General features: G+C 40.5%; 3 protein-coding genes across 5 annotated transcripts; 2 read left to right on the forward strand and 1 right to left on the reverse strand.

The window, feature by feature from the left end:
• The first annotated feature begins 2,512 nt into the window (after window positions 1–2,512).
• Window positions 2,513–32,451, forward strand: tcf7l1b (transcription factor 7 like 1b). Of its 2 annotated transcripts, none has more exons than XM_067521344.1 (12): window positions 2,513–3,417; window positions 3,520–3,592; window positions 3,692–3,819; window positions 20,565–20,648; window positions 27,344–27,479; window positions 27,618–27,720; window positions 28,231–28,314; window positions 30,096–30,236; window positions 30,368–30,530; window positions 30,623–30,730; window positions 30,920–30,971; window positions 31,537–32,451. In XM_067521344.1, exons 1-12 carry the CDS (start codon window positions 3,232–3,234, stop codon window positions 32,019–32,021), a joined length of 1,743 nt encoding a protein of 580 aa, XP_067377445.1. In that variant the 5' UTR covers window positions 2,513–3,231; the 3' UTR covers window positions 32,022–32,451. The 2 variants fall into 2 exon arrangements, with proteins under 2 accessions (XP_067377445.1, XP_067377446.1); XM_067521345.1 differs by having other exon boundaries at window positions 30,371–30,530.
• Window positions 32,452–37,266: 4,815 nt separating this feature from the next.
• tgoln2 (trans-golgi network protein 2) lies at window positions 37,267–44,236 on the forward strand. Of its 2 annotated transcripts, none has more exons than XM_067521598.1 (4): window positions 37,267–37,489; window positions 38,230–39,230; window positions 42,278–42,361; window positions 42,474–44,236. In XM_067521598.1, exons 1-4 carry the CDS (start codon window positions 37,426–37,428, stop codon window positions 42,477–42,479), a joined length of 1,155 nt encoding a protein of 384 aa, XP_067377699.1. In that variant the 5' UTR covers window positions 37,267–37,425; the 3' UTR covers window positions 42,480–44,236. The 2 variants fall into 2 exon arrangements, with proteins under 2 accessions (XP_067377699.1, XP_067377698.1); XM_067521597.1 differs by having other exon boundaries at window positions 37,269–37,489; window positions 38,227–39,230.
• Window positions 44,234–45,296, reverse strand: zgc:153044 (uncharacterized protein LOC751678 homolog). The gene has a single exon (XM_067521599.1). The coding sequence runs from the start codon at window positions 45,218–45,220 to the stop codon at window positions 44,675–44,677; it is 546 nt and encodes a 181-aa protein (XP_067377700.1). The 5' UTR covers window positions 45,221–45,296; the 3' UTR covers window positions 44,234–44,674.
• Between the last annotated feature and the right edge of the window lie 26,793 nt (window positions 45,297–72,089).

The following is a 72,089-nucleotide window of genomic DNA, read 5'->3' on the forward strand; positions in this document are numbered from 1 at the left end:
CAGCAGCTCTCTGTTCTTCTTCCTCTCCTCCTCTCTCACTGTTTCTCAAGCACACATGTGCACACACACACAAAGATATACATACCAATGCACAGAAACGCACATGTCAGGGAGAAACACGGACATGTGTATCGACATATGTGTGTTTCCCATCTCTGAATTTTCGCACTTTCTTTGGTGAGGGAAAAGAAATGAGCACACAGTCACGTAGGACAAGCCAGAGTTGAGAGAGCAACTTCAAAGTAAGGCAGATGCAGGGACAGCACCCTCTGAATAAATTTTCTGGCCACCAGTCGATCTGCCCCCAGGCTAAGATTGTGGCTGTTCGCATCTCTCCTGACCCCTCATCAACTCCCAGTTAAAACCAATCCTGCTCTAACAAGGCAGCCGTTTGGAGATAGATATGATACATGGGCAAACATGAAGGCAATAAAAAAAAAAATCTTTCAAATGCTGCAGGTATAAAAAATAATTGTCATCAAATATGTGATTGTCAAATTCTCCAAAAAGCAAGCTGGTTTGATGAATAAATCAGCATAAGGGGTTCATACTAACACATAACAAGCACAACCGTCAGGAAATTTATACGGGTGAGTCCCCACTCAAAATAATGATGTTTTTCAAGCCAAGCCAAAAGTGGACAGTGCTTCATTATCATGTGAGCAACTGTTCTGTATCAGCAGGCATCAACAGGCATTTTGCTTTCTTGCTTTGGAATTAAGCATTTTCAATAGCCTGGAATAATTTATTTATCACATTAGTGTTATACATCTCACTGTGCTGTTACAGCTCACTGTGAACAACAGTCGGCTTACTGCACACCAGTGGTGCTTAATAGCACGCTGCTGAAACTTGTGCATATGTGAGAAGTGTCTCCTTAAGAGATATTCCTTTTCAGCAGCTGTTTATGCATGTCATTATTATTTTTCTCTGTCTTTTAATATTTCATTTCTTTATTAATCATTCATAAGGCTATGGTACGTAAACACTGAATAATTGTAATAACACCTGCTGGGACATGCACAGTCCTTTATGGTGCTGACATGCAATACATTACAAAAACTCTATTTTTTCGGTTGTGTGTTTGTTTAGAGTGTGGAAAACTAAAGTGGTGCATCATGAGTTTGGATGGACAAAATGAAAACAACTACGGTAGTCTGAGCATCATTTGGAAAATACACTCTCTTACATTCTCTGCATACTCTAGCTCATAAAAACAATGATGTGTAGCCCTGAGGGCAAATATTCACCTGTGTGTGCATGCAAGTGCAAACATGTGTATTTCTGTGTACAAGAAACCCGCCATCCATAACAACCCATCATGCAGTTCACAGAAGATGCAGTATGCAATTACAGTATTTGCTGCTTTTAACTGAATGCAAATACACACACTGACACATGCACGCACACACACAAACAGCCAGGAGGACTGGGCATCTAATGAGGCCCGTGGAGACACTGCTGAATTGTCAGTCAACCCTCCACTTGCTGACACACAGTTGACAGCATCAGTGATGTCTTTTCTCAAAAAGGGGAGGCCTGTCGAATTGCATCAGAAGGGAAGAAAAGCCAGAGGTCCATTGGCTGTGGACAGAGAACAGTAAATGTGGAGTGTAATGGAATATGGAAAGAAAAAAACGTAAAAGTTGACTCATGTTCTTTTGGAAACTTTCCCGCTTTCACTGCTGCGTGAATGAGTGAACGCAACCTGTCATTTTCATGCATTTAAAACTCATCTCTAAGTCATGATTAAGATTTATGAGTAGGTTACTCCACAGTAACAAAAAAAAAAAAAAAAAAAGTTGTAACCACTTCCCTTGCGCTTCCAAGACTTGCAAAACCAGGCCTCCAATCCTGTTCCTCAAAACAACAATAGGGGCATGCAGACAAAGTCTACACACACACACACACATACACACACACACACACACACACATATAAACACAGTAAAGAGCCAGACTTGTCGTGGATGTTCCGAGTCTTGTTGCCTCACTCAAATCATGCCCATACAGTAGTTGTGCCATAATGAGCCATGCGTTTATCCCAGGCGTTACTGTTTCAGGACACACAGACGTGCAATTTACATGGCAGCGTGTAATTATGACTTTCTCACTCGCAGTCTGTCCTGTGCTTTTCACTGACATGGAGGCAGTATGGTACCACCCTGAACACTATGCAATAATAATAATAATAATAATAATAATAATAATAATAATAATAATAATAATAATAATAATAATAAACGATATAATAAGTACTAACGATAACAGTAATAATAATACTATAATAAATGATAATAAACACCATTATCATAACTTTGCTTGGTGTACTCACTCATGTACAAACCTTTTCCCTACACTACCAGTTCATTGTGTTGTGCTGGCTGAGCGTTGGTGGCTTGAGGGTTAAGAATAGCTGATCTGCATGGTGGTGAATGAAGTGTCGGTTTTCACTGTTAACTCCTCCTCTACGGACGAGACGAGCTGCGCTTTTCTTCCACTTGAACAACCAAGTAGTTTTCAGGGCGCATTCTCCGGCAGCAATGTGGAGGGAAGGGGCGAGCACGTCCAGCTGAACACTTTCTTCTTTTGCATTGCGTTTTATTTCTCGTTTTATACTTTAAAGACTTTTTGTTTGATAGGTTTAACCACGAAGCGTAGGTTTTAAGTTGTAGGGGGGAGCGAGCGAGCCAGAAGTGAGTAAATTTGCAGCCTGAGCGTCTCGTGTTTTTGCTTTTTAAAAAAAGAAAAACTCCAGTCATTGTTTTCTTTCACATGGATACTGGGAGATGAAATCGGACATGATTCCGTTTCTTCAGTAACGTCTCGGTGGCCAGGACTGTAGTTTATGTGGTCCTCGGGATCTGCAGGAGGAGGAGAAGAGAGTGCGATTCCTCAGCAGCACAACAAGGAGACACACGGGGGCCACAAGTTATCCACAAGCGAAGGAGAAGAAACTTTGCCAAGTTGCTGCGCATCCGGACACTGACGCCAAGTATTTGATATTTTCTCTCGGGACCTCTGTTGCAACTTTACTGTGGATTATTATTGTTGCAAAAGTGGCCATGGACCACGGGATCATGTTCAGAGGATGAAAAGGGAGTTTTGAAACATGAACAGTTTCTTGTAGTTAGTTGGCTTCTCCAGCGAGTCGTTTGGACCACACTTATCTAAAAAGTCAATTGTTCTTGTTTGTCCTCCTCCTCGGCACTAAATCCATTGGTCTGCGAACATGCCACAGTTGAACGGAGGTGGCGGGGATGATTTGGGGGCCAACGATGAAATGATATCGTTTAAAGACGAAGGGGAGCAGGAGGAAAAGATATCTGAAAACGTGTCTGCGGAGAGGGATTTGGATGATGTGAAATCCTCCTTAGTCAACGAGTCGGAAAACAACAGCAGCTCGTCGGACTCCGAGGTAAGAGTGCTCCCCACGGTGCTCAGCCTTAACACAAATGGTCTGATAGTGGAAACAGTTTCAACAGTTTCTTCCCCTCCGTGTGTGTATTTTCCTCGTCAGCAAGCAGAGAGGCGCCCCCAAACCAGACGCGATTCAGAAAGTTATGAGAAAACAAGAGACTACTTCAGTGAAGGTAAAAAAAAACAACAACAACAGGCCCCCCAGCTGCTATAGCTGGCAGTTCTGTCACGTTTGTGTCTTTATTAACGCACACTTTTCATTATCCCCACAGCACTGAGAAGACAGCAAGATGGTGGCTTTTTTAAGAGTCCTCATTATCCTGGATACCCGTTTCTCATGATCCCAGACCTCACGAATCCCTACCTATCCAACGGTTCCCTCTCTCCCAGTGCAAGAACAGTAAGTGTGAATATTTCTCTTTTTCTTTGTCTTGTAGCACTCTGCACAGACTTTGGCCGTGCGTAAAAGTTCCTTGAGCAGTGCCAGACCGCCATATTCCCTCCGAGTGGCCTCTCAAGGAGGACTAACTACTTCTTTGTCCTTTTTGGGGATATAAATTTCGCCCTGCCACACACCCTCCACAAGGCTGCATTTGACAACTCATTTGGCTCAAAGTTCAGACACATTCGTCAGTCTTTTCTGTTTCCAATGATTTATGACAGTTCCTCTCCCTAAACACATTGCACATTACATTGCAATACTGATCTTAAAAATGTAAGTGACCATAGTTTATTAAAGCAGATCAGAGCTTATGTGGTATCATTGTTCATCCTCTGTAGGGACTTTGCAGTGTCAGGCTTGAATTCTTGTATAAATATTAAAGAATTGCTTGATACTTTTATATTTTTCTCTACTCCCCCTAGATTGCTTTCCTTTTGTACACACTATTTTAAGGAAGATATTTCCTTGTTTTTTAAGCTGGTAACTACCAGCTTGCTGCATTTTAGATGCTTTTTGCACTCTGTGTAGAAATGTGAAAAAAGAAGAAGCTGGTAACTAAAGCCCTATCCTACAGTACCAACAATGTAGTACCTCAGTTTGACACACATGGGAGGTATTTCACCAGTGTCCATGACAGCCGTTATCTAGAGACTTTTAAAGACTAGATAAGGGTGACAGGCTTAAGTAAGTGTTGTTGATGCAGAGTTTGCAATGATTCATTCATTTGTTGCATTACATCACTTTGTCAATGAAGGTGTTTTTAACCCACTAACTACTTACTGTAAGCAACTGTTTCTAGGTTTGTAGTTTGATGAATTATATTTCTCCAACATAAATCACCAATATCATTTGTCATATTATGCTTGTCCTAATAACAGGTTTGTTTAGGACCCACAGTAACTTCAGCCCAGTTAGCAGCAAATCAAACGCAACTGAAAAGTCACAAAAGAAAGTTTGTGAAAAGAAATCGATAAATTAGATCAATGTGTTTGTAACAAATAATGACCGTCTATACAGATTCCAAACAAACATTTCAGATTGGAAGCAGTTTGACAAACAATATTAAATGCAATTTAAATTGGGCTATGCAAACTTCCTTGAAATAATCCCTGCTGGAAAGCTATGTTTCTCTGAGTTTGTCCATCCCCCAATGCATGTCTCCCCCCCCAAAAAAAAAACAAAAAAAAACAACTACTTTCATTAAGGCCTGGCAGGCATCTGATTGAAAAGACACCCTCGCCTCCCCCACCCCCACCCCTTTCCTTTTTGTCTGCTTTTCACTGTTTCAGGCCCACTCCTCTTGCCTCCCTGTACCTTCCATTCAATTAGAAAGGCGTTAGTTGACCATTGTTATTCTGAGTAGTCTTGATGGCTTCATTGGAGGTCTCCATTGGGGCTCATTAACTAAATGGCTACTCGGCTCCCACTAGGTGATATGTACCACTGTTTACAGTGAATATGCTTTTGGCCACCAAAGTTTTAGAGTAATAAGGTCATTATTATATTTTATAGTTTTCCTTAGGATTTTTGCAGAAAGCATTGTTAGAGCCAACCTAAGAGTTAAGGCTGTTAAGATTGTTCTGTAACATGTCAGTGCCTTTAGCGTTCTATTATCTAGACTGCTTTGTTTTGTCTTGTGTCTCTGGTATGAACGCCTCTCACTTCCTTGTGTTTTTGTCCAGAAAAAACATAGTTGGAAATTAAAATGATCATTCTTATTCCTGTGGGCATAGTAACAAGTAATTGGGGAGGCTTAAAAAACCTGAGTATTTAAAAAAAAAAGAAAAAGAATGAGGTCAATGGGGTAGAGTGAGCTGACTGTGTCAATCATCACCATAGCAGAAAACAAGCTGGCAGACAATAGCTGGCATACTTAAGGACTCCATATTCCTCCGTGCTCGTTCGCTCAGTGCACACTGCAGTGAATTTGATTGATTAGGTTTCTACTTACAACCTTTTTAGGCTCGAACTTGGGGGGAGGTGTAGGTTTGTTTACACCTGGAGAAGAAGATTTACAACTTGATTTACTATTGCCCCAAATGTCTGACCAGCAACTTAGTTTGACTATACATTTACTAAACATCATCATTCTGTGAGAAAAAAATCGAGATAAAATGTGTCCACAGTGTAACCTCATTTGTATTGTCACATCTCTGGTCTTGAAATACAAACGATCCCAGTGCCTGCAAACAGTTTATGATATTGTGTGTCTTTGGAAAGCCTGCTGGGACCTACAGATTTGTTTTATATGTGTGGTGTGCTGTTTGGTTGTGCTCCATGAAACAAGTTATGTTTCTTAAACAAAACATGAGATTTACAGCAGGGAACAGACTCCACAGTTTTTATTTCCAAGTGGGGAGCTGCAGTTTCATACTGTAGCTCTGAGTGTAATGTAAATATTTTTGCATACATTTTTACATTTCCTGCATGAATCTTTTTCCAACTCCCCCTTCTGGTCTGAGTGTGGTGTAGTACTCTTGTGTACTTGCGTGATAATGAAGCTATGTGAAGCAGTGTGATCCATATGTATCAGTATTTAAAAGAAGACTGCTGAAGAATAGATACGAGATGTTGCTCAATAGCCGTCACACAATGATTTCACTCTGCAGTGTGCTACATGATGAAGGATTTGAGGCCTGAGCTTTTAAATTTGGATGTGGCAACCCTATCATGAGCAATGAGAGACAGGCCTACAAGGGATCAGCACAGAGTTCCCCTGAGGGCCAAGCATAACTGATTTAAAGCCTGCTCGGAGCTGACATTCCGCTGTAATCCACCGAGAGCTGAGGAGGAGGTTTTATGTTTGCAGAGATGTTCCATTAGACTTCTGCCTGCTGTGGGGTGCAGGGCCACAGATCCTTTTTCCCCTGTACAAAGTCAGCTTGACAAATGCTGCTTATTGTTTTTCGACTCATTAGTGTGATTATCTCCGCATTGTTCGTGTAATGACAGACTGCCGCCAGATTTAACTGGTGACCGCTCACTCTGCTCGACGCAACCTCTTGTCAGCTTCATCAGCACTTTTAGAAAAGCTTGCTTGTACATCATCATCATCATCATCATCATCACTGAAGAGTGAAATGCCTCTTGTGTGTGAGAGGTGGCAAGTGAGCGAGAGCGAGGTTGACCCACTCGGGTATATCTTCATCAAATACACAGTGGGACACTAGAACTCCTGAGCATGATTGTTGAATAGAAAATTGTTTGAGATTGAGATATGAATGGAGAGCTTGTATATGTCTGAACATGTCGGTGGCTACGATTGCATGCCTCTCTGACTTTTTTTCTCCATTCTTTCTGCTTAAAAATGTGCAGACAAAGAAAAGACAGGCAGACATTGTCCTGCTGAATAAAAGGACCTCTCCCTGCATAAGCAAAGCCTATTTGTGTGTAGATGTCTTTTCATCAGGTGGTTCGCTTGGCATTTCCCTCACCTTGCTGCAGTCGCTAATGTGCACACATGCATCCATGTGTGCTGTGCATTTGCGTGTGTTAAGTCTGTTAGTGTTGGGGGTGAGTTAAGGAGTTAAGGGATGGTGGTGTTTTTTTTTTTTTTTTTTGGGGGGGGGGGGGGGGGGGGTGTCAGGTGAGCCTGTGTGTATACTTTGCAACAGAGGGAACAGTGTGCAGGGCTCACATTCAGACAACCCTCAGTGTTGTATTGCCGAATGTTAGCGCACAAATATTTTTTCAACCAAGCGCTGTGTCAACAGAACTAACATTTTTGCAAGTTTATAGTTTTTAAAAGATTTTTTTCCTACAAAAGCAAACACATCTACATCAATTTAGTGACACTGTTCAATTAGAAGCAGATCTTCAGCAGCCACAGAAATGCAATCGCTGGCTGAAAGCTCTTGCCTGGAGTGATTAATTTTGATAATGAACTCATTGCTTTGGATTGAGGAACTTAAATTTAGAAAACAGTTTGTTTTGAAATATTAAATTGTTCGTGATTTAGTTTGAGAGTCGAAGGGAAGACTTTTGAATATAATGGTTTTGTTTTGAAATATGTGTTTTATAAGAATTTATGTGTTATATAAGAAATATGTCACAGTATTGTGTATTTCAACAACTGACTGTTTCTGTTACTTTTATAATAGACTAAATTAACCACGGTCAGGTCTTTTTTCCAACAGCATGTTACAAATGTTCAACTTTGCATACCTTTGCACGCACAGTTTCCCATGTAACCAACAAATCATCAACTTCCATAACTTTATATAATCTTTCATAGCATAACATAAAACCTTTTTTATACGGAGTTTTACAGGAACATACAGTTTGCATTTAGTGCTCATGCACCCTCCCTAACATCACTTGTGTGAAATGGTGTCAGTCCTGGTCTGTATCCTTCCCGTTTTGGTCTCTGTGGAAAGCAAGAGCTGGCATCAATTCCTCTTGCTACCCCATAGCCTGCTAGCTCGCTACCTAACCCACCCACCCGCCCGCCCGGCATTAGAAATTCTGTTTATAGCGCTCGCTGGCTTCTCGAGTGCGGGGCCCATCAGGAGCATCTCAGCACCCTTAGAGGAAAGGATAACCAACATCTCCCCTCTCCAGCCGCAGACTCCCCATGTTCAGTGACATCAATGAATCCCTTTGATGTGATATGTGGATGGATATGTGTGCAAATGTGTTTTTATCAATTTATGTGTTTTTCTCATTTGCCATGTTTGGCCGTAGCTGCTGTGCAGTTTGCTACATTGCTTTTCCCTGGGAAAGTTTGAACGAACTTGTAGTTTGAGCTGAGAGACATTTGGCCGAAGGTGAACATCTCTAACATACCGGTCTTAAATGTGTGTTTTATTTTTTGCAGCTTTGAAACAGTTCCAAATTGTGTTGCTGACTATGTCCGTTCAGCGTCCCAACAACAAGAAACGTATGTTGTAGTGTCAGATATAGAAATGTTTCAGTGAACAAATCATCTCTTGTTATTTTTTAATAAGAAACCACTGGGCCTGTCTACACATGTTCTGTCACTGCTTTTGAACAGTTGTAACTCTTGTTCAGTGAATGATTACTGCAGGGTTAAGTTATTAGGGGAGTAAAGGTCTAACTGAAATCCAAAGCTTGTTATCTCTTCTGATCCAGAGCTGCTAATTATCAAAACAAAAAAATGGAAAAGAAAAGTAAAAGAAAAGTGCTCTAGGAAATGTAGGTGTGGGAAACGGAGAAACATTTCATGTGACGTGTGAATACCGGCTTAGTCATGTCTGTCAGGGGGTGTAGGGGTGATCAGGTGACCACAGTCTTGAAACAATTCACCTTAAAACATTGACCATGGATCAATTGTCCATTTTCCATTTATCCAGTAAAAAAGACTTTGGCATTAGGTCTTTAAATTTTTTTCCTGTTATCAAGTTGAATATGGTTGGTAACGCTAATTTTCATGATCTGATTATTTTGTTGATTAATTGTTTCTTTGCCCAAGCGCTTTTCAGCGCTGACAATAGTTGCTGATTAAATTCCTGAAGTGATAAGAAGTGGAGCTAACTGTAAACTGTCCTACTGGACTGTCCTTTGTAAGTGTTTGTGGCCTTCTCATTACCATAACCAGTACTGCTTAGCTAAGATAAAGAAATTTTTTCCCTCTTTAATTGGGCCTTAAACACTTCACTCTATGCTAATAAAATATGATTGTACAGCAGGAAGAAAAAGAAAAAGCTTTAAGCAGGGTTTCATCAGTCTGGTATTCCAAGCAGCTGTTTTCGGTTTAGGCACTGCAGGCAGCAGGAGAGGGAGAGAGAGAGAGAGAGAGCAAGCAGGAGGAGAGATTGTTGATGAGATGTGGTGGTGGGAGCATAAACTGGGGCAGATACGAGTCCTGCTATTCCTTTGCCTGTTATCCCGAGGTGGGCCGGCTTCCAGACCTTGAGGCTCCCACTTATCTGAGGGATTCTGTCTCCCACAGAGCTCAGCTCCTCTGCTGTATACCGCAATGCCTCGCCATTCCCTTACAGTCACAGACCAATCAGCAAACAGCAGGGGGCTATCAGATCATGCACATAGCATCAGTACTACTGAGATTTGTATCGTGCTTCGCTTCAGTTCACGTACAGGGCAAAGAAATGCTCTCTGCCTGCACAGGGTCTGTTAAAGGCCATGTCATGCAGTATGTGTGTGTAGTACCAATGAGGTTGTAGTGGACATACTAAATAAAGAAGTGGATGGATATCCGTCCAGGACGAGGTTAGTTGACAGTGAGCAGAGCAGCTGTTCTTCTTGTTGAAGTTATAAATCAGTTTGGCTGCCTCCCACTGAGTTGGTCCCTTGAATGGTGAAGTTGGGACGGCTGGTGCGGCTCATGTCCACCTGCATATATGTGCAGCCTACTGCACACATCCCTCAACCGGTTGTTGGGTAACTGGGTTACCCATAACTGTAAATGATTACTTTACTGATCACCACTGATCACCATTGATTATTGATAACCATTTTTTCTTTTCCTTTCTCATATGTTTTGTAGCATGAATCTTTCTTTCCCTTCATAATATGGCATTTTAAAGATAAGAGTTACATTCTAAACACACTATACACTTACACTTGTAGCTGATTATGTAAATAATGAGACCAACACTAATCTGAATTTATCTCTGGTTGTTAAAACACAAATAGTGTATGCTTGACTAAGGGAGTAACTGGGAATCTTCTGTCTTGTCATATATGTCAGTATGTTGTTACTTTTACTGTACGTTTGTCTTAAATAAAAGGAGAACAGGTTTACATAGGTAGAGTTTATAAGATGTTGCATATATCTAACATAACAATTTGTTTAACAAGTACTTTTGGTAGTGAAATCAGATACCTGTTTCTTTTATATTCAGCAAAAGAGGCTTTTCTTTTTCCTATAATGTGTTTTTTGTCAAAAAGCTTGCCATATTTGTGTTTGTTACTTTAAATAAATCAAGATAAAATTATTTAGATTCGTATTGACAATATTTTGATAAACAGGTACTGCTTCAAAGCAACCGCCATCATCACATATTGTCAGATATTATAAATATAAGTAAAACTTTCCCATGAGATCAGGCTGTTTGTCCTAATATTGATAATAAATTAACCTCTGCATGCTCCTTGCTTCCTCTAGTTACACTCATAAACCAATTATACTTGTTAAGAAGTCACAATGTTCTGCACAGCATCAAATCTGATTAAAGCCAAGTAAAGGCACAAGTCATCTAAAAACGAGTGGCCTCTGTATCTCAGCTCAGACTTGTGGATCTGGAGAGAATAAGCAGCAGAAGATGCAGAAGCTTCTGACTGAGTGGTATTTTCACAGTCCTAGACCACAGGATATCACTTTTTTTCTGACCTTATCTGTTCAATTTAAAATTATGTTCTTGAGAAGTTATGAGTAATGGCTGTGGTTAAGGGCCTTGTGCTCCCTAAACACAAGACACTCTTTAGTGATAGCGGGATTCCCCTGGGTCTGCCTCAGATGATCAGCATAATTGCTTGTCTTTGTCCGTTGATTTTATAATTTTATCATGTTGGTCTTTCAGGTTGTCCTTTTTCTGGGAAGTAAATAGAGCATCAGATGATAATGCAGGTAGCACTGTTGGATGGCAGATATGCACCTCTGCTGACGTAATCCCTCATCCAATTACAGGGTCTAGATACCAAAGCCCTACAAATGGGTCTGACTTATTTGCCTCAAATTTTGAGTTGCTACATTAGGAAAAAAAGAATTAATCAGCCCTATATGACATGGAATAGGCCAAGGAGCCCTTTTGTTTGATTTGTACATGGGTTGGAGGGGCTGGCTATTGGAAATCCCTGAAGCAGGCTTTAGGGGCAGGTTTGATTCTCGTGTGAAATGGGAAGGCTCTAAAGCTCTCGGCTGACTTGACTGGGGCTGTATGGGTGTGTTGGCAGGGGGAGCGCCGGTCATGAATAGGGTCTTTGACTACCTCAGACTTGCCCTGAAAGGCAGGACAAAGACCCTAGGGCAACGGCTTAGAGCCTCACAGCTGAGCTACAGAATGCTTGGCCCAGTCTTCCTCCCTCTTTGCCTGATTTAAATACTACAGTGGCTTTCAGCATTCTGGCGGCGGAGGCATGCATTCACCGTGGCACATTTACCATCAAGTTTTCTCTCTATTTTTGTTTACATTGTACTATTGGCGGAGCTGTTTACGTAATCCACTGTATTGAATCCTTTATAGATGCTTGTGAATATGCATCACTGACTCACCTAAAACTGCCTCAACATAACCTTCATGTTGTTTGCATTAAGAAGAATTAATTTTGCTACAGACTAACTGCTGATGTACTGTATGATGTATTTTCACAACTCTCGTGTCAATCTTTAATTATGGAGCATTTTTGCTTATCACTGTGCAAGATTGCGATATTGGCAAGCAAACAAGATGAGCGTTAGTGCTCACTTCTGATTGCTTGATTATTTTTGACAGATCTGTGCAACTCTTTAGCTTCGAGGTTTGTAGCAACAGAATAAAAAGCCATAAATCTTTTCTGCAGAGTTAATGGGGTTATTTGAGTCGTGTCCAGACACTCTCTCCCCACATAGTGTCTAGTTTCAGATGTCACTCAGAGCTTTGTTTGCCCCCCAGGGTGAAGGGTTAGAGGTCAAGGTTCAGGGCCAGTTGGCTGAGTAGCCACAAAAGCCCAGGCCTCCCCTCAGCACATCCGATCCCTTCTTCCACACAAGCCTCCAGCCACAATCTAGGGATCAGTTTGCAACATTTATCTTTTCTCATTATAACCTACAATTAATTTTCACTCATGTCAAGGGTGGAATTATAAGGGTGGTCTTCACAGCTTCACAATGAGCTCATAAAAGATTTTAGGCTTGAAACTTTAATTTTTTCTTAGTGGAAAGTTTTACAAAGTTTCAGTTACAGTTCTTGTTTTAGATGTTTTCTTTTTTGCTTCTGGTGTGTTGGTCCATTATCACAAAGAAAACAGCCTTTAATTTGCATTAAATGTATAATTTGCAAATTTATAGTGCTACAAACTCAGCAAAATCTCACACCGACTTGTAAAAAAAAAACACCTCAGAAACTTTGTGAGCCCACAGCCTCACCCTCATCAGCCCCCACCCACAATCTCAACTTTTCTCCTTGTCCCCCTACCACCATCGCCACCACCCAAACATGTCCTCCAGCCAGGTTTATTATGCCGTTTCACGCAGACCAAAATTGCAGCTGCATGGAGAACAATCTGGAGCACATTAGCTCAGGCGCTGTGATTTATAAATTGTTTCTCAGGCCATAAATCCCTGCTGTAATTGTGCATAAGCACCCCTCTCTTTCTCCAGTCACTCCCCCTTCGTTCTCTCTTTCTCTCGCTCCTTCTCTCTCTCTGTCTCTCTATCTATCGCTGAGCAGCTTACAGTTCTAGGGTTAACACTTAATTGTTAGCAGAAGCGTGCAGTTTGGTTTGAGTTGAAGTTTGTTGGATTGTGACGCACAATTGGGGCTCACAAAAACAGCTTTTCATTAAAGATAAACTTGCCTAAATGATTTGCTGTTCTTAAACCTTTTCTGTTGTGTGGTGTGAACAAAATTTTGACCTCAGCTTCATGTTACTGTTCATGCTCTGCATTCCTGAATACTGTGTAATTGTAAGGGGCCTCTCCTAAATCCCATCCCTGGGAATCTGATATTTACAGCAGCCCCTGATCGTAATCACCTTGCCATTCTCATTAGATTGTATTGAAACTGAAAGATAGCAGCAGCTGTATATATTTTTTTAAATCGCATGTCCAGCATTGAGTTCTCAGTGATCTGGTTAATATTGTGAAGACATTTTTGAGCAATTCGAGCTGTGTTAAACAGCCTTTATTAGTGTGTTAGTTCCTCGAAATCTTCTCTATTCTTAAAATGGCTGTGAAGCCTTTTGTTTAAATTTCAACTCCTTTGTATTGTTTTCAAGAGACCTGATGAACCTTGAAGTGGTAAGAGACCTCCTGATCCAACTTCATGTTTTTCTCTCCAATCCAAGAAAACCATTATGTTCTAACTTAAAACAAAAAAAAGTATTCTTTGCAAAGTTTCAGACATGTAAGAGGAGGGAATGAATGTGGACATGAATTTAATTTATAGCCATGCCCATCACCAGATCATGATTTAGCACTCAATATCACAACACACAGCATGATGAAAATGAAGCCTCTAGATTGCAGAGGAATGACTTTTACAAAATAAAAACGCATTGGCGATGATCCAGACCTCCCTGCAGTTTGCTGACAATACGCATAACTAATCCTGGGGAATTTCATGGTAGTAAGTTGTGCGCTGTGTCGCACACTGTAAAAGTCTGAAGCCACTTTTAAACACATTTTCTTATGCAATATGATCTTGTGTAAAATTGCCAAGCTTTATTTGTGAAATAAGATTATTTCTACTCCCCCAAATGATAATTCTTGGCTGATTTGAAATCTACTAAAACTATTACATTTAAAACTTTTCTTTCATTTTACACATCTATACTAAAAAAAAAGCTTTAATAAGTGATCTGAGTTTTATTTCTAACACTACCTCTGTGTCCCTTGCGACACAGGACCTGATGTGGAGGCATACCTTTGGTGTGTGAGTTTGTCGCCATGAGTTTGAGGCATATAGATCTGGAGGGGAAGGTGGTGGTGGAGACAGTGAGTGAGTGGGCTTAGCAGTGGGGTGATAGGGATGTCAGGTAGTAAAAACTGAGATGAGGCAGGGCACAAGACTCTGCGGGGCCTGGAGATTTGCGCCTGCACTCGGAGAGCAAACATTGGAGGCATCTGCAGGCAGCTGTGCGTGTGTGTGTTTGAGTGTATGTGAGTGAGTGTGTGTGTGTGTGTGTGTGTGTGTGTGTGTGTGTGTGGTGGGGGGACGCTGCTGCTGCTCAGGACAGGGGGGGTGTTGGTGTGAAGCCGGGTGGTGGTGAAGGGGGGTGGGGGGTGGACTTGCAGAGTGAACACAATCAGCCCTCTGTTTTCATAAGACTTGTGGTATGTGAGAGCAGAAACAAATGTGTTTAATTTAGGTTCTCTTTTTCTTTCTCCTGCCTCCTCCACTACACCCACTTATGCCCACCTCAGTTTTTTGACTTTTTCCCTTCAAGATGCTTGCTTGCCTCCCCTGCTTGTGTCAGCTGCTCTTAGGAAATTTGAAAAAAAAAAAAAAATAAGAAAACAACAAAAAACAATCAGGCCCTGTGCCCTCACAGAGAAATTGATGCACTTTTAGCAGACCTACTCAAATTTATCCTTAGAGGGTGGGAGTAAATATTTATCTACAATTTATGGAAAAAAGAAGTGAAACAAGATTATTTTTATGTCTTCACCCAGAGTTTGGAGTGATTACTGTGCTGTGGTATTTGCCCTGTTCAGTGCGAGGGGTGCATGCTGGACTTATTATTGCCTCCTAAATGCCTTGGCAGGAAGCAGTGTATTATATTGGTAACTCATGCTGTCTCCAGTCAATTTGTGTTTGGTCATAAATGAAAAATTCAGTTCACACTTGTGTGTCATTGGCGTAGACTTGGACACACACACCTACACTTACACACACATTTGAATTTCTAAGTCAAGCTTTACTGTAAACATTCACCCAACCACTGGTAACCACCTCATTCTCTGGAGTTAATTATACAGATGTTTACTGCTGTGAATTTCAATGAAATGAGGCTACACCCCAAGCAATAAAAAGCTGTGTTACTGTGCGGGTGGACAAACAATGCCACAGGACATGAAAAGGAAGGACATCTGTGACATTTGAGGTATAGCGTGACATCAGATCACACTGACATTAAGCTGAGCAGTCTGTGACAATTGAAAGAAGATCTCACAGGTATTACAAACTACACATGTGACTTCCCATAATTGACTTGAATAGCTTTGCACCCTCTTCTCTATCTTTATGAGACGGTCTTGCTCTTACCAGATGCATAATTATTTTCTTGTGTGTCTAATTATGGAGTGAGTTTTATGTAACCTGCTGTGCTCTCTTACAGAATTACTCACTTACTCCTACATTTAACATTACTTCTTTTAACCGTGTCTCATAAAAAGTACCTAAAATTCAGTTAGATAAATTAAGAACAATGGAAGCTCATTCCAACACCCATGTGAGCTCTGTGGCACAACTGTTGATGCAGGAAGCAATAACTCAAGATCATGTCATGAAAAAGGAAGAAAAAAGAAACCTTGAAACAAATATTGCTTGACTTGCAAAAATGCAAACCCCTGCTGAAGCTTATTCACTAGGATAGAATGTCAAAGAGGGGGGAGTGTTATCTTGGCCTTATATTCTGTTTAACTTGCTTTACTACTAAAACAGCACTGAATCCATTCTTTTTAAATAGTTTTGGCCTTGTACATAATAAGCATAAAGCAGCCACTCACTATTTTAGTCGAATCTGGGAAATTGCTTGTTCAAAAGTTATACCTTTCTCCCTTGAATGCCATCCATAATGTTACAACACAAGTTGTTTATTCTCAATTAGAACAATACATTACTACATTGACAGAAGATTTAACACTGCGTCCTCTAGTGAAATTGTGGGCATGCTACATCTAGACGTAGATGGAACTACAGTCACAGTGTGTGTGTCCATCTTGGAAAAGCCTTGACGCTGCTGGTTAGGACCTCCCTTGCGCTGCCTCCCCTCTTCACTCTTCTCTCTCCCTCTTTTGCACTAATAGTTCTTTTGTGTACAAGAGCATGTTAAGAGGCCAATGAGCCTGGCCTTAATAGGGCATGTTTCCATAGAAACCACAGCACTCTGGATGTCCGACCTTTAACCCTGTTTTTTTTGCCGGCTGTGAATAAAAGTGCAGGACGATCAACCAGGTCACAATAGAGGCCCAGCAAACGGAGGGAGTGCCCCTGTCATGGTCACTTAACTTCATTCCTCTATGGGCTAATGGACACTTCAAATGTGGAAGCCATTAGCAGGATGCTACCTCCACTGCAGCTCCATGGGCCTTCCAGGGTTAATATAATGTAAACAGAGACACTGGATTGCATCTTCTTCAACTAATCAGCTCAAAGGGACCAATAGTTGCTCTTGTAGTTTATTACTTGTGTTAGATGTTTGCAGTATCTTCATAATTAAATGATCAATAACTTTCCCCCTGATCAATCTATGTACTTTATAACAGGACATGGTCCCCATTCAGAAAATCGTGCAAAGGTCCAGCAATGTGTGTTGCTGTGTGTTATCTGACCAGCTAAGCCGCTTGTCGTTTCCCCATCAATTACACGGTAATTAGCACACTGGTTGCTGAGGTTTGCTTAAGAATTGTCACTGTAATTGCCTAATGTTGACAAACAATAAGCATTAAAAGTCAGGGCAAGGGCTCCTTATCACACTGTCTTTGTCCTGAAAGCCTTTAATTGTGTTTCATGCATAGATCAGGTTGAAATATCAATGGCTCTGCATGAGCAGGTGATATCAGAAAAGCAAACCAGGGAGGGACTGTTGTGTAGGGGGCCTGACAGAGCTATTGTCTGAAGTTGCTGTTCGTATGGGCAGAGGATGGTAATTAACACCTCATCCCAACAGCAAGCTGTGTGGCCCATTTGTTTTTGGTTGGGGGGTAAAAGAAAACAATGGGGAGGGGTTCTCCACACAGTAGGTGATTGACATTATCTTCTGGAGCCATCCATGGAGGCATTCCTGTTGCTCCATTATTCCAGGTTTGCTTTGCCCAACCTGTGGTGAATAATGCTACACATTCACTTTTAACTGAGCAGACTTAAACCAATTTTACTCAATCCAACTGTAATGACATATAATCCATCATAGATAGCCATAGAAAATTGGCAGATCTCCTAGAACATACGTTTGATGGCTAATTATTTTAGACATTAGAGTTATTATCATTTTTGACTTTACTATTTGTCTGATTGACAGTCATTATGACTTCTCAGCTTAGCCCAGAAGTTGTTAGCAAAGTTTGGAATTTTTTTCTGTCCCCTTGGCAGAGTGTCTGACTTAGTTTGACAGCAAATGTCCAGACATCTGTCTCTTCTCTGTACTCTGATGTTGGCCTGCAGTATGGCACCACACACTTCAGAGATGACAAAGACTCTTGGCCGTGTTTTCCTCTGCTCTGTGAGAGCGATGTAACAATTAGAACCCATCTCTGGCAGGCCACATGCCCCAGAGCATATGCTGTATTCTCTGTGTTCAAAAAAACCAAAGGGCTCCAGTGCAGCTTTTTGGAAATTTCAGTGGCATCACTGCCACCTTTGTCGCATCTGGGTCCTGTAAAAGTAGCACATTCTACTGATGTCTATTCTGAGTGTTGGAGGCAGCAGGAAGGTTGGAAGACAATTAGAGAGCTACAAAAATGGATCAGCTATGCTTCACTTTAGTTACACATTTCTTTCAGTACTCTGTCCGAGTCTATTTACCACAGCTTCCAGCTCCCAGGGTGTAACACACATTGCAATGGGCCCCGACCATATGTCCGTATTTGTTTCTAATAAAATAAGGGCATGTGTGAAGCATAACTACATGCCTTGCAGTAAAATAGCTATGGGTTTATATTCGGTTTCCTTTTTAACATTTAACTTCACTTAAGCCATGTCATAAGTATTTGAATACTGTATTTTAAACTGTGACTTTCGTTGTGTTTTTTCACTGTAACACTGAGAAAGTTTTTGCTGAGCACTGTGGCCCTCAATTCTTTGCTTTTTGTTTCCTGAAACAACTAACAGACCTGAACACCCTCCCTCCCTCTCTCCCTCTCATGTGTTAGTGAGTAGTGTGCTGCTCTAGGCTGGACTGGAGCTAATGTGACAGTGTGTGGCTAGCATTACCTGGCTGGATGTTTCAGGGAGTGCGTGAACAGTTTCTCCATAGGGCATACTGGCAATTAAAAGAAAAGTAGGCGCTCCGAAAGAAAAGTGCCTGGGGGCATGTTCCTCAGTCCTGGCAGAAGCTGTCAAATAAGGGATGGATTGGGTGGGAGAACCAGGGTGGGCACGGCCTGGCTAGACCAAACGCTCACAATAGTGCTTGTTTCATTTGTGGAAGAACTCATGATTGACATAGATTAGACAGAGAATACTGCATTGTTTTGGATTTTCTCTCCAGAGAGTAGCATTCATTAGGCACCATGCACACAGCAGAGTAAAGTTTCAATAGGGAGCTAGCAGCCTTTAAAAGCAACTGCCTCCTGACAGTTGTATGGACTTGGGCCCATTAGTTGGAACCTACGATTCAGCCCTGAGCAGTATAGTGAAAATGAAGAGGGCTGATGTCAACTCCAAGAATTTCCCCCCTTTTCGAAGGGAAAAAGGGTCCCCTTCCCCCCGCCTGTGTGCTCTGTTGGACCCCAGCTGTCAGGAAACAATACCCTCTGCCTGCTCTGACAAACTCATTCCTGAAAATATTTTTTCCCCTCCTCTCCCTTTCCCCCTCCTGCTATAATGTCTTTTCCATTTTTAACCCACAGCGATCCAAGCTTCCTTCCTCCTTACAAACTCTAAATGATGAATGAAAGTTTAAAAAAATCAAAACCTGAATGCATGACTGCTTTGCATTGTCATCATTTGTTCTGCACCAACTTTTGAAAAGTAGAAGCTGCTTGTTAATATTCTTGAACTGGTTTGTCATTTTTAAACACTGTCGCATACTAGCTCTTGTCTTTTCATCATCACATTTGTTCTGTGGGTGGACATCAAACTTGTATGATTATAACTATAATAAGTTGTATTCATTGTGGAATGATAACACTGAATGCATGGTGCAGATTTATAGAGTTTATAACCCATAATACACCACAAGGTAACTTAAATAATTCACAAATTTATATATCTGGGCCTGGATGAGCAGCACATATCCCAGCACAAAACCTTTTTAATTAATTTGAAATTGTACCAGGGAGAACATCCACAAGAATGACAAGCTGCTGTATCCGGTATTTAAAACGATTCAAAAACCAGATGGTTAAGCCGTGCTTTTGGAGCTCTGGCTTCATGCTATCTCCATTGCTGGAGGACAAAAAAATATATGCTTAACTTGTTGCACCAAACAGCAAATCACAAAAACCTTTTCTGAGGCGCACAGCTCTTACTTCATGTCAGAAACAATAATAAGACAAAGACAGGTTGTGGAAATCTTTGGGACAAGTTAGAAGAAAAGAGAAAAACCGAAAACTTGCATAACACTTTATGAAAACTTTGATACATTTGTCAAAATTAGTGATAAAGAAAAGAGGAGGGACTATGGCCCTGAGGGTCAAAAGGCCGAACCATTGAAGAGCAATAGTCAAGAGTTACCTTTGAGTTCACAGCTCAACCTTTCACTGGTCTATAGATGGGGCTTCCTTCCAGCTGTCTCTTCCCACCCGCTCAGCGATGGGCACCCACAGCTGGCCCCTTGTTTTTCCTTGACAAACAGCAATTTCACAGTCCTCCACCAGTTTGTTGTGTTCACATCGCTCTCCATGCTCTTCCCTGTGCCAGAACTCACTGTCTGACTCCAGCAGCAATGTGGGTCTTGTACAGGCGTCTGCTGAAGATCTCTGTGGGTTTGACACCAGCCAGACCACTTTTGCACACTCTAGAAAAACATGTACTCCCTGTGACTCAGTAATAGCAAAAATCTGAGAGTTGTTTTGCCATTTGGTCTGTATATAGTTTATTTTTTCTTTTTCTAAAATGCTCCCATATCTCGTGTTTTGTGTTTTCTCTGCGGCACGTCTGGTACTGTTGTTTAATTCTGCTTCTTTCTCTTACCCACAGTACCTGCAGATGAAATGGCCTCTTTTGGATGTCCCCGGATCTGCAGCACTAAAAGACTCCCGCTCTCCAACACCAGGACATTTAGTAAGTAAAACCAAACTAAATAACAATTACTATGACAGGATTAAACCCCCTGGCCAAAAAAAAAAAAAAAAAGGAAAACGCAAAATGTTGGTTCAGAGTTAGGATCAACTTTGGAGTGGGCATTTCCTGTTGCATTAATTATTTGCTAGTATTTCAGATTAATGTAGCATGTGTACTCAGATTTCTTGTTGGTATTATTTTAGCGTAGCTTTGAGTGTATGGTGTATTAGAAGGAGCAGCAAGGAAAAAAGTGAATTTTGTGCACCACTGTAGCATTTCTGCCTAACCAAAGTCTCACCTTATTTTGTGAACTAATAATATGCTTCCCTCAGGCTAATTCCTACCAGACATTAACCCAATTACCAACCAAATAATGTGACTTCATTGGGGAAATCAGTTTGACTGCACATCATTATGTGGTCATTCACAATAATTACATTAATGGTGTACATGTAAATCTACTCATTCCCATCCATGTACAACTACCCCCACGACCCCTACAGCACCCGCAGGCCAACTGCTGAACGGTCTGTCTTTACCACAATAACTCCACCATAAATCTCTCAAGTGTGAACTTTCTTGCCATTCCAAAACTTTCCCACACAGGTGTGAAGCAGTTATCATGGTGTCTCATTCTGGTTAGACAATGTGGGGCCTTAGCAGACCTGTTTGCTTTGTGGCTGAGATGAGGGATGTGTGTTCGTGATTGAAAACATTAAATAGATAGAGCATCTATCTACCATCTGACCTGGTGGATAGTATCTGGGCGCTTCTGGTTCAGGAAGTAACGTTAAGCAGTTTGTGGAGCCAAAACCCCCTGTCGTTGCACCAAAATAAAAAGACGTGTTGGGACAGTCCCTTGACCTTACATATCCTGGCTAGACATGCTTGTTAAGTTTGTGGTTGATTCACTGAATCCCATAATCGCAGCAATGCACATGACAATGTCTTCATTGAGTTCAGTCAATGGGAGGTTGTTTTGAAGGGGACAGAGTTTGCTCATGGGAATACAGGACTGACTTAAGTCTCAATGGAACCCAATTAAAGATATTTTATTAGAAGACATGCTGACCTGTTATTGACCCTGTTGGCTTTTCCTGGAGACACTACAGCTGTTGTGTGAAGCAGTTGTTGCGTCAAACTGATTTCATTTTATTTAACCAGTGTTTAACTTTATGAAATGTGTGAATCCACATTGTAGTCAAAACAATGCGTGCAGTAATAGCAACCACATTTAAAGCAAATGAAAGCACCTTGACTGAGGTTGAGTTCACTGTTTGAATTGTTTCTTTTCTGTCCCTCGTTGGTTGCTTTTCATGTGGCTCTGTGTTGCTTGGCCTTCATTTCTTTGAACGTCATTAAACCAGAAAAGTCAATACAGAAAGAAGAAACACTGTAGAAAAAAAAAAACTTAAGGGATCAAATTGTTTTCTGGCAGGAATGTTCTGGCAGAATCTCATTGTGTGAATAACACATAGCCTTCACTTTTGTGCACTTAAATATGTAATTTCCAGAAGTTTGGAACATTTGTTTCTTTGCTAAATGCTTTTACATGCACTTTAAATGTTTTCCTATCTGTTCATAGGAAACTGTATGTAGTCTTCTGTGCATGTTTTTAAACATGCTTTTTTAAGACTTGATTTCAGAAGTTGATTGTTTTAAGAAAGATTAAACATACTAGTAATTATAGTAATGCATTTTATAAGTTTTATTGCTATTAAAGGCATGAGATAACTTAATTCCTTCAAAGTCATGTAACACTTTCATTTTGCAGCAGTTAAAACGTTCAGGAAGTTCACTGGAAGTGTAATAGCTTTCATTATGTGGAATAAAAGAGGAAGTCGCTTGCTTGATCCAGTGACCTGTTACCAGTAGGTCATTTTATATGGTGGGAAGCTCTTCTCCTATGTATAGCATAGCTTGGGCACAGAGGATAGGAAGTGAAACACCCTACTGTGCCCTTACCCCCCTACTCTGGGCCAGGATCCCACATGCGCCTCTGGTGTGCTGCTGCTGACAGGGAGCCAGGCTGATTATGTGCTCATTACTCCAGCCGAGGAGAGAGAGAGGGAGAGTGGGAGGGGAGCAGCAGGCTGCCTCCCCAGGCCTGCAGGCTCCCTAGGCCCCAAAACTACACTAATGAGAGCAGGGGGAGCGGATGGGCACACACTGGGGGCCAGGGATTACTGCCCAGGGCCAAAAGGAACCAGCAAGAGAGACCCAAGGAGAGGCGGGGACTCCTGAATCAGACCTGTACTCCTGCAGTCACTTAAATCACATGGTTTTATTTTCATGATGGACCGGCATGGGTCGGAATATCTCTGTGCTTGTAGGCACATGCATATCTTATATTTCATATGCATGTCAGCTATGCATAATGATGGTTTAATGTTAAAAGTTTTTGCAGTGGATTAGTAGAAGCACCTGCTCAGTCAGGTGCCTTTGCTGACTTATATCCAGTGCTGATATTTTGATCAATGCCATTGTTGTTGCTGAGCTCTAATTGCTTTGACATTTCTGCTAATTTTAGCAGTCTGGAGCAAAAGCAGATGATGTAAAATCTGAAAGAAATCTGTCTGCACAGTGGATTCAAAAAGTCCAGGAAAACATCAGCCTGTCACTGTGCAGATTGGGTCCAGAAGGCCTGTATGCTAATCGGAGCCTACTCTGGCCTGAGATCCTCAATTATTCAACAGACAGGTTTGTTTAGCATTCAGATGGTATTACTTTTGGTAGGAATGGTGTTAGTGGTAGTGCAGGGGTGGGAGGACTGGTAAAAAGGGAACAAGCTTTTCTATGAGCATAACATTCCCCACCATGCATGCACACACACATACACACACACATACTGCACCCCAAAACCCCCATATCAGAGGGCTGCCTCCTTATGAATAAAACATCAAAAGCACTGCAGGGGCAGGTGATGCAGTATGGGGATATTGTCAGCTCATCAGTAGTGGCCAAGCTGGACAAGGAAGGAGAGGAGAGGAAAGGAGGAAGGAAGTAAAGGGGGCGCAGACGTCTGAATTATCTGCATCTCATACTCATTTTCCACAATATACCAATTCACAGTCATTAACACTGTGCTAATGATGATGTCATGGCTGCATACTTAGCTCACTGAGGTCTTTCAGTCTCTTGCAGTAATTTGTCCATAAGGCCTGTTCTCTGTGTCATTACAGACTACACTGACTACTACTGTTATGCTGGATTAGAATGGGCTGTGAGTCTAATGACGCAGAACTGACCAGTTTGTCAGTCCCCCAGGTACTTATCAGATCCCAGTGCAGGCAGTGTTCAAATATGGGATGATCTTCACTTGACAGGGACACTAGAATTGCCCTCTTTGTTTAAATATTGTATTAGTGTCTAGAGGAATCAAGGCAGCGAGTGACTTGCTCCTGTCAGCATGTCATAAGTCACTTAGTCATTGAATTGTTTAAGTGAATTGAAGTGGCGAGGTCTAGAGCAGCATTCCAGAGATGTTACCCATCTCCCTTCGTGTGTCTGGTGAAATTTTCAGCTCTCGCTACTGCACAACAGTTTAAGTAGAGATATTAACTCAAAATATGCCATTTATTTCTCTCACAGCGATACATATACTTGCTTTTGACACATCTTCTTTTAACAGACCTTTGACTGGGAGTCCGGTGAGATTTTTCTCGTTTTGCATTAGGCAGTGAACAACCGGGATCCATCATGAAATCAAAGGCTTTGGGAGGACTGAGCTGAATACTGATCTGAGGTCTGCAGTCCTGCTGGGCCACTGCAGAGACAAGATCCTCTTCAGAAATGGAATAAGGAACCGGTGCTTTGATTCCTATCAAACTCTGAAACCAACAGATGCAGAAACATAGAATGTGAAAGTGAAAACACTGTTTATTAGCGGCAGATTTTGTGTCCATATATGCTGCGCTGATTTTGCTAGTCCTACCAATTTATTTAATGCAGCAAGACGACACAGCTCTGCGCTGTATTGTTTTAACCTTGAGTATTAATGCTAATGACCTTTTCAGAGGCAATGACCAGATGTGAAGCACACGTCGGTGATGAATGGCATAGTTTTTGGAGAGGTTGATTTTAAAGACATACGACACGGCCGGTCCCCTCTCGTGTCTGCTTCCTGTTGGCGTTGACAAACAAAGGCTTGGATTTCTCAGCATGCCAGGCATTCTTTTCACCCTGTCTTTCCTAGAGTTTTGAAAGGCCTCTGAGCCTCCCACCCAGAACTGCAGAGCATAAAGACACACAAAGCTGCAGGGTTATTCAGTTTGTTCTAAGCTCTCTTCCCCATCGGCTGTTTGCCTAGTAATTCAATTCAGATGTGCACGATCCAAAAACATGTTTGCTTGAATGAAATCCACCCCTCCACCCACATTGACCAAGGACTGTGCTTTTCTTAGCACCGTTCCAAGTTGGACAGCCAAGAAAGGTACTGCCACCTCTGCCTTTTCAGCTTCAAACCCTCTTAAGAGACAGATATCTTTTCTCTGCACCAGCTCAGCAACTTCTTGTGTTTTTTTTTCTTTCCCTGTTACTATGTCCAACGACTCCAGGACCATTTCTGGGTGTCTGTACTTGCTAGCTGAGAGTTATGCACAACTGTAGACCTGTTTCCAACATGCACGTCTATGACTATGGTTTCTGTCGATGTAGATAACATCTGGTTCCACGTTGTTCTTTATCTGTCCTATCTACTAGATGTTGTTTATGTTTAAAACACAGCTCATGTTCCTTGTGGTTTCGTTATTACACTACACTTGTGGATCATGAAACCAGACATACGAAGACACGGGCTGGAGGAATATTGCCTCTACACATAAAGCAAATGAAAGAAGGCATTGATACTTTTGTGTTTAGTTTTAGGCCATGATTGAGGCATTACAAAGCCACATTTTATGCTCTAAGAGCTCTGGAGAGCTTAATTAATTTAAATTTGTTTGAAAAATTATGTTACTTTTTATTTATTTAATTTAAAAATGTTCTGACCTAAATAGACACATTTGTTGGACCTAAGTATTTTTGTCCCTAACAGCGGAACACTGGCAGGATACACGTCACCATGGTTTTGCATATGATGAACCAAGTTTTTCCATTTTTCTCCACATTTTGTTGGGCTGTTGAACTGAAAGACAGCCTGTAGTTTAAAGTAGTGCCTTCAAACTTAGAAATATGTTTAGAGCACACGATTGGTGTATTCCAGGATATGAATAATTAAAGTGCATCATTTCAAATTCTCACTGAACTCCTTCCCAAAATGTGTTGGCACCCAGGTCTGGAGGTCTCACCCAGCCTTCACAATATATGGAAAATTCAGGCATATTGTACATGAAGTAGAACAACAAAGCACAACTCAAATATACATGACATGTGGGACCTGGGATTTCAACTCAGCAAGTCAACACTATTTCTGCCATGAAGATTTATCAAAGCCTTTTCTGTGTTGTGTGAAAATCAGCTCCCTGCACATCATGTTTTGCACTGACCTCAGGTGCTCTAAGTCTGGAGAAACCAAGAAAGTGATCTTATTATAGCCATGTGTAACACCAGTAAATATTTTCCTCACTCCACGTAGCATTAGCAGAATCAAAGTGCGCTTCAGACATGGGAGAAACCAGCTTGCTAAACATTTAAAAGGAGGAAAAGGCTGGACCTTCCTTAAAAAAAACATTGCAGAAAAAAATTAAGATCTGGAACAATTCTAAGCAGCGTGAAGCAGGAGAGTGTACAGAAGGCTCAATGCAAACCTTGTTCCCTAGCAGACCACGCTGGAGAGAGACGAGAGGCTGAGGAGGGGGTGGGTAGGGATATTGAAGAAAGGATTGCCTGGATGAACAAGACTCCTTTCTCCCCCCTCCACCCCTTGACCCTCCCATGTGACAAGTTGAGCCAACAAGTGCTCTATTCAGCCAGGAAGCCAGGGGAAATGACTGCAAGGCTGAGCACTACCTAATGAAACTAGAGACCCTAGTTATTATTGTTGTTTTTATTATCCTTGCCGTATTCATAATGATGACCAGATCTCGATTTTTCCATGAAGTTTGGTTGAAAGAAGTGAAAGATCCACAGTCCACGTTACAGGGAGCCTCATCCTGGGACATCCTGTTCTTCATCACTTCTCTTAAGTTATACACAGTTTGTAGTGTTTCTTAACATTAGGGTCAGCTGTAATATAACATTGCAGTGTAATCCACCCATGGGTGTCAACTTATTCCAATCAAATCGCCGCTGTCAGACAGAGTGGGGGATGATGTCTCCATCTGTTTATGGGCTATGTTTACCTTGGCTTGATTGTGTTTGTTTGTGGTTTGCTGGTGTGCCTTTTGGCCTCAGGTGGCACTGTTGTTTCTCTTGTTGGACTGAACAAACAGTTATCTCCTTAGCTAAATGATCATAATGGTTTTGGCATGTGTGCAAGCCTTTTACTGATCTTTGGTGCTGGTCCAGATTTCATCACAGGGCCGGTCACAAGTACAGGGTGGGATGTTTACAGAGGAGGGCATTCATGCATTTCTTTTGAACAATTACAAACCATGTACCTTTACAGTACGGAATAATGATCTGCCTGTTGTAGCTAAAAGCATAGTACCTGTGATACCTACTCACTCTGCACTCACTCGTATTTATGACATCATTTGCACACTGGTCACCTCCTTCTTATAATTTCTTTGTGCTTTCTCTTTTTTCATCAAAAGTCCAATAAAGTCCCAGTGGTGCAGCATGCCCACCATGTTCACCCACTGACACCCCTCATCACCTATAGCAATGAACACTTCTCCCCCGGCACGCCACCGTCACACCTCTCTCCAGAGATCCTTGACCCAAAGACAGGTAATGTGTTATCGACGGATGTTGATCACTTCACTGTAGCGCTTATTTAAATTGATATTCCACATGAAATCTGTCAGTAATTGTAAGAATGTGGCTATAAATCTGTGGCTTTGTCTCTTTTCCAATCTGCACACATAGGTATTCCTCGGACACCTCACCCGTCAGAACTGTCTCCATACTACCCCCTGTCTCCTGGAGCTGTTGGTTCGATTGCACACCCTCTGGGCTGGCTCATGCCACAGTAAGTTCCATTTATTGTCAGCTCTCTACACACACAGGTAAAAAGTGCGTACAATTTATATATCAGAAATAAGGTTCATCTGCTCTCACAAATAATTTGCCTTAGCGATATCTCACATCTTTTTTTCCGATTGTTTACATTTACACCAATAATGAACTAAGCACTGAAGCTAGCAAATTAACTTTGTTGCCTCGGTAACCGACTTCAGTCTAATGCTTGTAATGAGTTAAAAAAAGAAAGCCAAACTATTTTTTTGGGTTCAGACTCAAGAGTCTTCTGCTATGCTTCTTTTTCAAAAATGAATTTACAACATTTTAGTTTACAGAGAGAGTGCTATGAACATTTATGGCTTTAGCTGCGGGTCTCATATTGAATTGCAGTGTTGCTGTTCCACAAGCAGGCGATTTGAGTTGATGAGTGGAGGATTAGTACTGGTAGGTTGGGTGTCAGCAGTGTTTGATCCTCCTCACACTGGAGCTTTCACTCACTCTGTCTCCCTCTGTCTTTCAGGCAGGGTCAGCCCATGTACTCCATCCCTCCAGGGGGATTCCGTCACCCCTATCCAGCGCTAGCAATGAATGCATCCATGTCCAGGTGAGCAGATCACGTTCAGCAACACCCCCTATTTCCCAAAGGGTGATATTCAATATCTGCTGCTTCTTTTGACATGCTGTAATCACATTTCGCCTGCTTTACTAGTCTTTTTTAGACCACAGGTAAAATAAATGTGTGGTGTGCAGTTGTAGGCATTGTTAGGCTTTTAAAGAAATTGCCTAAATCTTGTTTTAGCAGTTGATTATTATGTCATAACAATAATGAATCAAATGAGTTACTTCCACATCTGATAAAACACAGTCAAATCACGGACAGCCGGCGGTGTCACAACCACAAAGGGATATAAGGTCTAAGTCTATTACAGACAAGTTCTGCTTCTTAAATAGAGAAGCTTATTGTTGGCATTCAACACTGCTCTCCTGTCTTTTCTCCCAGAGCTAAACTTCTGTGGTCAGGTCAATGTTCTGAGCCACTCCACAACACACACACACACAGCGTTAAGAGGAAAGGGCTGAGAATCGATTAGGACAAATAAAAGCTCATCTGAACCTACACGTCCCATCAGACTAAACACTCTGACCCTCTGTCAAAATTGGAAAAACTTGTAGCGAGCCTTCCGGTGTTGGTATGAGATGAAATATTCAGAAGGGTCTCTGTGTGATCAATAGCATGTGTAGTTTCATTTGGAGGTGAACTCGCAACAATCAGAGCATACCTTATGTATGTTTTTAGAACATTTAATGCATTTCAGTGCATGCCAAAGATTTCAACTTTAGGTGGCATTTCATGGCTGTCAAGTACAATATTTAATGTTTCTGAGTGATTCTGGAGACATAGAATATTGTAACAATTTAAAGTTTAAATTAAAATCCTAAAGCAATAACATGGGTAACATAGATGCGAGTGCGTTAGATGAATATTAACTGGAGAATTATTTTAAAAATGTATAACTCTACTGCATGCCATTAATTGAAGCCGCATAGAGTTTTTCTTTGGGGATTTAGTGGGATGTTTACATAAATAGCTGGTATGGGGTTTTTACTAAGGGGATAAAATGGCACCTCCTTGTTTATACAGTATAAATTATTAAGTATGTCTAAGAAAAAAGGAAAATAAATCAAAATATCAGTTCTTGGTTATAGATATTTTATTTCAATGTTAACTGCAGTACTGCTGTGTTTGATGGTTAGCAACAGGTTATCGACAGAAAAGCCTTGGTATGCGTTAGTGCATACTGACTGTATTACAAGGTAAAGATAAGAACCTTGGACATACCTCATGCAAGAATAATAATTGTCTCCGATGACAGCCCACGTAATGCATTACAAGACTTTAAAATAGAGTGAAATTTTCCAAATTAACCTTAACCAGAGTGTGTAATAGAGTATAAAGTGATATTTTCCCTTTGTCCATTACAATGTCCCACTGTATAAACAAATGGAAATTTGGAGAGACACTGTGTAAAGGTGTTCTGTGTGGACGCCTGTCAGAATGCTCTCCATGGTCTGGAAAGTGGTAAGGAAAGTGGTTTCAGGTGTCGCGGCCATGCTGTCACCATGGTAACAACACACTCCACTTTTCTCCAGCCATTACAGCATAAAGGGGCTTTTGAAAAAGTCTTTATTTGAACAAAAAGCAAGCATGTAACTCTTTGTGCGTATGAATTTAGTCTAGACAGACACAGTAGGCACAGTGAATTTCACCTGGAGGGTAAGGGAGGGCACTTAGGTGCCAAGTTAGCTGAACCTTTTCTTGTCAAGTTAACAGAGATTTGCTGTAAAACCCGACTGTTAAAATGTTGCCTCCTTTCGACCTCTCAGCTTGGTGTCCAGCCGTTTCTCCCCTCACATGGTGACTCCACCTCCACACAGCCTCCACCAGACAGGCATTCCCCATCCTGCCATCGTTTCCCCAGCCATCAAGCAGGAGCCAAATAGTGACATCAGCCCTTCAATGCATGCGTAAGGACAATTACAATTGTCATCAAAATGTGCTTTTGTTGCTGCACAGCGCTTACCATTATTATTTTTTACCCCTCCCTCTTTACTATTCACAATTTAGTAACAGCAGCTTTTCAATTTTTATGGATTAGCAGGAAGTCCCCTGTACCCCCCAAGAAAGAGGAGGACAAGAAGCCACATATCAAGAAGCCTCTGAATGCTTTCATGCTGTATATGAAGGAGATGAGAGCCAAAGTAGTGGCAGAGTGCACTCTGAAAGAGAGCGCTGCCATCAACCAGATCCTTGGAAGACGGGTAAGTAGCACAGGCAAGGTGTGCATACAAGCTCATAACTATATGTTCATGTGTGTAGCAATCCATTCATTATATTGGGTTTTTGTCCACAGTGGCATTCCCTGTCAAGAGAGGAACAAGCCAAATACTATGAGCTGGCCAGGAAAGAGCGGCAACTCCACTCTCAGCTCTACCCAGGATGGTCAGCTCGAGATAACTATGTGAGTAGGACATTTCCAACTCTCATGCCAATCAGTAGAGGAAAAAACAAATACCCTTTAGTCTCACTATGTTCAGTCGGGTATGACTGTATCAGCCAAAACTAGTAACCACACTTTTGTTCTCCTAAATAGGATACGTACAGGTGGTTTAATTTCACTATGAAAAACGACATTGTTTTATCTGTGCAGGGAAAGCGGAAAAAGAGGAAGAGAGAAAATAAACCAGACTCAAAACCCGAAGGTAAAGGCCTTTTCTTCCTAAGTGCCTTTATTTGTTTTGTTCTTCACAAACTAGAATAAGATGGAAAACTGTACAAACTAACTGTTGAGGAAATTGTGTCTTTATTCTTCTTCTTGTTATTTTTTATCTAGCTTTTTGCATGGGTTCTCCTCTCCACTAACACATACTAACTTCTTTCCCTGCTTCTAAACTTTGGCAAGCAGCTTATGACGTTCAATGCTAATAGTGACAGGTATGTGTGCGATAGTGTAGCCAACAAAACCACTGTATTTGAATAAAAATTAGCTTTCCACACTTTGGTGCACATTTTAATTTATTGTCATGTCCTTTCTTTGCATCATAAATGCATCCATCTGAATATATGTTGAACATCCTGTTTCAGTTTCCCTGTTGTAATTTTTTTCAAGTCGATTTGAACATGTCGTGTTTCAGAACTTTCACAGCCATCATCGTCACTGTTTTAATAATCACTCCTTCACCAGCAGCATTCAGGGACTTGAACCAGATTTTAGGCCAGCAGCAGATCCATTATTCAGCTTCTTTGCTTCTCCTTTGTTGTCTCCAGACTTTTCAATGAGAAGCAAGAAGCAATGTGTGCAGTACCTGCCCACGGAGAAGATGTGTGACAGCCCTGCATCGTCGCACGGCAGCATGCTGGACTCACCAGCCACCCCCTCTGCAGCCTTGGCCTCCCCTGCTGCTCCTGCCGCCACTCACTCGGAGCAGGCCCAGCCGCTATCACTCACCACCAAACCGGAGGGCCGCATGCACCACCATTTCTCCCTACCTGGGAAGGCCTCTGGATCCACATCCTCTTCCTCCTCCTCCTCCTCTTCATCCTCCTCCTCTTCTCAGCCCACCATCTCTATCCCAATTGGTACTTCAGGTAGCCAGCCGACCACACCCATCCTCACCCGGCCAATCCCCTTCACCTCTCTGCACCATTCCATGCTCTCCCCCACTTCCCCTTTTCATCAGGCAGCCCTTCACTCCCATCATGCCCTATTCCAGTCGCAGCCCCTTTCCCTGGTTACCAAACCGACTGAATAATTCCTCAAAGACAAATTTCTCCCATTTATTGTGCTGTATATTGCTTTTCTTTAAAATAGGTATTAGAACAACTTTTTTTCTAAATTATGAAAAGGAAGAATATTATTGGTCAATATTTGACTGTCTCCTTTTCTACATCTCTCAATGAAACAAAATGTATTTTTTGTAAAGTTTACTGCAGAACTGGTTTCTTTTCAATGCATTTATCCAATGAACCTCTTGTATAAAAGAACCAATGTACATAAAGTTTCTTTATAAAAACAAAAAGGAACAAAAACATGTTTTCTTTTTAGCCAAAACGTGATTAATGTTAGCATTAAGTTTAAGTCATAGTAATGGCCAATAATTGCTGCCCCCTTTTCAAGTGACGAGTGTGTGTCCCTTCTTTGACATGTTAAATAAACATTTGAATTTGTTTCTTATAAAGAAATGTCTCTTTGTGTATTTTCACGTACACCATGGTGGTCTTTTAATGAGGGAAGGTTTCTTTAATGAGGTAATGTGGTTTGGATTAACGTTCCTATAAGAGTGACCACAATGCATAACAAGTTGGTAACTGCATTTTTGGAAGTGTTGAGAATGTATATTTAATGAGCAAGACAATTTTATTACAGTTACAGCGACATGGAATTAAAGACTCTACACACCGGTTATTTTTGCGGGCTTGTGTTATTCTTTAGTTCTAAATGTAGAACACCTTCATAAAGCCCTTGCTGATGGTGGCATGAAGTTTAATGTTTAATAAAGCAGAATTAGGCTAACCACATTGGAAAATGAATGCCTAAATCAGGGTAACAAAATTTTAATCCCTGAAATAAATACAAATAAAAAAATAATAGGCATCTGCTCCTGCTTGGATATATAACATCCCACAACAATGACAAAAAAGGAGGTCAGCTCCATCCCAGCATGCCAAACCCTGCTTGGGTTCCTGGTTCCTTTTGCACTTTTACTGCATCTTTATTCACCGTTCGGCACACTGCTTAGGCTTTAATTAACTCAGAGGTAATAGGATGGAGCCCCTGGGACCTCATTAGGCATTTCAATTAGTGAAAAATACACAAGGTAGGTTGCAGTTTTTGGTGGCTTTGGAGGTGAGGACCAGTGCCAGGAATGGACCATTATGTTGGAGCAGTGGGGGACTGACCTAGTCGAGCCCACTGATCTCCATCCCCAGCTGCTTACTCTGAGAATTTACTAGGATGTTACAGAAAGGGATTTGCAGTGACATGAAATGACCACCATCAGCTAACTTGGCTAGCAGAGCAGTCAAATGTTAAAGTTTGTGATGTTGTTGAAAATGTTTAGGATTTTACTGAGGTTCACCATATAACCACGTAGATATTATAATTATCGCCAATTTACTATTGTTTATGGCAGAATTAAAGGTCAGAAAACAAAATTATCTGCCTTCACTTATAAAACTGGACACAGGTGACCTGAGGATGTGTCTCCTGTTTGACCCCCCACCCCCACCACAGTGGAGGCACCAAACTGTCAAATCTGCCCCTCTCTGTTTTAAGCTATCATTAGCAATAATAAGTCTTTGCTTGTTTGGCGTTCAATCTTACATCATTCCAGGCACAAACTACACAGTCTCTGGTGCCATGGCTGCCAACTCTGAGCCAATTCACCAACCCGTCAGTGAAATTACAGGTAATGAGTTGTCAAAACAGGCAGCAAATCTGTCTATTCAGGTCCACACATCTAGAGCAATGTTCAATTTTCCTAAGACAGTGCCCTTATTATGGAACTCACCCCCTCAAGTGAATCACTTCAAATGTTCTAGTTATTCTAGGTTATGCTTGAGGTAAATCTACTTTCGTACTTGCACTCGTTTTCAAATATTTCTATATTCAGGGGAATCCAAGGATATCCATCAAAACATAATTAATGTCATGAATTTCGATAAAAATCACACAAGAAAGTGGGATTTTAAAGTGTTTGCTGAACATTTTAAACAAATATCTTTTTAAAAAGAATAAAATGGATGTTATGTTAAAGTTCCAATGCTCCACTCACAATCACTATTTATCTCTAATATCGTAACTGGTTGCTGCTCCACTCAACATCTTCCATGTAAGCACGAGGTCAGATTTAATACATGTTAATTTTTGCTCATTAAATTCTTCCAATCTCTTGCCAAGGTTCTTTTTTGGGGCTTTCCTTTGATCTTGAATTTATTACAGGTTTAACCCTTTGATAGTTCACGTGTGAAATATTGCACTTGGAACTGTCATTTTAGTCCCAAAATTGAAAAGAAAAGAAATGAAAAGAAAAAACGCCAATCAACACTGTTAAATTAAAAATACAAAATAGCAAGAAGAGATTGATGTGCTTAAGTCATTGTGTTGAGAAACTACACTACCCAAGACTTATCAGAAAACCTTGATCCTACATCTTCCAGTGACACCATGACCTTATATTCCTGCTAATAACAGGATGCTGAGTTTACTTCACATGTGGTTTCTCAAAGTGATATTAATTGATTGTTTCTGTAACATTCACTGAGCTTAGCAAGACTCAGCTGGTGCCTTTGTGAAGACAGGTATGGCTGGCTGTGAGCTTAAGAACTCCCTTAATGTATTATTCATACCCATTTGACCTTAAAGACGGAAATGCAAATCGGTGTCACGAATGAGAGGTATCATCGGACTTTTTCAAATGTCAAATAGCCTGGCACAATTAACACATATTCATTACAGGAACCCACAGGTCCTGCAAACCCAGCTGAGATGTAAAACATCTCCAATTAACATTTAGATCATTATCTCAGCTCTAAGGCTTGTGACTTCAACTGTAATCCATAATATCCTTATTGTTGAACCACTCAGTTTTATAGTTTATTGAATTTAGTGCTATTAATGTTTGATTTATAGTATTATACTTTCTATAACAAATACAAATTCATGCCTTTTAAAGGTATTAATAGGGTTTTTGCAACTACCCCACAATCACTGTGACGCAAAGTGATATGGTATCACGATGTGCTTTTGTCTGTTTTTCTTCCCACTGTATCTCAACACTGCCATCTGCTGATAAAGTCATACACTCCCAAACATACACGGCCCTATCATGTTGAGATCTAACCTTCTGGGGGCAGTAATACAAGTGTTAAATTCTCCGTGCCTGTGTTGGCTCACTGGGATAAAAGATTTTGGTGTGATACACATTTGTGTCATCAAATGCATTCCCTTTACATTTACAAGTTCACGTCAGCTGAGTACAATAGAAGGATGTCAGTCTCACATACAGTAACATCTACAACTGAATCTAAATATTTAGTCTCTCTTTGTTTCCACATGTGCCACTCAAGTGGAACTAAATAACGCAGCTTCGAAAGTCAAGTTGTGGTCTCGGTGTGAATGCTTGTCTATACAAAGATTCACAGACACAAACAGCTCAAGTCATATGTGCAAACAGGCATTGTTTAACTCAGTTATACTTGTGGTTCCACAGAAACATACTGTATTTACAGAGATTTGTGTAGACATATGTGGAGGAAATGATAGGGCAAGTATTGAAGAAAGAAGACAAAATATACCATCTTCTATTGAACAATGTATGTAAATACATTTCAATGTATATAACTTCAATGATTAAACACAGGCCTAATTGAGAGGGATCTGGCCAGACTTTTTCTACACTGATGTATCCAAGATTTTAGGGTCAGAATTTACACGTTACTCCTTAAAACTGTGGAAAGGGGCGTAATATTTTCCAGCTTATGGTTTGACAACCCGCACCACCAAATAAATTAATTTCAACGCAATCATTGTAGTAAAAAGCAGTTGTGTGTGATTATTGCAGCATCTTATAATGATTTATCAATAGTTTATCACTTTTTACAGGAAACAGAAGGTGTGATGAAAAAAATGAATCCGTGGAAGCAGATAGTGTATGATACTACGGAGCCCGGGAGGGGACATGGTTGGGGGAAAAAAAAACACAGATTAGAAATTTTTCATTATAAATATACTTCCGGGTGAGTTGGTCACCATGGAAATGACAGCGATGGCGAACCATGTCAAGTTTATAGGGTTTTTTATTTTGATCTTGGGCTTAAATATAAACGCATTAATCTGCTTAACAAAAAACAAAAACAAACAACGAGGTTTAACAAAAAACAAACAAAATACAAACAAACAACGAGGTTTTCAAATACATGAAGGACTCCTGACGACTATATCGGCGTTTCTCATTAATGGCAAAATGGCACGCTAGGGTTTTGCAAACGATAACTATTAGTTCATGTTCTCCGCATTTAGCATAATCCATCGGTACTCGTGAAGTTGTCCAGAATTTTGTTTGTTGCTAACAAAAATCAACCAATGTCTGTCAGGTCGGATAACAGTCTGCGCCGAGAGTGCGCGGCCTTGATGTGAATATTGTGTTTACTGACAAGCACTGACTTAATGGCTTTGTATATGAAGCCACGGTAAAACTACTGCTCTATAACCGGCTCAAAAAAGTTTATCTGTTTTTTATTTTTTATTTTTGGCCCTGTCTCTTACCGGGCTCCGTGCGTTTCAGACCCTGCCTTAGAAGAATTAGATTTTCAACATGTCTTTAGTATCAAAACAATTCAGTGACAGCTTTCAATACTTCCAAAATATAATGATACAGAAGTGTCGATAGATAATTAGGTGGACGTAGCTTTCCACAAAATGTCAAAAAAATAGTCTATAAAGCGAGGTTCAATTTGCAGCATATAGTATAACGCTGTATGCTTCTACTCAGCAAGAAATTTAAAGGCTACACTTCAAAACTTGCCGGAAAATCATCACGTTTTCAATTGTCCTTCCTTGATACAAGGAAATCAGGGAGTTATCTGCACGTTCAATGGCACAATGCGTATTGAACCGTAAATAGCCAACTCGGCATATGTAATATTGCTAACTGTAAACATATAGGCTAAAAACGAGGACAATTTGAAGCTGTTCAACTTTATGTATCTATGGCAACACAACACTTCCTGTTTCTCTTCTCGCGAGGGAACACTTTTAACAATGTATGTTTAATAATTTCTTAATTCTCAATTTTATTTAGGCGATTTAAAGGCTTACCAAATACATAAATATCAATTGGGGCGTTTCAATTTGCACATAGTATTTTATAAAATGTCACAATAAAGCGTCATTCATTGCCCTGTGGGGAAAACACTGACAGAGAAGCCACGACTGCCATGTTAGCTGTTATATCAACATTCAGCCTCTAGATGACAGTAAGTCCGGACCTTGTGTTTTCTTCTGCAGAAGAAGAACAGGCCGTGTTGAAGACGGAAGCAGGATCTCCAATTGCCTCAATCCTCCAACCTGTCGACCTGTATTTGTCAACGCGTACATTGTCGTGTGCACAAAAGACACACCGATGATTTAGGATCAATTTGTGTTGACATTGGTGTATGGACACGATGAGGACGACTTTCCTGCTTCTCACAGTATTTCTGTGCTGGTGCTTGGTCACAGGTGAGTGGACTTTTGTCATGTATGGCTTTTTCAGCGTATTTATTATGAGAGAAATGATGGACTCCCCCATAATCCCTATTAGCCTATTAAGGCATTCGTCTTCTGTTACACAGCGTGTCCACCCTGAGATGAATCACTTTCACTTCGCCTTTCATCCTTTTGACATTTCTGTTTTACAAAATGGCAAATCTCGGTGTACTCGCTGTTTAAACAGCGCTTAAAACTAAAATGTCCACGGCTATGTACGTTTTGTTCAAAAATAAGAATTTGATGAAAGTACGGTTTCTGTAAACAGTTAAACTTTTTGTGAACCAAATAGCGTAACACAGAAAGCAGACATGTGCCAAATCACAACTTTAGTGGAGATTATGCAGAGTGTGTCTTCAGTATTCTAAATGATAAAGCTCTTAGAGAAAGAGCTTGTCAACAAGACTCGATTTACAAGTGTATTTTTCCTAAAAATGTTCACAGTGCAGTAGCCTGACTGACATATTTCCCCATTATCAGTTTTTATTTACCTAAGACAAGTTCCTGGATTTATGCACTGTTGCTTAATATGGAATTGGGCCATTGTTAGGACATGGTGGATAAATGAGACACAAGCTGTGTCTACAGTAGTTTATACACATCAAAATATCCACAACTGCAGCATTCATGTCATTTAATTTTTTATTTTGGCATTATATTGTACTGCTGTCACCATGTTCTCTAATGGTCAAAACCTTTTTTATTTACAGCAGCCCCTTTATCTCAAAACAATCAGAGTCCTAATCAAGGGGGAGATCAGATTAAGCAAGGACAGAGTTTAGACAACACTACCAGCGGAAAGCCACAAAGTACACCAAGTCAGCCAAAAACACCTGACGAAGAAAATAATGACACTCCGAAAGATGGAACTACAGAAGACATTGAAAGGTTTGAGCAAAAACAAGTATTGACACAAGATGTCAAAGGGAAGCAGCAAAATGAAAAAGCAAATGCTAAGAAGGAAGTAAAGGTGCAGGATTCACAGCAAAATCAGACTAGGAAAAAGGAAAGGAATAAACCCAGTGGTAAAAGTGATAGAAAGCCTGCAGGCCCACAGACAATTAGCAAAGAGAAGTCCAAGGTAGACCCCGATCCTGCAGACCAGGTTACTACCCTATCTGTAATGGACAAGAAGCCAGAAAAAAACGACAATGGGGAGGTAAATCAAACGACAGATAATGCCAGTGAGGAAAAGCCACAAGGAGACAATGTAAAAAAAACAGGCGGAGAAGACAAGAATCTAAATCAGAAAAATGTAAAAGAACAGGACACAAACATAGAAAATCTAGATACAGATAATAAAAAGCTGGAAGAAACGAAAGCTGATGAGAGAAAATCAGGAGTAGAGGAAGAAAATACAGAAGGAAAGGATAAAACTGAAGAAGGCCCCAAAGAGGAAAACAACAATGAAAAACTGGATGTGGATAATCCAGATGATGAAAGGCCAGAAGAAGAAAAACCTGATAAGAACATAACAGAAGAAAAGAAAGATGACACTCAAGGGAAGAACAGCAATGAAAAAACTCCAAAAGAAGAGGAAACTGTGGAGAAAAGCCCAGGAGAGGAAGTGGAATTTAAAGAAACAGGAGGGAACAGTCAGTATAACCCATCTGGTGTCAACGATGAGGCAGAGAGCAGTCATTTCTTCGCCTACCTTGTGTTTACAGCTGTGCTGGTGGCAGTGCTTTACATCGCCTACCACAACAAGCGCAAGGTACCAGTTTTTGTTCTCACTCCATTCTGAAACATTACTCGTGTTTCTGCAGACGCACAGTTGAGCTGCATGTTGTTGTATAAGATCTATGCAACAAATGAACAGAATATTGGGCACATGTGGCTGTCTTTTGAAATTCACAAACATTTCCAGGCCCAAACAGACGCATAATAACTGAAAGGAACAAACTAAATGATATAGTTTTGTATTTTAGGAAATGTTTGCATGGATTTAAATGCATTTTATCAGATGGTACGAGAGCCAGCAGCTGCTTAGTGCAACATGATAATGACTGTATATGGGAGAAACTGCTGGTCATACCTGTTTATCAGGACCTCTAAAGTTCATAGGTCAATGTGCAGTGCTACATTTGTTTATTCCATACAAAAAAGCACGTTGCCTATTACAAAGTCACACTAGCTGTTAATTTGTTCCCACTTTTTATGCAAACTTAAACTGACTTGCTGCTGGTTGTAGCTTCATATTTATTTCTTCTGCAGAAGATCAGGTTGCTTTGTACTTAGAAACAGGAACTCAAGTTGCCTCAAACCTCCAACCTGCCGACTTGTAACTTTCAGCGTATACTGTTGTGTGCACAAAAGACAGACTGATGATTTAGGTTCACTATACCTCTCTCACTACATCCATAAATCTCCTCTTTGGTCTTCCTCTAGACCTCCTGCCTGGCACCCTCAGCATCCTTTTACTAATATATTCAGTTTCTCCTCTGAACATGTCCAAACACCCTCAATCTGGCCTCTCTGACTTTATCTCCAAAACATCTAACAGGAGCTGTCCCTCTGATGTCCTCATTCCTGATCCTGTCCATCCTCGTCACTCCCAAAGAGAACCTGAACATCTTAACCTCTGCTACCTCCAGCTCTGCCTCCTGTCTTTTCTTCAGTGCCACTGTCTCTAAGCCGAACAACATCGCTGGTTTCACCACCGTCTTGAACAGCTTTCCTTTCATTCTCACTGATATTCTTCTATCACACAACACACCTGACACTTTTCTCCAGCCGTTCCAACCTGCTTGCACTCGCCTCTTTACCTCTTTTCCACACTCTTCGTTGCTTCGAGCCGTTGACCCTAAGTACTTAAAGTCCTGCACCTTCTTCACCTCTGCTCCCTGTAACCTCACCGTTCCACTTGGGCCCCTCTCATTCATACACATGTATTCTGCCTTGCTCCAGCTAAGCTTCAGCCCTCTGTTTTCCAGAACAGACCTCCATCGCTCTAGATTTTCCACCACCTGCTCCCTGCTCCCGCTACAGATCACAATATCATCTACAAACATCATAGTAGGAGATAGGAGATTTCTGTCTAACCTTATCTGTCAGCCTTTCCATCACCAGAACAAACAAGAAGGGGCTCAGAGCCGATCCTTGATGCAGACCCCCCTCCACCTTGAACTCCTCTGTCACACCTACAGGACACCTCACCACAGTCTTACAGCTCTCACACATGTCCTGCACCAACATACTTCTCTGCCACTCCAGACTTCCTCATACAATACCACAGCTCCTCTCTCTGCACCCTGTCATTCGCTTTCTGTAAATCTACGAAGACACAATGCAACTCCCTATGACCTTCTCTCTACTTCTTCATCAGCCTCCTCAAAGCAAATACTGCAACCGTTGTACTTTTTTTAGGCATGAAACCATATTGCTGCTCACCTCTGCCCTTAGCCTAGCTTCCACTACTCTTTCTCACAAATTCATTGTTTGGCTCATCAGTTTTATTCCTCTGTAGCTGCCACAGCTCTGCACATCTCTCTTGCTCCTAAAAATCGACACCACTACACTTCTCCTTCATTCCTTGGGCATCCTCTCATTATCCAAGATCTTGTTAAACAAACTAGTCAGAAACTCTACTGCCACCTCTCCTAGACACTTCCATACCTCCACAGGTATGTCATCAGGACCAACTGCCTTTCCACTCCTCATCCTCTTCAACGTCCTCCTCACTTCACTCTTACTAATCTTTGCTACTTCCTGCTCCACACCAGTCACCTCTCTTTCATTTTCCTTATTCATTAAATCCTCAAAGTACTCCTTCCATCTTCCCATCACATTCCTGGCATCTGTCAATACATTTCCATTCTTATCTTTAATCCCACTAACCTGCTGCACATCCTTCACATCTCTATCTCTCTGCCTCACCAACCTGTACAAATTCACATCTCCCTCCTTAGTGTCCAATCTAGTCCTCATATGCTTTTCGTTTTGCCTTTGCCACCTTTCCCCTCACCTTATGCTGCATCTCCCTGTACTCCTCTGCATCCCACTTCTTCTTAGCTAATCTCTTTCCCTGTATACACTCCAGAACTTTCTTGTTCCACCACCAAGTCTCCTTGTCCACTTTTCAGTCTCCCTGATCCTATTAGCTGTAGTTGTCCAGTCATCTGAAAACACTTCTTGATAACCCAGAGCCTGTCTCATCTCCTCCCTCAAAGGTACACAGCATTCTTTCTTTTTCAACTTCCACCACTTTGTCCTCTGCTCTGCCTTAGTCCTCTTCATCTTCCTCACCAGCAGACTCACTTTGCACACCACCATCCTGTGTTGTCTGGCTACACTCTCCTCTACCAATACTTTGCAGTCACTGATATCTTTCAGATTACAATGTTGACAAGATGTAGTTCACCTGAGTGCTTCTGCATTGCATCCAGAAAGTATTCACAGCTCATCAATGTGAATACTTATTGGATGCTCTTATGTCCCCCTATGTTCCTGCCTCTTTGGAAGGAAGTGTTCACCACAGCCATTTCCATCCTTTTTGCAAAGTCTACCAACATCTATCCTTCTGCATTTCTGTCCCTAAGACCAAACCTGTCCATCTCACTCTCATCACCTCTGTTCCCTTCACCTGCATGTCCTTTGAAATCTCCACCAACTTAAATCCTATCTGAGGGCCATAGCCACTAACCGCCTTGAATTTCCAGCTTCCGGGGGGAAACATTGAGGCCACAGCCCCCACTTTGAAATCCACTAGATAAGGCTCCATACAGTTACAGCGTCTTTATTTTTTCTCATTTGTTCCCTCAGATTATTGCCTTTGTTTTGGAAGGAAAGCGATCCAGATCCGCACGTCGACCTAAATCCACAGAATACCAGAAGCTGGAGCAACATGTAAGTTGCTGATCCCCACCCCCTTTTAATTTTTTTATTTTATTTATTTATTTATTTTTTAAATACAGTAACTTTTAATACTTTTTGTTTTCCTCTCTTGATTTTCTTTCAGATGTGATATCGAGATGTTGAAGCTCCAAGCAGTTGAAAAATGGGTTGGATGAGACCAGGGTGGGTGCATACTGATGCTCGATATTTTGTTTGATGTGTGCTGCGTTGATTTCATCTTGTGTTAAGCGGAATTCGTTCTGATTTGAACCTTTAGATGCTTATTGCATGACTATGCAGACAACACTGTTGCCTTATTGAAAGAATTGCTGAAAAGCGATGGAGGTAAAATAAGCATGCTGTTTTTGCACTTGTCTGTTTCCCACTTTTTAGGCAATCTTGTAATTTGACTCAGGACATTTCAGTAGCAAATGAAAACTTTAGATGTTTTTGCGGTACATTAGTGATTACACCTACGTATATTATGTAAACAAGCCATCTGTATCTTTGTGTGATATTGGCTGTGTACAATTTCTGTGTGGATGTTTTAAATGTCTATTTGATAAATATATCAAGTTTCTATTTATATGCATAAAAAAAGTCATAATGTCAAATCTGCTTGTTTTCACGATACGCTGCTGGTTAAATGAATGTAATGACAAACCTAATTTTCAGAATGAGGGGGAGAGAGAAATACTAAGACACTAGCACACTACATAACTCACCCACTTTAACTTGCTGAAGGCTGAATCACAGACAGAAAGGCTATGGTTAAAGGATAAGGCCCAGCCATTTTCTGTAGTTACTGTTAAAAAGTAATAAATGCGCTCTAAAAAAGAAGCTCCTAATACTTTAAAAGTAATGGTCTTTTTGTACAACAAGACTGTCATCTTTTTTTTATTATAAATTTGATTCACTGCAATCATTTCAAATGTTACCATTAGTGTTTTTTTTTTTATATAAAAAAAACGTGTCAAATACAGTAGACCAGGTACCAGATTAATTATGAGTAGAGACCGTTCATTGTTGTAAACAGTAGAAAATGACTTGATTTTTTTTTTTTTAAAGTACTAGTTTCACTTTTTTCTTAATATGTTGGGAACATATGTACAGTAAATGCATATTTATTTGTCCACACATCTGCAGTCATTCCTCTTTTGGATAAAAACTTTGATCTTATACCACTTGTAGCTTGCTAATGAATCTTGTTAGAGATGTTATTAGCCAGCAGCTGTTTCATTTATCAAGGTAATGTCGGAGATGGGCTGAACACTAATACATTACATTTTAATCTTTTCTCTAGTGTAGCTGTGCATTTCATGTTAAGTGATGACAGAAGTGCCAAATTGTCAGTGATTTACTGTGATTCAGTCAGTTATGTGTTGTGTGTCAACTAAATTTGCAGAATATTTCTACCAATTATATTATGTGGAAAGTCCTTCCTGTGCAAAGAAGAAATGTAGAAGTTTTTTTTGGCAAGTAACAAACCTGTAAACAAAATTCAGCATTTGTCTTTTTTTCCCAGTTATTTTTATGAACGAAAGAAAAGTTACGGTTAGTATGAAAATGTGAGTCCGTCTTTTATATCTTGAAAGGAACATATTGGCAAGATGTCCAATTAATACAAAGCTAAATAAAAGTATTTTATTCACTTGGTTGGGAATGGGGGTCCATAAACACGGGGGTCCTGCTGTCTTTTAAATGTTTCAGTGCACGTGTGTGTGTGCACGCTGAACCAAATCACCAGTACCAATTCTAAAATAAAAATTGTATTTTTTAGCCTTAGTGAAGTGAGTATTAACTTTTTTTGTTGTCACTGTAAATATTCAGGACTTATACAGTATAACAATGATGGAAGTTACTTTAAATAAAACAGTGTAAAAATAAGCCAGTACAAGTTTAATTCCTTAATTCAGAATCTCACAGTAAAACATGTTACAAAGTATCACATATGATTGTACACATATCACAAATGTTACAAGGGACATCTAATGGGCTGTTGGATTATAAAAGAGTAGGAAAGAAAACAATGCAAAACTTTGCATTGAAACTCTAAAAGAGATTAACCTTTTTGTATGACCAAAATGTTTTGAACCTTTTTATGAAATACTTAATTATCGGACAAAATTTCCTCAGACGTTTATGGAGTTGGTTTAAATCCATTGTACTTTACAAGTAAAAGTATTAACTGTAATTTAGTGTAGCAGTAGTATGAAATTCTGAAGTAAATACGATTATTTTCCATAATCCGCATTTTGTGATACTTTCCTCACTGAGTAAACTCGGTGCATTGTAAATCAATGTCCCCCCACCACACAAAGCTTCTCATAGCGGCATCATGTTTCGGGCTTCCTCTTCATAAATGTCTGGTATCTCTCCCATGGCGGTGGAGACCATTCGAACAGAGTTGCACCCACGAAGCTCCATCTCATAGCGGATGAGTTGTCTCCAGAAGCCATTATTCGGCCTGACAATGGGTCGAGAGCTCTTCACCCACCTGTGGGCATCCAGCAAAGTCACGCCGCGGTGTTTTACCAGATAGGCCATGCACAGGGCGGCGGAGCGGCTCACACCGGCGTTGCAGTGCACCAGAGTGCGGCCTCCACCGTCTGCAACGAGCTGTACTCTATCCGCAACTCTGTCAAAGTGATCGCTGAGAGGAGACGCAGGGGTGTCAGAGACCGGGATGTGGATGTACTCCACCCCTGGAGGAAGAGGCCGGCTACGCTTGGTCTCAGTAACATTAACGATGCAGGTTATTTCACAGCGGCTCACCTGGTGGGAATCGTCAGCGCCTCTGACATTACTGAGGTACAGGTGATCAGTGACTCGGCACAGACCAGAAAGACCTGCAGCACCAAAGTGAAACATCCCACAGCCTCGAATTTAGCGCTGCTCATCAGACAACTTCCTGTAGCAGCCTCCACTCAGACTGCTGAGTAGGACGGCAAGCGAGAGGGTTCAAGCTACACAAGCTCGCACATGAAGAACACAGACACAGATTTTAGTATATCATTTATTTTAATGACACACAAAACAACAACAAAATGAATCAATAGGTTTTTGTTTAGTTCAGTCCTCTATTTTTAGCTTTCATTTTAGTTTACGTTTTTGCATTTTTATTTTAAACACTTATGGGAGTTATATAAATGCTAATCCCACACAGACAGAAAGTCCATCACGCTGGTTGAGTGTAGGCGATCTTCTTATTCAGTGAATTGTTTTGGGTTTTTTTGTTGTTCTGTTTTTTGTTTGTATAGCATGAGACAAATCGTGTCAATGTCAATATTTTCCAGAGACCAGCTATTTACACATTGTATGTTTTGTCTATTCCCCTCCCCAGCTGTGCAGTGCCGGTCCAAGCCCGGGAGAAATTGGGGAGGGTTGCATCAGGAAGGGCATCCGGCGTAAAACCTGTGCCAAATCAACATGCGGACAAATGATCCGCTGTGGCGACCCTGAACACACGGGATAAGCCGAAAGGACAAAAAAATGGTTGAAGTGTTGCTTTGCCCTTTGCCTTTTGGTTACCTGACCTATTGTTAAGGAAACTGTGTTTTTACAAATTGGGGTTTCAAGGTCTTGAATCAGAATAAGACAGTGATAAAGTCTGTTCTCCTATGGTGTGTCAAATACTGGTGACCTCTGATGGGTTTCAGGGTTTTTCCCTTAATTGTAAGGTTAGTTAGATTAAGAAGAGTACGCATAAGGGTACTGATGATGTCATCAATGACATCACATGGCTGCCTTTGAAGTGTTTGTTTTTTAAGTTTGCCTAACTAGTCTACAATTAGCAAAAAGACAATTAAATAGTAGAAATTAAGGATTAATGTTTAGCTTGGACATGGTTTTAAGATCGTGAAATGTTCATATTGGGGATCAGTGAAGTGAAGTAGAATGGACATTTAAGCTATTGTATGATACTGTAAAGACTAAACAATTAATTGTCAAATAATAACGTTCAAATTAATCCATCCATCAGTGATAAAATATAGACACAGTGAATTAGTTAGTGACCAATTGCAGTTGTCCTATCACTAGCAGAAACAAGTAGATTTCAGGTCATTGGAGGCCGCAACCCCACTGTAGCAACAGCAGTTAAGAGTTGTCAACATTGAATAAAACATGACAATCCTAATTGAACTAATCGGTAAAGTAATCTGTTGAGTTTAAACATTCATCAACTACTGAAACCAAACAAATTCATACAAGCTGGCGTCCATTTCATCCACCAGATTGGCATGACAAAGGGGTGTACTTGACAGCCTTCTTTGGAGTGATCCTCTTCTCTCGGGCTGTTTGTAGAAGACAATTGAGGAGGCTCACAAATACTCTCACAAATCCTCCAACTCAATGAGTTCCAGAATTTCTGGGTAGAGCTGGATTTTCAGTTTGTGGTTTTAATTTGTTGTTTTTTCAAGGAAGAAAAAAACAAGTACAAACATGTGCCATACTGATGTCTAACTTTTACTGATTTATTTTCATGATGGTTAATTTTGTGGCTTATTTAAGAAAAGAACCCAATATTAACAAAATTATTTACGAGAACAGCACTTAAAATATATAAATTACAATATGACATGAAATGATTTAACCACAGATAAAGAACAAAGTATTATCACTATCAGTTTATCACTCATCATCCCAGTACGGTTGCATAATATCGGTGTATTGTTAAGCACTTCCATTTGCATATTTGTGTGAAGTTAGTTGAAAAATATATACAAGCCAATAGCTGTGTTACACTATGTATCTTCAAATAAAATAAAAGCAGAAAACTGTTTTTTGTTTTTGGTTGGAGGTGGTTGCATTAGATGGTGGTGTTTGTTTCTGCAGGCAGTGCTCGGTTGCCCAGGAAACACAGATGGTAGATGCAGGGCGCGCATACAAAAGACCAAAACCTGTGGCAGCAGCTGGAGACCGAGCCCACTGAATAATTTAGCTCAGTGTAGTCCCGCTGAGTCAAAGACGTCGCTGTTCTCTTTAACACCCTCCATCCATTTTTTTATACCCGGGCTTCCGTCTCCACTTGGTCCTGTTTTCTTTGCCGTCAGTGCGCAGCTGTTGTTGGCACTCCCACATCTGCTTGGATCAGCTCGGCAGCCATAGACGAGTCCGAACAGCGGCTTCACGCTGGTGCGTATCGGGCAGGTCCAGAGCCAGAGGGCGGCCAGGTTTTTACTGCAGGCAAGTCACTGCACACACGGCGCGGATTTGTAGACAAGGGACATATCTTGTCCTCAGCATGGAAAAAGAAGAAAAACAATAAGGGATCTCTTTGTGCCGTTTGATGCCACAGGACAGTTGAATGTTAAACCTGGATATCGCAGGTAAAAACGTTTACTTTATACGTTCAATTACTGTGTTCATCATTTATATTCAGCGTTTAACTCAGCTGATAAATTAGTTCAATTTGAATGATCTCTTGTTAGATAAACACTGACTCAGTGAATGTCCTGCCCAATAGGCCCTGGTGTGTCAGGCATCCCCGCAGAGTTTACGAATAGGAAACACATGCTGGAAAAGCTATTTCTGTTGGAGATATGCCAGATTAGATTGAATGTTTATTTAATGTTGGACAAGAGTTGCAGTAGGCAGAGCTAGGCCTACATATACTGTAGCCCACACGGCCCTTAATTTAGAGACAGTAGCACGAGCAGCAGCATATCTTTGCACTACTTGATCACTTATGTCATACAAATGTAACTCAGCCTCACTTTTGGTTTAATTTGGATTGAAAGCGGTTTTGTTTTGTGGTAAAATGTGGGGTACATTTGGCCACTGTATACAGTAAATCATCATATTTATATCAGCTGTATAATGCTTTTGTTTTTTTTTAGGTAACCAATGGTCAGTGTTCCATGGCAGGGGATTGATCGACAGAGCTGCTGACATGTCACCAGTCGGGATGCGGGGGATCCACATGGGTACCAACAGCGAGACAGGTTATGTGTGCAAGCTGGAGCATCTTTATTGAATTCATCAGGGAGTTTGTGTTACATAATACCAGATGGCTTAACTCAGTCAATGAAGCCCATTACAAGTGATACACACCCATGTTTTTTAGTAGTGGGTGTGATCCAGTCCAGTTTGTCTAGGAAGAAAAAAAGCTGTAAGCGGGGACAGTAAAATGGAAGGACAGGCCATCCCTGGGTATCTTAGGGCATGTGCATTTAGACCCACTTTTCTGTTGCTTTGTATTGTGTGTTCCTCTCCAGTTACACTGGTGAAAAAGCAGACGATGGCTCACATCGGACCTCACTGTGCTCCTGGCAGCATCACACAGTCGCCCTCTGCTGTGTTGCCTCCGCAGACTGGTACATAATCTCTCCTCCTGACTAAAGGCTCTACTCTATGATTTTTCTATATATGTCTAGATGAATATGAACTGGAGAGCCTTTTTACACGGGCTCTTATCTTGCTTTTACCCACATTCAGAGCATGTCTTGGTGGTAAGCCTCTGTGCTGGCTGAGACTGCAGATAAATGAGGAACAGAAAAAACATGTGAGATTAGTTATATGTTAAATTGCTGCCAAATCTTTCCCCATATGTTACTCTCCTTTCCAGGATTATGATGAAGAGGGGAAATAAACCAACCTGAAAGTGGAGACCATGACCGAATCAGATTAGCATAATCTTCTTTTCAGATTTATTTACAGAGCATACTACAGCATTATCCTTAAAAAAGAAATTGTTAGACAAAAATATGTCTTTAAAATCATGCTTTGGAAAAGAGGCAAACAGAAATGTATACATGGGAAAATGAGCATTCACTTCTGTCATGTTATTTCTCCTGCACTGATTGATAGGTGGAGCCATTATTGCTGCTCTGTACCTTCAGAAGGAGAGGATCCATGTTCAAGTGTCCCCACTGAGAGATGACTACAACGGCTTCCTTGTATCAGAGACAAGGGCTTCTGAAGCGTTCAATGTGCCACCATGGCTTTTTAGTCAGTGTCGGTGTGATCAGGTTTAGTGGAAAGGCGCTTTGAGTTCAGAATAATTTGCTGCAGTGTTCTTTTTTTGTCTTCCTCAAATGTGTATATTTTCCCCAGCTGTGAATAATCCTAATATAGCCTCATCCACCCCCATTCTCATTTTTTTGGCTCATCAAAAACACTGACACTGCAGCCAATGAGCACCTCTCACGCCTGCTGTCTTTAGCTGCTGTGCGCAGCGACCTCGTCACTCCGTTACCTTGGTTACCGTGTCTAACACTTTGGTCACTTCTCTGGAGTAGAAGACACTTTAAAATTCATCAGATTTTGGTGTTTTAACTGTGCTGCCCTGTGTTTCAGCTTATCACCAAATCTCTTTGCCAGGTCCAGATCTCGAAAGAGCCGATATTTTAAATCTGTGATGTTAAAAAAACATCAAGTGTGTGAAAATGGTTTTCTCACATTTGACAAAGTGTAATTCACACAGTATGTTTTTGTTTATCTTAAGACTTCTTAATTTGGGTAATGCCAACTACATTACACAGTGTATTTTTATAGTTGCGTTGGTGCTCTGTGTGAGTGCATTTGTGTGTCTGCATGGTCTACTTATGTGTGTGCTTGTTCCTCCTGTATGTGCATGTGGATCATAGCTGTCTGATAAAACACATTTGTAAAGGGCCTGAAGCTACATGCTGCTTTACATTTATTTTGTTATAGCTGCAAACTTTTAAAATGCCTGAAGCTCTTCTTTTCTACCACTGGATGTACCAGACAAGGGATAAAATAATATTTACAAATAATTCTTAGCATTTACTCAGAACTCATTGAAGCCCCAGTTAGACAGTTATTTAGATAATTACAATAATGTTTGTGGAAATTAATGGAGTGTAGTTTTCCAAACGAGGCCTGCTGGCATTAATTAAAACAGCCTGATGCCCAATCCTATTTTCTGATTCTTGAGCAAATTACACCAAATGCTAACAATTATGTGCAAATAGCTTTTTATCCATGTCTGGATAGAACTAACTGTATCTCACTAATATCTAACAGTACTAATATCTGCTAACAGTTGGATGATTACTAACCTGTACTCTGAATGCTGATGGCTGGCTTTGTTCTCTCTAATCAACTGACTAACCCTCTGCTTTATGTCCATACTGTAGTCTGATGCGCACACTCTACTCTCATGATCCTGAAATCCTTCTTCTGGATACAAGCCCCTTAGGTTTATTGTTAAAGCAGAAAAACAAGAAAAACTGTTACAGTGAGCAAGCCAAGAGGGGTTTCAGGACTTGGGAACAGAAACGTCATTAACCCCAGAATAAAAAGATGACAGCTGCTGATAGTATCTGGGTTGACCACATACTTTCGAAGCATCCATTCAAAACCAAATTATGATTTAATTCCAAGTCACATCACTACACTGAGACCAGCTTTGTCTCTGCCTGTGCACTGTGTGGTCAACCGATGCAGGTGAGTGCCTGGCTTGTTGTCACTATGAGTAAGACACAAGCCAAGCAAACCTCCCCTACTAACTCTGTATGGTGATACTAACAGTGGTGAGGCTGTAAAATAAAGGTCCACCTCTTGCTCTAACTAATATTTCTTTTCACTCTTCTGACTTTTTGAAACAATTCTGGTGTCTTTTTAATCTTTAATTAGATCACAGTCTGCCTTGCACCACCAGTGATGTCCATTAAATGACATTGCATGGTAGCTTTACTCCAAAACATTGTGTAAATCCCTATAAACAATCTAACACCTCCTAAAGTTAAATAAACAGTTACTAACATGAAGTGCAATAGCTCTCTGCAAACTAACAAACTAACCCACTAATAAACTAATAATCTAACAAAAACTAACTATGACTACTAACTTTATGTTGAGTGTCAGAATTACAGAACCACTCTGCTTTTTAAGAGTTGCATTACTTGTTGAACATACTAACAAAATTAAAGAATGTTAAAAATGAACTGATTTGGCTGAATATGCCTGTTTGTGTATGTGTGTGTTTGTGTTGTTCAGAAAGTAACATTTTGAGAAGTGACTGCCAGAGTTTTTTCTCCTAAATACTCTGCAATGTTGATTATTTCCCTGAAAGTAATCTCAACCGATTGTGTCCAAAATTACTCCTTTCACTATATTTGAGCAAGAGGAAATCCATGAAAGGCAGTTATCAACAAACAATACACTGTGTGGAATTATGCATGTAAAGAAACCTAAAATAAATGTACACAACTATTTTTGTGATTTATTGCTAATTTTTTTACTTGCCTGCACGATGTAGTCTTGTTATTAATATTCTTCACATTTAAATAAAACCTGTTCTGAATTGTTCTGCCTCCTTTCACAACTACTTCCATGGAAAAATGCAAAGGAGTCTAAAAAGAGCATCCCACGTTGCAGCCAAATATTCAAATAATCCATAACAACAAGAAAACACAAAGCAGACTCTTGTCCAGGAACATGTTTTCTGTACCCAGCAAGAAAATTACAAGGTATTTTATTTCTATAGCGAAATGGAGTGTCAACTCTCGGGAGTGCCATTGTACTAAATAACATCTTTACACTCTTGATTGCTGTAATCATACAGAAGCATGATTACTGTCACAGCACGTCCAACGCATGCAGAGTCCTGCAGTATCTGCTTACACCTGTGATGACAAACACACAGACACACACACACACACACAAGGGCTTCATCTTAGAGGCAAACTCATTCTCAAGATTTAGCAGCAGTCGATTCAGTTATGTTGTTCTGTAAGCCTTTCTGACTTTGAACTATCCCAGAACTGCTTCGCTATGGATTTGGTATTCTTTCTTCATCTTTGTAGGAAAATACAAATGATCTAAGACTCCAAATTTATGTATCATCTCTTTAAAGTAACATGCTGCATGTTACACCCAAACACAAACTACATGTTGCTAGAAACAGATTTAATGGGTTGTCATAGATGCAATGTTACAGAAGGGGGCAGCAACTCATCGAAGACAAGCTTTTCCACATGTTTTTTTAATGATTTGGTTATATTTAAAGGTACTGCACAAGTGTCTGTGATGGTGCAATGATTGCACACAGTTTTTTTATTTATTAAAAAATGCACATTTCATAAGCGTCATGTTTTTCAAAGGCTGTTTTTTTTGCCTTGTTTCAGCATAAAGATTTGTCAGATCCAGTCTAGTCTATTTGCAAATGTCTCAGGTTAACCATTACTATAGAATTAGCAACGCCCAAAGACATTAAATTCACCAAAGCTTTACCCAATATGTGCAGCCATAGCAAACATATTTATGCATATATAACAGTTGCACACTGAATTCCCTTGCACACACACACACACTTTAGTGGACTTTGATTCTAGCATCCCCCACCCTTCCTTGTTCAGACAGAGGGGGCTCTGCTCTCCTCCCCCCAATTTGAGCACGATGTGATCCAGATGACAGGGGTTTCCAAAGGTAGCTGCAGCAGGGCATGGGGTCTTCATGGGTCAGCTGTAATTCACCACAGAGCTCAGAGAGCAACACACACAGAAAACCTTTTACTGAACACTGCTGCTGCACTAAAAGTCTGAAATATTACACAAACTCTAGTTCAAAGGCAGGTATGCTGAGATGAAAAGCATTCATCGGCTTAACGATGTTCTCTAGTGAATGGTTAGTTTTGTCAGTCTTTGAAAACAGACTAAAGCTCAAGTTTACAGAGACTTGGATGTCACAGAGGCCGAGAGAGTCACAAAGAAGAAACTGAATTTCAGGAGATTTCTCCAATTATCTGTTTCCGTTTTTGTCTTGAGAAAAATCTGAGCAGAGTGTCTGTATCTGTGATCTAGATGTAGCTCTCGGTAACCAGAGCCTCCATCACAAGGAGGATGTCTGCTGGAATAACAGCTCACTGGCTCCACCGGAATTTGTCTGTGAGCTGTAAAAGATGGCGAGGGAGAAGAACAAAAGTGAGCTTGGGAGGTATTTCTCTTTGTGGTGCAGTAATCAGCAGTTCCCGGCCCTGCAGAGTTTAAAATAGTAAATCCGTTCAAAGACAGTTGATGGCCTGAATAGAGATTGCTCTTGCTGTGTGTTTGTATGTGTTTCTGCTTGTAGTATAAAGACATAAGGCTAGTTAAATTATTTTCCATTGTAAGGTTAAATGTCTGATTTCGTAAAGTGTGATAATGCAAAAAAAAAAAAATCCAATTCATAAGGAAATTGCCCTTTGTGTGTTCTTGATTTGTTAGAATTGTCTTTTCCAAATTTGCAACAAAACAAACTAGACATTATTTGCATTTCTGTTTTTGCAGTTGCACACAAGTTTCTCCATGTATCTTAACCTTACCCAATGCAATGTGCCACACAGGAAGTGCGGACAGCTCAGAGCTCATGGTTGCTGAACAGGAATGGAAATTGAGACTAGCAGAATTTGGGTCAGGGGTTACACGGCTTTAAATGTACAATAGGGGCTTTAACACTTGGGCAGGGGGGAGTTCATGAAAATGGTTTGCAGACTTTTAAAACATTGGAAAAACAGACCGACCTAGCTGATTTCTACTAACAGGGCAATCTCTGTTTTAATTATTCTGCAGGTTCTTGACTGACATGGCTCAGTGTGTCTGCAGAACCACCAGTTGGTTCAAGTATTTTAGAAAATGTGAAAAATTACTGTTCTGCTACATGTTGATTTAAAATGATTTGCAGTTTGTGCAGCCAGTTTCTGATCCACTGATTATTGCTTTAAGTCCCCTACTCTCCTTTTAAAGTTTTAAATCATCTCCCATTATCTAACAGGTGATCTGATTCCATTAAGCTATTTGACACATGATCTGTTCGGTCATACCATTTTCTCTTCTTCCAAACACTAAGTCCTGTTAATAGTGTGAAAATGGGGATATAAGTCAGAGGCCTGGTCCTTCCTAAATGCCTTTCTTTGCCTTGCCTGCGGCCAACATTCAAGGACTAGATAAGCGGACAGTCGGTGAGGGCCAATCTGTCCTCCTAGCGGCTGAATGATGGACAGTAATTAAAAGTTAGCTAATAACCTCTTCACACCTGACATTTCAACAGGGAGGTCCTGGACACCATTATCTACATATAGATTAAACAGCGTAATTGGCAGGGAGATAGGGTTAGAAGGATCGTGAAAGGAAAAGGAGAAAAAAAAAAAGGCCAGGCCATCGCCAAACCATTAAGCAGAATATCTGAGTGACACTGTGATTTTGCTCCTCCTGCTAATGCGACAGGAATTGAGCTGAACTAAAATGCTAAATGAATGAAGCCTATCTTGGTGTGGTTATTACTGGGGCAAACATCAGCCATGGAAAGTAGCTTTAATTTCATAATAATTGGTAGATGGACGTGGCTCGTTAGAGACACAATGTGAGAGTGAAAAAAGAGAGGGACAAAGAAGGGAGGAAGGCAGGAGGAGGAGGAGGAGGGGGGCGGGAAGAGGCTCTGCTTAGGATGAGCGCTGTTGGTTGGGCTTTGCTGCTTTTGCTCCCACACACTGTGATTTACACAAACTCATTGATACGTGATACTATAGACTGATAAGCTGGAAATGGAAAGAATTAGTTGCACTCTTTAACACTGTGGAAATCAAAAATACTTCATTTAGAAAAGAAAACATTCCTTAATAAAAGTCTACATGGGTTATGGGTTCACAGAGTTTAACACCTTCATAGTTCCTACAGGTTTGTACTGAACACCAACAGGCTTTTACACACGTTCCACATGATAACATTAGGATTTCAGATGCCTTTACTATTGGATGTGATATCTAATTTAAGAATTACAGTACTTATTTTCACAGGCATATGGGCCCTGCTATTATCATGTGTCTCCATTAAGGCTTTTTGTTCATTTATTCATTTATAACACAATATAAAATATACAGTATAAGACTACTTTGGCACTGTGGCAACAACAGAACTTTAACTTCTTGCTGAGAATTAGAAAAGAAAATCAGTCTCATGTTCTTGTCCTTTTAAGTCTGAAGCTACAGTCAGCTAATTTAACTGTTGTCACACCATTCTGTCAGCCCATAAATATGGTCAGGTCATCACACTATTCGTTTAAATCCGTGTTTTTGAGCCTGAACCTAAGCATGTAGATTTTGGATGCCCCTGTTAGCTTAGCTCAATGACTGGAAGCAAAGGAACACTTAACATAAAACTTTGCAGCCTGGTGGATGAGTAGCGCATTAGGCTGCAATGCAGAAGTCTCCCGGATCAAATCCCAGCCCAGGTGCACCAGGTGTGTCCTTGAGCAAGGCACTCCCGGGGTTCTCAGTGCTTCTCCAATGCAGAGAAAAATTCCATTGTAACATTTGTGTATGTGCTCAATGATGACAATACATGTGAGTGTGTGAGCTTGATTAAGCTTAGTTTTGACAGAGCAAGCTAACTTTTCCCTTTACCAGTTCAATATGAAACCATGACAGATGAGTGTGGTGTCCATGTTTCTGACTCACACCCTAATCCTTACTCCTCCCCTTGTGACTCTTCTCACCTGCATGAAGTCAGTAGAAAATTGTGAGGAGACCTGAAATGGTCTGAAAAAAGGATGAAAAACAACCATCTGCCGTGAATACAGCCTGTATTTTTTTCCCTTTAAAGTGAAACCGGTTGACAGTGAAAAGGAAACAATAATGACAAAAGCATGCAGATACACGCAAGCCCCTAAAGCTATCAAACAGTTAACGCTTAGCTTAAAACCTGCCAGGTCACTGCTCTGACTCTTTTCATTATTCCGTGATGAATATAACCCCTTTCTCCAGCTATAGGAGGGTAATTTAGTCAAATTTCTGATGGCTTTTGATTTTTGGCCTGTTATTTTCTCTCTTTAAAATGGGGCAATTAGCCTACTGCTTGACGCAATTGCTTTTACCCAAAAGTTGTTCTTTTCATTTTTCTGCACAAGCCATTCATTGCAGGATAATAACCTCCGCCCCCCACACCCCCACCCACACATACACACGCTCACACACAGAAAAAAAACTACAACCACTAACTTGCTATAACAATCCACCTCCATATCCCAATGGATAACAGTGTGATTGGCTAGTACAATATTAAAACAATAAAACCCTAATTGTTTATTTACACAAATGTTGTATGTAAAGCATATATTGCTTAAAATATTACCTAATTATTAAAATCAGTGTGGGTTGAACAATTACCACCAACATTCAGACCTATTTCATAGGTAGCATGGAAACAATCGCTGAACAAAGGTTTAACATTCCTAAATGTTAAACTCTGTATCTTTGATATTCCCCTTTCGCACCTGTAAAACTGAGAAGCAATTTTAACAGCTAAACCCACAAAGAAGCTATAAAGAATTAACATATGAGTAATCCCTCACCAAGAACACATTGTACATTTCATATAGTATTTCTACTTCAGAAAATACAGGCAAAAGCTCACGTACATAGTACGGATTCAAAGCTTAATTAGTAATTTCACTCATTTAAATTTAAGTAGCTATGAGTTTTCTCTTCTATTCTCTTCTAAACTATTTTATTGTTTAAAATTTTTCAAATGCAAGAGAGATATTTTTCCTGTGAGGACACTTATTTATATATTTTTTGTGAGCAACCTTTCTATTGAGTGGTAGTAAGCTAAATTAATTAAAGCATCTGTATTACAGGATGTTGGTTGAAACGACACATTTAAACATTTATCGAAAGGAATAATATACACCAATTAGCCAAAACATTACAACCAGTGGTCTTAATAATATCATGAAGCACAAGGGTCAGCAAGGCCACTCTGAGTAGCCTGCAGCTACTCAGCCCCATACGCAGTAAAATTTGATATGCTGTGTGCAGAGGCGGTAGAAGTACACAAACTCAATATTCAAGCAAAAGTGAAAGTAATGGCTTAAATGGCCAACATCTGCTTTTTACTTAAAGAACAAAAGTAACAGTACTCTAGTAAGAAAACTAAGAATGTATTTTAAACAATACTGATTGTGGTAATTCGGGCAAAAAAATGTCCAGTAATGAAATCCAAAACATGAGTCAAAGATTACTGTTGGTAAAGGTGGAGCTGACACTTTATGTGCCGATCTCAATATTTAAAAAATATATCATATTCTTATATTAAAACCACCACGTGGTATTAATGTTGTGGTTGATTGGTACAGTAGTAGTTGTATAGATGTGGCAGAGTTACATTGTCCACCACTAGATGTCCCTCTTGCTTTAGTATGGAGACTGTGTTGTGATTGGAGCGTGTATCCGAGCCATCTGTCCACGACTTGTCTGTTCAGACCCGAGGTTCATCCATCATGTCCAGAGGTGCAAGCTTTTCTAAAACCTAACAAAAAAACATTTCTTTCTCCCACCGCTTCATCTGCCCTTTCAGCTCCTCTTGCATTCTCCACATTCTCTTGCTGTCTTGTTCTGTCCGTCTGTCTCTTTCTGTCCCTCTGCCTTCGATAAAAGGATCACTTTACTGTTTATACAAGGGGATTGGTGTTGTTAACAGGTGTAAGGAAATGGGATCTCTACTGGCAGCCAGGCACAGAGTGGGTCGTACCCCTCCTCTTCCCCACACTCACACTCACACCAGCGATACTCTTCTGATGGATTGCACCCACCATTCATCTAAATTATGTCACTGGCAATGAGCTATCAGTTCAATCTGGCCTAAACGAAGCACAGGGTTTGTTTCTGTTGACACTTCCTCAGCACTCACTTCTCGTCCTGATTACTGTCAGGGCCTGTAGGAGTGACGCAGCTTAAGCCAAGTGTAGGGCTGGGTCCCCAGTCTGCTGCCTAGGGTGTGTGGCACTATTTTCACCACCAGTTTACAGCTGTTGAAAATCTGTATCAGTACGAGGATTAGGAGTAACCAGATACTGCTGTTACATGAAGCCCGACATGCTGTAAATTCACAATGTTTTAGGGGTAACTTTACTCAAAGTGCAAATTGGACCAGCTAAAAATAGGTTTTAGCATCATGGTCAGCATCCAACTTCTCAACTAGACTTGGATGCTGACTTCACAAGTTAATCATGGCAGACAGGTTGGCCGTGTACAATATTAAACGAACCCATGCTAATATTACTGTGTAAACAGAAAGATGATCCTTTACTCCTGCCATTTTATTTCACTCCAGCCATTTTGGATCCCGTGTTTCTCTTTACTCCCATCCTCAACTCTGAGCGCCCCCTCCTCCTTCTTGTGTTTTCTTCTGGCATCCGTTAGAAACTCTCCCAGCTGCATAACAGATGTTGAACATCCAATTTTTCTTTCTTACTTTCTTTCTTTTGGTATCCTCCTTTCCCTTTATCTGTATATTACTCGGAATGACTGACTCTGAAACCATAGAATACCAGCTATAATGTGATTGCTGTTACATAATTTACATTACATTCTGTGTTTCTCTTCAGTTGTTTTTCTTCCACTTTTCTAAAATTTGCTTATAGAAATTCCTACCTCCTCCAGTCAATGCTTTTGACAAAGTGAGAAAAGTGCAAACAGTAAGAAGTTAACCTCTCGCATTTCTTCTCATCACGAAAAATTATTCCCCGGATAGAGTGATTTATTAAGGAATTTCCTGAAGCTGATTTTTGACCATTATACTCATCTGCGTACTTTCTCCATGTGACCATGTAATGTGGAGTACAATTCCCTTGTTACGATGGCTAAAAACACCTCTTAGGCTTCTTAACTAGATGGGGGTGGAGAACAGCAAACCAGCAGAAATTAAGAAAAGAGAAAATGAAGGGAAGGCACAAACATTAAACTGGTTTTGTGATTCACTGGTTAATTGAGCCTATCTAACACAATGTTAGCTTGTTATTTCAGATAAACAACCCAATAAATGTTCCCTAGATTACATTATTACAGTTGTAAAATGTACCCAGGGAATCAGTTCCTCTATATAAAAAAAAAAAATAAAAAAAAAAACTCGTGATGATGCCTCCCCCATGCTCATTGTTTTTTATTGAGTTCTTCACCCACAGGAGCCAAATATAGAACTAAAGCAGCACTGATAGAAATAATATGCAATACTAAGTTCTGAATCTACACTCTCAAACCTTTTAAAAGGCACATTTTACCCATGCCTGACAGCAAGTTCACAAGACTTACAAAAGAAAGACCTTTCACAATATTTGCATCATTCCTTTGATGTCTAGACATTATATGTTTTTTCTTTTTTTTGGAGAATCTAAAAACCTACATCTGACGGGCTAGTGTGTCATCTCCTAAGAGAGAGGTAGTTGACTGAAGTCACTCTGTAGACAGTACAAAGCTTCCACATTGGTCCATATTCATGAAGGTGTAGCTATTACTGACATATTTTCTTATGGGAACAAATCACCAGTAGGGTGTGAGGAAGCGGCAGTATAGAGTGCACTTTCTGTAACTTGGTCACATTCATATGATCTGAGTCCAGTCTTCGGGTTGTGGCTGTTATCCGGTTCCCGTGGATGGGACAGTTCTTGGTCTCCTCCCTCAGCCAACTCAGTGGGTAGATAGTAGGTAACAAGCCTGAGTGAGCAGAGGTTAGATGTGAGGTGAAGATGAACGAGGTTAAAAGGAAAAGAAAGTCCAAATTTAAAGACAGAGACTAGAGAGCATCTGTTGTGTGTTGTGCACTCAGCAGTTTGCTTTGGCCTCTAGCGTTTCAGGGTTCAGTCTAAAGTTGATGATCTATTTCTTCTAAAGGAAGAAAAGTTAAATAATGGCCTGTGATCGACGGACAAACCTCTTTCTTTGCACTAAGACTAAGCATATTAAGCATATAATTCATACTCTTCTTCATGCAGCTGTAAAATTACAAATGGCCACACCATCATGACAAAAGTGTTACATCAGTGAGCCTCTAGAGAGGAGACACACATTCCTGGGAAGCTCAGTGAAAGCCTTTAGATTACGCCTGCGTTAGAGAGCCATATCATGTCTACAGAACATACAATATTCATGTTAGAGAAACAGTTTGCTCCCTGAAATTAGCAATATTTTAACAGACAAGCTCAAAATGGCAGGAGGGGTTTCCTTTTTTTATGCCAGCAGTTAGTCAGTACCAGTAACTTGATATGTCTTGATTTTACTTTGCATGATGAATTCATTAATGCAAACACGTTAACAATTTTAAGTGTGTGCTGACCAAGAACAAATGTGTGACCTTAACAGCGGCCCTATTGATTAGCTACACTGATTGTTTTTGTTACGTTTGTTAAGAGGAGTGCTGTCTTTGGGAGTAGTCCTCTACCTGCAGGTCGACATTGAACGTGCGTCAGCTTGAGCGCACATGGGAATGAGGGTTAGCAACAAGTCAATAACTGAAACACAGCAAAGCAGTGAAGGTTGTAGGGGTGCTGTACGCGTGCAGACTGCTAAATGTGTCTACCTGCGTGCTTTAGTGTGCTTGCATGGCAAAGGCTTCTGTAGTCTCTTACAGGGCCGAGGTATTCCTCCTCTACCTCATTAGTGCTGATTTACGCCATAGCTAGGTGAAGGCAGGCAGGATGGACCTCCCACCTCCCCCTGCCGTTTACACACACACAGTCATACGCACACTGCCCTGCACTCTCCCCTCTCACTCTCCCTATCTCTCTCCTTCTCATTCTCCTGCCACGCAGAGACAATGGGGCCCTAGAGAATACCGACTTGTGCTGAATTATTCAAATCAGCAGTGGCAGCAAGCTGGAGAGCAAAGGAGAGAGGGAAGAAGGTAGAGGAAAGAGAAGGAGAGAGAGCTAGAAAGTGAGAGAATGTAGGATGATGCAAAGAAGATGTGGATGGAGAGAGAAACGGACAGAGATAGAGGGAGAAAGATATAGATAGATGGAGAGAAAGGCATTATAGAAGTAGTGAATCTCGTTGTCTCTGCATGCAAATAGCCTCTTGTTCCTCTCTCCCTCCCTCTCTATGAGTCACCCCCTGCCCTTCACTGCTTCATTAATACACATCTGTACCCAGGCCCTCCCCTCTACCTCCTCCCTCCCCTCACTCCAAGTGAGGAAGAAGAGAGAAACAGAGGAGTGGGGGAGGAGGAGGTGATGGTGCTGGAGATGGTGGGAGGCGGGAAGGCGCTCGACAGCAGCGGCACGCTGTTGGCAGGAGGAGAATGCACCGGTAATTAGCCAGCACCGGTACAGACAAAAAAAAAAAGAAAAAACAAAAACCTAAGAAGGAGAATGGAGAAGAAGAGGAAAGGAAAAAAAGAGCAAAGCTCTGAAAACAAGCCTCCTGCCAGGCTGAGCTCCCCAGAGGCAAGACCTGGACATGACGGTGTGCAGTCTGGGAACAAAGGAAGGAGAGGAGAGCTGGGGATAAGATGGGAGGCTGAAGAGTGGGCCCATGACAGCACCTGCAGAGATGTAGAATCTGATTGTGTGTGTCTGTGTATGGGCATGTAGGCATTATTTTCTTGTGATTGTTTATACCTCTCAGTGAAGGAAGCCTTTAGATGCACTGATAAAAGATTCACTAGAATGTCTACCTCACTCTGTAGCGTAGCAGCTATGTTTATTTGCCTTATATTCAACATTATCTTCAAATTACAAAGATATTCTTCTGTCAGAATCCATCTGGTGCTTATTGGTTGTCTAAATTTAGTTTCATACTTATAAAGCCAGCACAGCATCACAAATTTAGTCAAAAATTCATCACACACGGCAGTTCACATCTTTTATTAAGCAAGCCATGAAAAATGTAATGTATAATTTATAAAAAGAAATCTTTCCAGTAGCATTGTTGTTGAACAAGTTGCTAAGCAACATAACAGTATATGACAAATGCTTTAACTGGTAGAGGTGATAATATTACATTTGGACTGTCATTGCATTTACATTATGACAGCTTCAGCGTGAATCAGCTGAACTGCACCAATATTTGTCATAACATGGAAGAGTTTTAGCCTTGATAGTGCTACAGTGGCAGATTGCATCTCCTGAGATCATAAAGGTGTGATTTCCCTCATTGATGTGATATGAAAGAGGTATTTCACTGCCCTGTGTCGTTGAAGGTTAATGAACTTGGACTTCTAATGAAGAGACACTGACCTGTCCTTACTAATTAACTAAGAGCATCAAAATTTTTGCTGCTGCATTTTCTTTTAATAGAGAGCTTCAAAAATGAGTGTAAGTGGAGACAAAGTGTGTGTGCGAGAGAGAATTTGACCCTTGAGTCCTTTGCTAGCCTCATTAGTGAGAGGACTTGGTTCATTAAATGATGTGCGCAAGTGGTGTGGGCTAAGCACAGATCACACACTCAGAGGCTGAGTCTGTTAGTTACATTTTTTTAGCAACAGAAGAAATTAAATGTGGCACACACACACACACAAACACACACACACCTTATACAACGATTTACGTCTATGTAGAGAAGCCTGTTGTTGCTCAGTGATGTGTTGTGAGCCCCTATGTGATTAAACAAACAATACTTTATACACACCCCCACCCCAAAGAAAAACAAGCCATTGTAAATTAAATAAAATTAATTCTATATATTCCCTTCGTTCTATGTAGGGAAATTTAACAATACGTTTCCTGTTGGTGGATGTTGACAGACATGAGGGCTGGCTTTGCTGGATGTTCTTTCAACTAATATGGGTTAGTGACTGGAGAACATCTAAAATTGCCAATGGAAATCAAACCCACTGTACAAGACAATGTGTAACAATATTTTGTAGTGTTCCTATGTAACTTTACTGTAGCTAATTAAAACTATAACAGCTGATGTTTACGGCCACTTGGGGGCAGCAGAAACATGTTGGGAACACAAGACTGACAAAAAAGGCCTCTAACTTAGACCTCTGTATAGGTCACAGTTGTTGTCCCCGCGTAGAAAGGCCTCTCTTTAAATTGCCCCCTTTTACCACAAGGCACCAAAATGGTGAATACTGTCTCTTACCATGGCAACAGAATACACATACATGGCAGTCTGGTTAGGGTTAGGCACAAAGAAATCAGGGGTAGGTTAGGATGCTCTCCCCACAATAATATGTTTATGTTGGTTGTTTTAGGCTGCTTGTACAAACAACTTACCCGGTTGTATTTTTCAGATGGAATACAGTGTCAGATTGACATAGGTTCACCTAGTATCTTTGACATAGTTAACCTGTTAGCAAACAGTTGCTCCTCTACATTTCTAGCAGTTACAGAGCCATGTTTTTTTTTTTTTGGCTTGTCCCGTGAGTTCAGGGTCTTCACAGCGGATCATTGTCCGCATGTTGATTTGGCACAGATTTTAGAGCCATGTTTGCTGTTGCCTTTTTGAACTTTTTTTTATGAAATCTAGTTACTATTTCTCTCACATGAGTTCAGCAAAGTTTAGAAATGATTTTACTGCCAAAACTCACAGACGAGGGTAGTAATGTAACCTCAGACTCTGTGATTTGAGTCCGACTAAAGGTAATTTTGAAATCACAGCTGGCACTAAGCATTTGCCAACATCATCAGGCTCCACAACTGGTTAAGTACTTGTATGCATCATAAAATGAAAAATAAAATTAGAACTTATTTGTAGTACCAGTCCAATACAGATATTGCTCAATCCAATTACAGTACTAACCTTGTCATTCAAGGCCAAAAATGTATGCACAGTGGGAAGCTCTAATTTGTACTTTTTTGGTGGGGTATCAAATACTTACACATCTCAAAACAAGTACAGAATACTGATTTCTTAGCTAAAACAAAATGTAGTTTTAATTGAGCTTTTAAAACACAAGTGGCGTCTCCACAAGTTTTCTGAACACCACTCGGGAACATTTGTTAAACTTGAATAAATCAGAGATACAAAATGCAGAAAGTTGGAAGTGGACCAAAAATTGGCAGTTTGAAGTTGAAAGACCCCGAGCACATTCACCAATGCTCCTTCCTTGCTACCACTGATGTGCGGTGGCCCCTCATGACTTGGCTGTGGATCAATTCATCCCCCTGTGCCTGAGAGTGTCAGGCCCTTGCAGCCATGCGGCGCCCATGAGAGACTGCTGTCGTTTGACATGCTCCGTGCTTCCCTCTGGTACAACAGCAGCAGCATCAGTCAGGCGACCGGCCAGCCTGCCCAGTCTCCCCACACACCGTTTGGACTGTCAGTCCAGTGTGCTCTACTGGGAGGTGGGCTTGGCAGTGTTGGTTACAGGGCTCAGATGGGCTGCTGATGGGGCCTTCTGCCCAGAAGCCCCATGAGGGCTGGTAGACAAGGTGCGGGAGACAGGTGTGTTTGTATTTCACTTGGTGCCCCCCTCCCCCCCTTGCCCACAGAGGCCAAGACAGATCCCCGCAACATTGATTTTACAAAAGATAAAGATGGAGAAACAGACAGTGGAAACAATGGGACAAGGGTTGGATGGAGAGAATTCAAAATTTGTTGTGATGGTATGAACATTGATCTCATAAAATCTGCTCAATAAAAATCAATACAAGATTTCTGGAGGAGGTTGTGACAAAGGGTTGCCCTTTCTAAACAGCCCTGTGCACAAGATGTCCTCTGCTACATATTCTCAGCCTTAGGCAAGAAACACATTTCCAGGAAATCCATTTTTCTTAGTGCTCCCTGGACAGTCTTGAGTAGTCCCTTCATAGTCATCAGAGCCTTTTGGAAAATTGTATGAATATTACACCATGCTCTTGGAACAACATTATTCAGAATGTCTAGGTTGACAACTGAAGCAAAGTCAGGTTGTTTGGCTCAGCAGGTTGCAAGGCTTTGAGTAATCAGGGTTTGGGGATTCTAATTAGGACAATTAAGTCCTAATTACAATGTAAACACATTCTGCTGCCAAAACCCTAGACCCCTAAAGTGAGGCCTCAGTACCGTATCCTCCCATTCTGCTCTGCTGTTTAAAGAACAGCGTGGCTCTCGTACTGTGCACTAACACACACTGCATTGCTACGAAGATTGTCAGTGATCTAACTTTAAAGAAGATGTTACCTTAAACCATAAACACTTTGTTCACCATGCTTTCAGGACAATGATGCTTCACTAAATATTTTAATACGGCTTGATTCATGGGCAGATTTCATTGGTTCAAAAATGACCAGTTGAAATGCTCTTTTCAAGTACATTTATTAATACATTTACTGAACATTCTTCTTCAGAGAGTGGACATACTGAAGCCATTAAGGTCTCGTGAGCTAGTTTGTATTGTCACATGTTCATGCTTGGATTTTTAAAATGTGAACAATGTTAGTCATCAGTGGAGCATGCCACTGATTTTAAACTAAACTCATGTAACAAGGTCTGACTCACACTAGACAATTAAAAAAGAAATCAGAAACCAGAAATACTCTCTTTTTTAATCCACCAATTCTCCATTCATTCTTCTCTACCCGAAGAAAAAAAAGACAAAACTGAAGGCTTTAAGACAGCTTTTATTCCCCAAATTTATATTAGATCCAAGACAAGCATGTAAAAGTAATAACTGTTGTAAACAGTATACAATATCTTAAATGTTAATAATTGTTTCCATATGATATTTTGAAAGATGAGTTTTAGTTGAAATTGAAGCACAGCAAAAACCAAAAGTGTCCGCCAAACACATTTGAGATCTAATTGCAGAAAGGATTTGAAATTTGGTTTCAAGTTTGAAGCATAACTACTTTTCACATGCAAACTATATCAATGTTTTAAGACATTGTAACCTGTTTACAACAATGTTGCCAGTTTGTCTCATGTCTAATTTAAATGTAACATTTATAGGAAAAAGGCTGTAGGAAATTATTTAATAGCTAAATCCAAGCATGAACATGTGACAGCACAAACTACCTGGATAGACTTACAGTGCCTTCCCTATGTCTACTATCATAAGCAAAATGTTCAGAATATTTATTATCACATCTACTTAAAAGAGCATTTAAACTAGACTGTTGTTTTTTGTGTCATTTTTCATGCTTACGTCTTAAAACAAAAACAAATAAGTCATAGTCGACTGAGATAGCTACTACTGCTACCTGCAAAGACACATACATCTTGGTATGTAGTTGTCAGATGAACAGATCACTCACCTGCTCGCATGTACATAATTTATACAAACCATGTTTAAAAAAAGTTGCTTTTGGCAACTTAGCTATAATTTATTAACGAATACTTGTCCACTGCTTTTTATAGTTAATACAGAAAAAAGATTAAGAACCTTAGAATAATTAGCAAGGAGGTAAAACTATTACCCAACTGCATTTAGGTGATAAAAAAAAAAGTAATAAAAATAGACCAGGCTTTAAAAATTGATCATTAAATTGTATTTTATTTCTCCACTTTCCTCTTAGGGCTACCGTACATTTAATATACAGAATTAAAATGAATTATCTTGATTCTGCCATTTTTGGCACTGTTGTAGTTTGAGTTGCTGATACACATTAATGAGTGTATATGTCATTGTGCTGTGCTTGTGTTTTGAATTTTAGATACATATTTCTGAGCCCAACATTTAAAACAATCATTCAGGAAAATACTGTGAATGATATAATGGTAAAATTATTCTCGTGAAAGCTTATCATATTTACCAGTACCAATCATACAAAAACACTACCTTAACTGATGATACTACCCTTGGCTGGTGGAGAAAAGGGAGAGTAAACACACAGAGGCACATGGCAGGACAGTGCCGGATGTTCTCTCGTCGGCTCTGGAGGCTCAGAGATGAGAAACGAAGGAGCTCCTCAGAGAAGGAGCAGTGAGGTGACAGTGTGTCAGGGTGCTGTCACTTTCCAGGATCAGGATTCTTTGCAGTAGAAAAAGAAAAGTGGCTTGCTGAGGTCAAAGAACTGTTATACCCTGGAGGAAAAATAAGCTTAAGTTTTTCAGTGTCAGCTTTTTATAAAGTGTTGATTTCTCTCCCTACATCTCTTCATCGTTCTCATAATTCATCATTGCCTTGTCCTTTCTGGCAATGAGTCCTTGTGGATATAATTGGCAGTGTGCCTCACTATAATCAGGCTGCAATAGTCTTTTCTATAAACTCACTTTAGGGAATGTTTGAAATGTTTAAAGTAACATAATCCAACATTTTCATCTAAATAAGCTGCCATTTTCTACTGCTGACTGATCATGTGCTAATGCGAGTAAGCAGTAAACTGCCAAACAGAGAGATATATGTTCTACATTTTGTCATGTGTTAGGGACCTAGCATGCTGGTTTTTAGTACGGCAGGGATCGTGGGTGCCTTTCCACACCCAGCCCACCTCCAGTACCACTGTAGCACTGTAATTGTCATGCCACTTCCTATTACACCTGTCATTCCTCATGCTGTGCTCCTGTGCCCATTTGCCTGGCCAGCTGCTCAGAAGAGGGCGCAAAGTGAAGACAGGGCAAGGTGTCAGTGTTTCCATTTATTGATGTCACTCAACCTTTGGTGTGAAATGAACAATGCTCAATTTACAGAAATGTTTTTCTTGCCAAACTAATACAGAAACTCCAATCAATTTCATATAAAATATGTACCGTAAGTCTCCTCATATTATCCTATGGGTTCAGGCTAAAACTATATATATAATTTAAAAAAACAATGTTAAAATTATATATGTATATATACATTTAAAAGTTTTTGTTAGTTTAGGTGTGTAACTGTAAGTGTTTTAAAAAGCTCTCAAAAAAAACTCTCTTTTGAATGGGACCTTATATTTTGCCCAGTTTCCTCACAGAAGAAGAAATATAAACTCTCTCTGTTCTCAGCTGCTGGGCAAAAACAGTGTTAAGTACACCAGGAATACATTTTAACAGCTTGATATTAGACAGCTTTTGTTCTGTCTCATTACCTTAGCAAATGTAATCCGGGATTCCAAAAGACTCCCATTCTTTTGAGCGCATATGCTCCCTGTGATAGTTTCCTCTCCATGCTACTTCCTTTCTGAGACTAGCTGGACCTGACAGCTCCTCCACCACCACCTGCCATCAGTTGGACAAAGCAGAAACTATATTTGGCAAATGAGGCAGGGAACGAAGGCCCTGCTTGACTGGTCTTAAGGTGAAGGCAAAGACTGTGTCCAGGGTAGTGGGAGGGGGGAACCAGAAGCCTTGGTTGTGGCCTCGTTTCACAGCCATGATGAGCTCACTTCCTGCTGCAGAGCAAGTCTTGTGGAGTGACCTGTAATGCTGTTACTGAAGCTCAAAAGCCTGAAGTCCAATGAGGATCAGGAGGTCATGTACTTTGATGTGGTAGGTGATGAATCAAGAAATACACAGACAAAAAAATGCTTGTAGTAAAGTCACTTCATATACAGAATGACACCACATACACTCATTAAACCTCAGCAACCACTGACTCTCTTAAACCATTCTCACAATGTTTGTGTGAGTATCTGCAGTTATGGTTTCATTCTCATGGTTAAATAACTTTTTTCTTGACTTGGGGGACTCGAAAGCTATATTTGTGAAGGAAAACTATAGTAACTTCCGCATTTGCAATTATTACAATGAAGGTTCAATTCCTGACTTGTCTGTTATTGCTGAGTGAAAAAGATCATACAATCATAATGAGAATGCAATTGCTTTCTCTCCAGTTGACCATGTGTTGTGGTTGCTATAATACATCCAATCTAAACCTAATCACATAAAGCAACTCTACTAAATATTTATATCTTAAGAATGGGTCACCTACTCATAGAGGAACAGAGCACAGTAATGATGAACCCACTCTTTCATCCATCAATCCATTATCTTAACCACTTATCCTGTTCAGGGTCGCGGTGTCTGAAGCTATCCCAGCTGTCATTGGGCGAGAGGCACGGTACACCCTGGACAGGTTGCCAGTCTATCTCAGGGCCAACACAGAGAGACATAGACAAACTCACAGCCATTCTTATAGGGTGACTGTGGCTCAAGTGGTAGAGCAATTATTCTGCAAATCCCAGGTATATTGGTTTGATTCCCGGCTCGTCCTGTCACAAGTTAACGTGTTCTTTAGTAAGACTCTGAACTCCAACTTAGTTGCTCCTGATGAGTGTAGGCCAGCTGCATAGCAGCTCCGCTGTGTGTGTGATTGTGACTGTGAATGTGGGAATGAGAAGCAGTGCAAAGTGCCTTGGGTACCTATAATGGAGGAAAGTGCTATATAAGTGCATACAATTTACCATTCACTCCACCACCATGCTACTTGAACCCACTCGTTACCAACTCTTTTGTTATCCTCAGCTCTATGAAAGTTAGTTGGCATCTGTCACCATCTTTCATTTGTTTTGGTTTTCTGGCCTTTTACTACATTGTTTTGGTTCAGTCTCATCACCAACATCAGTGTTGTTGTCAATCGGTAATTGCTTGCTAATAAACTCTTCGCAGAAGAAAATTAAATTTCACATTTAAGCATTTACCTTGCTTTTCCAGACCCTCCTAGACATGGTTTTTCAGAGAAAATCTTTCTAATACATAACACATATGGTACATTGTGTATTCTCATGTTGATATTGTACAATTGTGGTTTGTTGGGAATTATGAAAAACTTAGATAAAATAAAAAATAAGAAATTTAGAAGTTGAAATCATACATAAGCACTTTATGACAGCTGAGAGTCCAGAATAAAGGCTGTGCGTAACTTTTTAAATTTGTTTTAATGAACGTCTTTTTAAAATTTTAGGTCATGTGGGAGAAAGGAGCCCATAGCTCCATTCCATTGCTCTGGCAATGAATCTGAACAAAGGGAGGGCAAACGGAGGCTTTAAACATATATGCTTTTAGGTTTTTATGTAAAGAAAAGGGATGAAGAAGAGGGATACACTGTGTTTTATCAGGAAGAGACAGTGTGGTTACATTGATTATGGAAATATTAGACATTTAAGTAAGTATGACTATTCTGCAGATCGGCAGTCAAGTTGGTTTAGTTCAGCAGCTTAGATCATCCTCAGGGATTACAGGCTTTTTTGTTTACACAGTGCTGATTTAATTCCTTCCCAGAAAGTTTCTGTTTGAATATATACAGTAGTAATGCTTGAGCATGACTGGGCTGCCAATTTGCCTGCAGCTGGACATAAACTTTTAATCATCTGAATAATCATCTGTGAAACATGGTTCATAAAACAAATTGTCTTATAAAAGACATAAAGACATTTGCGAGCAGCAAATAAATTGTGCAGTGAGAGATAGTTGAAAAGGAGGAGATGCCATTGCCTTGTGTGCAGAGCCTTTCCTGTGCAGCTTCCTCTTTTATAGTCTGACCTTTCTCTTAATTGGCTGCCATGTCTTTACACCGAGATTCTGTTGGTCTCCCAGCCAAGTAATTTCTCCCCCTCTTGCAGCTTAAGCTTCTCCCCATGACCCATAAATTGGAAGTGCTTTAACCTTTCTTGAGTGCTCACTTTATAGTGCTCTCTTTATTCTTTTATTATGCAGATAAGATGGATTTTTAAATTTTAGAAAGTGTCTGGTATCACTCACGCCTGATTTTTTAAAAATTAAATTCTTTTCATTGTCAAATTTGGGTTGTAAAACACAAATGAACAAATGGCATTAATGCATTCAGTATATTTAATTGCTTTAAAACTGATAATAATATGACTGCATAAAGAAGCACCTGCTGCACTGGAGTCCCTGTATGATTGCGATTACTGCAAAAAGATCCCCTGATTATAGTCAATAATCCCTAATTCACCTAAATCAGGCGTGTAATATTCTTCACAGAAATTAATGCTTTGTCATATTCAGAAATGACTGCCTATTTCATCTAGTTATCTATAAAAAGCCATTAGTTGTGCATTAATCAACCATCTATTAGACCAAACAAGGTTTATAATATATCTGTGAAAGTGTATGTGTGTGCTTGTGGTGTAATATACTTGATGTATTGATATGTTTATTTCAATTTATTTCAAGACCTCATCCTGTGACTCTGACCCCAAAATCAATACCTTCATTTATGGTCCACCACCTACAATCAATTCTGCTCCCGTCTCCTCTGCACGATGGACTGCCTCTGACTGGACACATGTAAGCAGAGCTCCACAGCTCTCTCTTTTTTTCTGTGGGCTGCCTTTTGCTCTGCAGTGGGAGGTAACTGGTCACTCAAATCTTAGATTGGTTGCTGGTCGTCATCCTATACAGCCTTCCCTGGCTCTTCGTCTCCTGCCTTCTTTTTTCTGCATCCTCCTCTGCCTTTCACCTCCCAGCTCGTGCTCATGACTGGCAGCTATATGGCTCTGAGTCATGATAAACAAAGCACACGGCCAACAGCAGAATGAGAGAAACAGATGCAGAAGAAATGCAAATGGCCCTTACTTCTATCATAAGCTTCTTCTCTTTTCATGCTGCACTCTCACTTTTTCTGCCATACTTATAAGCAGAAATGAATGATCTTGTTCACATGAAATTGAGATGCTGTGTACATGCAGAAACGGTGTGGCATCCTTTTGACCACACCGCAAAATGGTATTCTACCAACATGAACAAAATTGTTAAGAACATCGCCTGGGCTTGGGAGGGAGATTTAGCCAGGTCACCTGCTTTTAGAAAAGCATAAGTTTGAGAAAAGCTAGGAGAAAAGGTTTTATTCTTAAAAAGCATGCATGAGCTAACAGTATTGCTCAAACAGCCCTTTGCCTTCTCTGGATTTATTAGCCAATTACCACTACCACTGTCTTTCACTTCAATCTCAGAAGTGAGGGTGCAGCGGGCAAAATATAGGGTTGCAATCATCCGAGTGTGTGGCGACAAAACCTCCAGCACTCGCACCTGGAACTCAATAGATATTCATGAACATTCTCGTATTTAGAGAAGGAAATAACTTAATACCGACAGTGTCGATGGAATAATAGCCATTTCCTGCCTGACTTGCAGCCCCTCAGAAAATGAGATTGTGCGGGCCGTCATTTTTCTTGTCTGCTGGGTGTTTCCACGCAGAGGTCTATGGCTGCAGCTATGCTCCCT

The sequence above is a fragment of the Channa argus genome, chromosome 11 (genome assembly GCF_033026475.1).
Source record: "Channa argus isolate prfri chromosome 11, Channa argus male v1.0, whole genome shotgun sequence".
NCBI classification, from domain to species: domain Eukaryota; kingdom Metazoa; phylum Chordata; class Actinopteri; order Anabantiformes; family Channidae; genus Channa; species Channa argus.

Bases quoted from the DNA above. Each gene is read 5' to 3' on its own strand.
- tcf7l1b (XM_067521344.1), top strand. From the start codon at position 3,232: ATGCCACAGTTGAACGGAGGTGGCGGGGATGATTTGGGGGCCAACGAT. The intron at 3,593-3,691 runs GTAAAAAAAAAC...TTATCCCCACAG, and splicing joins AAGAGACTACTTCAGTGAAG to CACTGAGAAGACAGCAAGAT. The intron at 20,649-27,343 runs GTAAGTAAAACC...TTTCATCAAAAG, and splicing joins CTCCAACACCAGGACATTTA to TCCAATAAAGTCCCAGTGGT.
- tgoln2 (XM_067521597.1), top strand. From the start codon at position 37,426: ATGGACACGATGAGGACGACTTTCCTGCTTCTCACAGTATTTCTGTGC. The intron at 37,490-38,226 runs GTGAGTGGACTT...TTTTATTTACAG, and splicing joins GTGCTGGTGCTTGGTCACAG to CAGCCCCTTTATCTCAAAAC. The intron at 39,231-42,277 runs GTACCAGTTTTT...TTGTTCCCTCAG, and splicing joins CCTACCACAACAAGCGCAAG to ATTATTGCCTTTGTTTTGGA.
- zgc:153044 (XM_067521599.1), bottom strand. From the start codon at position 45,220: ATGTTTCACTTTGGTGCTGCAGGTCTTTCTGGTCTGTGCCGAGTCACT.